Source organism: Gymnodraco acuticeps, unplaced genomic scaffold (genome assembly GCF_902827175.1).
Source record: "Gymnodraco acuticeps unplaced genomic scaffold, fGymAcu1.1, whole genome shotgun sequence".
Classification (NCBI taxonomy): Eukaryota; Metazoa; Chordata; class Actinopteri; order Perciformes; family Bathydraconidae; genus Gymnodraco; species Gymnodraco acuticeps.
In genome coordinates this window covers 667,623-739,711 of record NW_022989937.1, presented here as the reverse complement: position 1 = coordinate 739,711, position 72,089 = coordinate 667,623, and the positions used below count along the sequence as shown (strand labels likewise).

The 72,089-nt window shown below is 42.4% G+C and overlaps 2 protein-coding genes across 2 annotated transcripts; one reads left to right on the top strand and one right to left on the bottom strand.

Moving 5' to 3' along the window:
- The first annotated feature begins 28,522 nt into the window (after nucleotides 1-28,522).
- LOC117542418 (coiled-coil domain-containing protein 106-like) lies at nucleotides 28,523-40,229 on the top strand. The gene is made up of 5 exons (XM_034210072.1): nucleotides 28,523-28,893; nucleotides 31,145-31,294; nucleotides 32,596-32,868; nucleotides 35,530-35,706; nucleotides 40,147-40,229. Exons 2-5 carry the CDS (start codon nucleotides 31,165-31,167, stop codon nucleotides 40,227-40,229), a joined length of 663 nt encoding a protein of 220 aa, XP_034065963.1. The 5' UTR covers nucleotides 28,523-28,893; nucleotides 31,145-31,164.
- Nucleotides 40,230-58,415: 18,186 nt separating this feature from the next.
- Nucleotides 58,416-61,940, bottom strand: LOC117542417. The gene is given in 3 exon segments (XM_034210071.1): nucleotides 58,416-59,573; nucleotides 59,641-60,433; nucleotides 60,435-61,940. Coding segments are annotated over 3 exon segments (3,138 nt in total). The 3' UTR covers nucleotides 58,416-58,734.
- Nucleotides 61,941-72,089: the final 10,149 nt, after the last annotated feature.

Here is a 72,089-nt window from a genome sequence, read left to right as displayed (position 1 = left end):
ATTCTCGTATTATTACGACTTTATTCTCGAAATCTCTGGGGGTTTTTTCTAAGTGTGGCCCTAATACTCCGTCGTAATTTTGCTATCTAGATTCTTTAATTTTTTTCTTTTTTGCGTGTGTTTATAAATTACCTCGAGGGCCTTACCAAATGGTCTCGCGGGCCGCTAACGGCATACATACCCCTGCTCTAGTGGTTCAAAAGAGGTGTGAATCATCAAAATCGACGAGGGGGGCCAGAGATATGGCAAATCCACCCAAATGACCCCAGAAGTGTTTTTTTTTGTTGCTAAACCTCTCTTAAAAGCTCAAATGTCACTTGTTTTGCATCAATCTTGATACAGGGTACTTATTATATGTTATAGTTTGGATTCCTAAAGCTTTTAGTCTACTATCTTATCATTCAAGGGTGGTTTTCACTAATCGTTTTTTTTGGACGGACACTATAATTTAAAAATGTGTTATACTATGTTCAATCTGAATTTACTTTAAAATAAAAAAACATCTATACTGATTCTGACTTTTCTACATCCAACTCACAGGTTTATCATTGCTTTGAGAAAAAGGATTATTAATTTACCCCTTTTAGAAGTGAAGATATAGTCATTTGTTCTGGGAATGTCATTTTCGAGCCTCAGACCTGAAAAACAGGCTCCGGGCTTAACAGGTTAACTTTTGATACTATCATCTTGTACTCTTTTACATTGTGTTGAGTGTGACAAAAGTGTTCTTGTAAGTTAAACTGGTTCCATTTTTATTTCCATACATGAAAAACTGAAACCAAATGGGAGAAAGGTACTTTTTATATTCTTTTGTTGTATCAAATGTCCCTCAGTTTTTCATTCATTTGACCAAATATTGTTAAGTATCTGTCTACATAAAGGGAGACCTCATTTTAGAACAGCCATTTCAATCTTGCACAAAGCAGTAACATCCATTCACTCTAGACCAGTGGTTCTCAAACTTTTTTCAATAATGTACCCCCTTTGAAAAACAAAATTCAGCTAAGTACCCCCCGATCAGCGCAAAAACAATTTGTTAAGGAAAAAATGCCTATATAAAGAGGTACAGTACAGCGCTGCACCATCGGGGTCTGATTTGTTAAAACAACAATATTGTAACTGAAAAAAACTTATATGCTACATTTCAAATGTTTACAATCCATCACTAAATTCATGGCAAACCAATTTCAACATCATAAAATAACACTAAGGCAACATTAGTTGCATTGAACTGATCTTTTTAATAAGTTGTACTTACAATTTAGTGAGAAACATGGGCTTGTGCTTCACTGAGGATCTTTGTCATTCTCAGTGACAGGAAGGCAGTTATTACACTTCGCGTTTTGAAATATGTGTAACTCTGTTAATATAAAACCCACACTGCTCAAACTTCCTTACTTTTCCTAAAATTGGTATATTTATTTATTTACTTTGGGGCGTGGGGAATGAAGAGAAACAAATATATGAGCATTTTATGAGCATGGGATTTTGACCCCTCATATAAACAAATGCATAATGCTGCGCTATACTTTGCGGCCACACGCCGTTGCCAAGCAACGCTTATTGTTTAGATGTCCTTTGATAAGCAGGCAGTCAATTAACTAGAACTAGCTAGATCTGATAGATGTGGACATAAACACAAGAGAGAGATCAGAGATCAGATCAGCTGCTGCTGACGGAGAACACGCAGCTCTGCATGATCACAGCTCCGCCGCTGTGACGGACCGTTGAGTGGAACAAAATTAAATACACTAAGAGTTAGACCTAACACACTTAGCTACTCTGAAACTAGCTAAACTAGTTATAAATATATCTATTATTTACTGTCGGGTCACTTAGGCCGGTTAGACAGGTTCAGCGAGCTGCACAAGACTGACGGGCTGTCAGGAGAGGGAGAGGAAAAGAGAGCATTACATTACATTACATTGCATTTAGCTGACGCTTTTATCCAAAGCGACTTACAATAAGTACATTTGACCAGGAAGACACAACCTTGAAGAAAACAGAATCATATAAGTACATCAGGTTTCATAGAGCCAAACATTTCAAGTGCTACTCAACTGGCTATAGATAAGCCAGTCCTTGATTAGTATATAAGTGCTCTGTTAGCAGTTCATTGTTAGTAATTCTATCGCTCGAAGTGGAGTCGAAAGGGGATGAGTTTTCAGTCTGTGCCGGAAGGTGTGTAAGCTTTCTGCTGTCCTGATGTCAATGGGGAGCTCATTCCACCATTTTGGAGCCAGGATAGCAAACCCACGTGTTTTTGCTGATGGGAACTTGGGTCCCCCTCGCAGCGAGGGTGCAGCGAGTCGTTTGGCTGATGCAGAGCGTCAGAGCACCCCGTTTATTTTTCCCATTTTATTATCCAGAATTACTGTAAACTTTTGAATAAAGTAGTTAATCTACTATTAGTAGTTTGTTTAAATGCATTACTTATGTTGTTTTTTTCATTAACATAAAATAAATCTCACGTACCCCCTGCAGTACTCCAACGTAACCCCTAAGGGTCCGCGTACCCCCATTTGAGAACCACTGCTCTAGACAGAGGAGCTCTGGCTTAGAGGGAAGAATAGAAGAGAAAGAGAAACGAGAGAGAACAAGGATGCTCTTTTTTATTATTAGTTTCGGGTTAAACAAATCAGATGTTCATTTACTACATAAAAAAAACATGTATGCTTTTAATTATTGTTAGAGATTAAAAGGGATATCTGGTCCGCTTTTCAAATCTCTGCGCGTCCCTATCAAGCTGGTTAATACAGGAAGAAATCCAGAGCTACCAAGTAAACAATCATCTACTTTAATGATAATATGACAATACAATACAATCAATACAGTACAAATTCAATACAGTTAATCTTTGGGATCCCGAATTTACCTGCACGTGAGCCAGCCAGAGGAAAAAGGCTGAACACCGCGTGTGTGTCTGTGTTTATACTCTTTGACAATGGGAGGAGTTATCAGATCCTCCCATTTGGAGCTCATTGATTGGCAGCCCAAATATCACAGACACCTCCGACCTTAGGTTTCCCCAACAACTGTAGCTAGATAAGTTGAATGCAAATCAAGACATGCTCTCACCTTCCCCCATCTTCCTTTGTCCTCAAAAACACATGTCAACAGGCCCCAAATCCAGCTCACAGTTTTACCCAAATTATTCCCATTTTAAGCTTATCCATAGTTTGCTAACATGAATAAATACAAATCTTTCACTACATTATGTAATAAACTCCACGATACTGTTATATCTCTATATATCTATACATCTATATATCTCTATATATATATTAGGGCTGTCAGTCGATTAAAATATTTAATCGCGATTCATCGCATGATTGTCCATAGTTAATCGCGATTAAAGGAATGCTCCACTCATTAGATAATTAATCAAAACTTCAGTATTTAGTGAAACATTATGTTTAAACCATACCCTGAAGAAATCAGCGATATTCCCCGGTAAATAATGATTTTATAGCTCTTTTTTATCAAAACCTGTATATTCCGTCAGGCCGCTGCCATTTTGCCCATTTTCAGTAGTCACGTGATGGTCGTGACGTCATCCATGCGTTCACTTTGTAAACACACGAAAACATGGCGAAGTTTTGAGCAATATGAAGAGATTGGAAGGGGGAATTCAGCCATACAGGTTCGAGCCTACTTAGTACTACTTAGTAGATACAATGATTTTGATTACTAGATATGTATGCATGTAGTACCACCCTTGCTAGCGATTCCCTCTCTAGTTTAGCATACTCAGCCTCGTTGTCCCTGGCCCTAGAACCACGATTGTATGGGGCCGGAAAAACTGGGGGAAATACCCACTAGCCGGTACTACGCTATATGCCACCAAAAACTGGCTTGGCCTGGACGATAAAGGACGTTTAAACGGGGCTACCCGCTGCAATGGAAATGCGCCATAACATACCTTATTCTTACTCCGAGCACTACTTCTGGTCCTCCGTCGCTTCACACTTGCAGAGGGCGATTTCTCAACTAGCCGAACTGGTGTCCTGGTCGGTGATGACACCAGAAAGACCGATGGTACTGCATCTCCATTAAGTAATGGTTGTTCAATAAATCCCATGTTATGTTTTATCATACTCATAGTAGTCGTCCGGAAACTTGAAATGTTCGCTGCATACATGCGCCTGTGGATCTTTCGGTTCGGGCCGGCCACATTTCGCTAGCCACTGCCTCCGAACGTACTTCCTACGCTTACCTTTTGGCAACAGATGGAACCGAGCATTCCGTGGATTGTTCCTATCAGAATTGTGGCAATGTTTCGCGATACAATGAGGCATATTTGAAGAGAGTAACTACAGTAAATAACATGAACATCAACGTGTCCTCGAAACCAAACGCATGGTTTACGTCACGTCCGGTAAAATGGCGCCGCCCACAGTGTTGATGTTATTTAGGTAATTAATCAGTTTAAAATCACTGATAATGTCATCGGATTAAAAAAAAGAAAAAGAGAGACTGGCAGAGACTGGTCTGTTTTATCGGATGATAATTATTTAAAAATGAGTGTCATGAGCATACCATTCCTTTAATCGCAAATTAATCGCACATTTGTTATCTGTTCTAAATGTACCTAACGGCCCGTCCACACACAGGCATGAAAAAAATCTTGAAAAATCTTGGAGGTGGGCGTGTCTGAAGCTTGGGGATTTTTTGCGAGCAACGCGACAAACAACCAATCACATGAATCTCCCGCCCCCGACATACAAAGCAATAGCAATGTTAAAACGAAGTAAACTGGATATAAACTCCACAAACAGGCGAAAACCTACCAGTTTCACCCACTGTCTCTGCCACCTCCCTCCATGCCCAACACATCCTCACTCCCAGGTCGGCCTATGTTGACGTTATGTCAAGTCCCCTGTCGGCTTTTTCCAACGCAAGGGGGGGGCCTTAGCGTCCATTTTCAACGCAAGGGGGGGCCCTTAGCGTCCATTTTCAGCTTTCCGGGATGTCCATATTCTTCTATGGACGCTCATGGAAGCACGGCGTTCGTTTGTGTCGACTGCCCTTAAAGGCAATGTGAGCATCCATTCTCATTGGATAACGGAGAATTGTACACCCGGAAGTAAGTATTCCCCTTACTGTCGATTGATTTTACAGTGATATCTGCACTACTCATCGACTAAAAAACACCAGATTATCCTTGTTAATTACACAACATTGATTGGTTTAAATTGTGTGCAATGCTTTTGTATTTTTCCCCTTCGATTCGGAGAAACAAATGTTTTTTCGGAGTAAAGGATGGCAGAAGACACTACACTACCCAGAATCCCCAGCTATCGTTTGGACTACACCATGTGCTCTGTTTGACAAACCCAGTGATAGTCCTCAAGCTCTGTGATTGGAGAGTGTGCTCCGAGGGTTACGCTGAGCCTCGAACAGCACTTGAAATGGGATGGAATCACGGCAGACTGTCCAAAACTGGATTTGAACGGGTCCACCGCGTCCCCCCTCCCCCACCCTGTCCCCAGAACTACAAATGCTGGCTATTCTGTTTCGCAACATGTTCTGTATCTATGGCACGTCTCTACTGGGAGTTGTAGTTTTAAAAGACGTTTTCGTATTTCCCATAATAAGAAGTTGCCAGTATTAAACTGTGTACATCCCTGGAGGTTTAGGGGATAGGAAACACTCACATTTAAAACATATAATTAATAAATGGGTGAAAATTGCTTGTGCCCATAATGGGCAGCATTAATATATATATATACACACATGCCAGCTAAGGTCAGAAGAGCTTTATTTAACAGCTGGTCTTATGTTTGTGACTCCTGTTGTTAATTGATAACATTACATTACATTACATTAATTGATAAGCCTGAAACATGCACTTGTTAAGGTTCAGAGGCACATTTTGTAAATATGGCAGTAGCCATCGATCAGCTTAAGATAATATATACTTTATTGATCTCAAGTTGGAACATTTGCATTACATCAGCATGTGTAACAGTTGTATGCAGTGGTGTTTATTTGTAAATCATTTAGTATAATCACACAAATTCTGTGTTTTATATTCAACAATTCTGTGTTTTTTATTTATTGATTGTTCAATACCTGACAAGGTCGGAGATGAAATATCTACATACATCTTATAAGAGTATAATACATTATGTATAATATCAGTTAAAATAAGTGCTTCAACATAGTTAACATTGCTGGAGGTACGCACAAATATTGATAGATGTCTTGTAATGCACTATTGAGGAACCTGCGACCCAAGTTTTTCATTCAATGCATAACTACATCATAGTTGTGTAGGCCTATATGATATGTCAATAAACCTTAGAAAATCTTGAAATCTTGAAAGGGATGTGCAAAATAGTCATTATATACAGTCTTTAATGAACTATTAGTAGAGAATAACGAGTAATTAATATACTATATAGGGATCCTATTAATATCTAATAATAAAAATAATGAAATTCAATAACATGCTTTAACCACTAGGTGTCCCTTTATATCAGCTGTGCACCTTTATGGTGTAAATACAGCCTATCTACCAATTGGATCAAATATAAAAGTCAGCCGAATTAGTGTTGATACTGCAAGGAGACGTATTGTGTGAAAATAAATGTAAGATGTTGTTTAATGGCTGATATATTTATGATCCACGTCACGTTTTCAGTTCCTCATGTTTGTCTAGAAGTCTTCTCATCAGGGCTATATCAATACAGAACTACGGCAGATATGTAATATCTTCCAAAGAGAAAAGCAAGCACACTCGGAATAAAGTATTATTGTATTTTTTTTAAATGTTTCGGTCTGTTTCCGTTATTTGTTAATGACGATGTGCTGTGAGATGTAAGACTGGAATTGCACAGGGGGAAATAACGTAGGCTATCTTTAGATGCGGATTTTGTTAAACTAATATGTTTGCGCTGTGGACCAACACTATACATTGACGGGGAAGGGGGTAGCAATAAAGATAACACCATTAAACAGTTACACAACATAACAGAAATAATATCGATAGCAGCGTCCCTAGCAACCACCTTGGTAACAATGAAAACGTTATGGACGCAATTTCCTGAAGTAATCTTCGTAATAACTAGCAAACTAAAGATCATGTACATCCACTGCACACATAATCTGAAATAACAACTCATATTTCTCGCATCAAATGACATCAAAACGCATTTTAATGGCCAAACTAACTTTAAAATAGGCCATTTTCCATCGAGAATAAAACGAAGTTCGGCCATGTTTTTTTTTTCTGCAGGGAGAAATTTGAAGATCACGTGAGGTCAAACAGAGCACATGGTGTAGTCCAAATGATAGCTGGGGATTCTGGGTAGTGTAGTGTCTTCTGCCATCCTTTACTCCGAAAACATATTTGTTTCTCCGAATCGAAGGGGAAAAATACAAAAGCATTGCACACAATTTAAACCAATCAATGTTGTGTAATTAACAAGGATAATCTGGTGTTTTTTAGTCGATGAGTAGTGCAGATATCACTGTAAAATCAATCGACAGTAAGGGGAATACTTACTTCCGGGTGTACAATTCTCCGTTATCCAATGAGAATGGACGCTCACATTGCCTTTAAGGGCAGCCGACACAAACGAATGCCGTGCTTCCATGAGCCTCCATAGAAGCATATGGACATCCCGGAAAGCTGAAAATGGACGCTAAGGCCCCCCCCTTGCGTTGAAAATGGACGCTAAGGCCCCCCCCCTTGCGTTTGAAAAAGCCGACAGGGGACTTGACATAACGTCAACATAGGCCGACCAGGGAGTGAGGATGTGTTGCCATGCCTGGTTCCTCCGGTTTGTATCCCGGTAAATAGTTCTGGTCGTAAAGAACCGGGTGATTTGCTACCGTAATTTCTCGTTTGGAATATGAGGAAATGAACTGCGGTCTAGCTCTCCCAGCTTGCACGCGGTTTGATTGGCTAGTACTTGTACTGGCGGGATTTGCATAAATGGGATTTGATTGGCTGATGCCAGCTTCGAAAGCATCGGGAGCATCAAAAGTTGAACATTGCTCAACTTTTGATGCTCACGATGCTTGCAAAGCCATGCTCCGCTCCCCACAATGCAGTTCGGCGAAGATTCAAAATCTTCTACGTCACCCCATTCAAGTGAATGGGCGAAGCTTTGAAAGATTGTTTTCATGCCTGTGTGTGGACGGGCCGTTAGAGGAATATTTTTCAAGTTTGTAATACTCTTATCAACATATGAGTGGACAAATATGCTTTATGCAAATGTTTATTATCATTTGAACAATGACAAATATACTCATGAATATTAAACACAACAACCTCTGAACATTAAAAATATCCGCCTCAATTCAACCTGGAACCTCTCTCATACAATACAATAATACAATAGTGAGCCTGGAAGTGTGGTCTGCCGCAAGCGGACGGCAGGAGCGGGGCTGTCAGCATCAGCTTGTAGATGGTATTTTAAACTCGATGCGCTCTGAAACTACGGGGCGGCCGAGGACAAAAAATACACATGCGTTAATCGCGTTAAAATAATTAGTGGCTGTAGTGGCAAACTTTATATATGTAGTTTAAACTCTTCTTGTAGTGCAAACTTTATATGTTACCTTACATGGTAACATCAAATGCAACAGTTCCTATAATGATGTATTTCAGCATATAACCTTTGTCAGCACTTGCAACAGTTTCCTTAATGATGTATTGACACTCATGACCTTTGTTAAAACGTAGGAGTAAGGTCTGGGTGATGTATTCCAGTTCATGTCCTTTGCCTGCCTTATGAGTGACACTTTAAGGCAGTGGTTCTCAAACTTTTTCTGTCAGGCCCCCCCTTTGGAGAAAACAATGAAGGCTCGATAATCAGCTCACGGCATATAGGTGTAAGCAGGGGTAAAGTGCTATTTTTATAGGTGGTGTGTGGACCTCACATAGGGGGGTCCGGGGGCAAGCTCCCCCGGGAAGATTTCTAAATATTGAAGTTCAAAGCATCAATCTGGTGCACTTTGAGAGCAAAATGAAGAGATCTATGGATACATCTCTCGACATCCATTTGAAACAGAACTGTTAACAGATTTACTATTTCTTTATGGATATTTTACAAATCACTCCCCTTTTAAACTTTATTCATTTTTTAATGTCATATAGTATTTCATACTTATTTTTAATTTATTCTCTTATTTTTTTATAACTATAATGATCATATAAACGTGTGCCTCGGAAATAATTGTTTACATTAATGGTAACCAAAACGTTTGAGACCCACTGAGATAACACTGAGAGAGTCCTTTAGCTCACTGAGTCTCTCAGTCTGACAGGAGAGGACTCTCCTCCACTTTGTTGTTGAAAAAACTCCTTATATCCGTTAGCGTAGTTCGCAACATCAACGATCTCCGGTACCGGTGCGCTCTCTCTCTCGCGCACGCACACAAAATGGCTCGTTCCACACACACACAGAGCCGAGCTTTAATGAAACACAGAGACCCAGACGTAATAGTACTGTACTGTATCATATTATTTTCGAATCAATAATTTTTCTAAATATGATTTACATTTATTATTTTTTTTATCTTTTTTTTTTTTTTTTAGACTTTTTTTCTCCTGGTCTCTCGCGCCCCCCCTGTCATTCCTCTGCGCCCCCCACTTTGAGAACCACTGCTTTAAGGTCACCTAAGGTCTGAACCTCATGAGTATCTGGGTGCCAAGCACAGGGCAATGGGCAAGTTCCTGTGTTGGTTTCCCTGTTCTATAATCAAGTTCCTCATTTCTTGTCTCCTCCATCTGTTGCTGACAAGTTTCCTCACTTCCTTTTGCTGAACAGGTTCCTGTTTCAATCTATTAGCGATTGACAGTTTATGTTCCTTTGGAAAGCTTATCTCTCCTGCCAGGGCCCCTCCTGATAAGTGACGGAATGTTGTTGAACTGTCAAGATCCTATATAACCTGTATGCATCTTTTACTCTGGGCACACTCCTGCAGACTATCCTATACTCTGTGAGACCTGTGCCTTCGAGGCGCCTCGAATAAATAACCAGAAAGACAACTCTGTCTGTTTCACCATTTATTGTTGATCTTTCTGACTTGTGTATCTCCACAGTATTGACTAGGTCTAAGATTTCCGTAACATGGCGTTAATTATTTTTTGCGTCAAAGCGTTATTAACGCGTTAACTTGACAGCCCTAATATATATATATATAGATATATAGTAAACTATACTGTTCCATAGACCTAGCCTTGATTACATCTGTAATCCTCAGGCCTGTATATTGTATTTGTTGTGGTCTTCTTCTTTATGACTGTTCAGTAGGTGCGGTGGTCATCTGACTTCTTTAAAATACTAAGGACGCTCTCTTTATAAGAATATTCTTTCTCTTGTAAGGACCGAATTGTGTTTTTCAAAGGCAAGAAATTGGAAATACCGAACCCTGAGGCATGAACCCAAACGCACAACTTTACACAGAAGGTTTTTGTTTGTGTCTTTACTGTGTTTCCGATTCAGCTTTAGCTGAGAAACGGCCTAGGACAATATATACACGAGGTGAGGGGGCACAGGTGGACACAATCAGGGCCGGGTAGACAATCACAGACACGGGTGACACACAGGGGCGGGGCGCACAGAGACCTGAAACAAGAGGGAGGCCCAATCCCAACCCACGCCCTACACCCTACACCAGGGGTCGGCACCAGGCGGACCGGTCCGGATCCGGACGCCGACCTATACGGACCCGGACCTATAATCAATACATTAATAGGGGATTTCAATTTTGACGGGGCGATTCTATTTAACCGCTGCCGACAGGGGGCGAAAGAGACGAGTGAGCGATACAGGCAGAGAAACACAGAAGAAGAAACGAGACAGCGGCTGAGAGAAGCGGAGAGGAAAGTGAGTGAAGAGAATAATTAGCGATACAGGGAGAGAAGCGGAGAGGAGAGTGAACAGGCGTGTTAGCGGCAGACAGGGAGAGACAAATAATTACACATGGCGCTCTCCAAGAAGAGGAAAGTAGACAGTGAGAACAGAGCTTATAACTGTTAAGCTCAAAGAGCGCTTACAGGCTGAACCCTCAATACAAACACGGAAGGGAGGAGACGTGAGTATGGAAGCAAAAATAATTTAATTTCCAACTCAAAATTCAAACAATACTGGATCTGGGAATAACTACGGGGGGGGGGGGGGGGAGAATGGAGGTCCGTATTTGAAGATCCAGAGGATGTCGGAGAGAGCAGGCTGAAGCCGGGGTTCGGAGATTCGCAGCGGAACACGGGTGAGATGAGCCGGGGACTCAGAGTTGAATTGAGTGGGCAGGCTGGAGCTGGTAGTGAAGATAATCAGAGGTCCGCTGACGAGGTGGTGTTGGCTGGACGTGGCAGGCAGAGTAGTAGACGGATTCTGGGCAGAGAAATACAGGTTTAGGAATATAACTTCACTTGGAAACTAGGTTAGCTTTCTAGCAATCAATACGTGTTACCAGTGTATCTTTGACGACGAACTGGTGAATACTGGATGAGGAAGCCGGGTATATAAGCAGGTGTGGGTAGTAGTTATATTCATACCCCTTTTGTCTCATTAGTATGCATAAAAAGTAACAAGTGGACACGCCCCCAATTATGCAAATGAGCTAAGTCCCGCCTCCCATTGTTCGAGATCCTTTGATGTGTGTTATCAGATAGGTGTGAAAAGCCCCCCTGTGTAGTGCCTTTGTTGTTTAGTTCTTTGATGTATTGATTAAGATAGTCTCTTTGAAGTTACGCTGTCTGGCCCCTGCCCCTCAGAGTTGTATAATTTAATTAGCCTCTGATGTTTGCCCTTTGATGTGAGGTGTCATAACAGGCAGGTGTGACTTCACACTGGTGTGTTATAAGCCTTTGATGTTAATCTAGGTGTCTCTTTGAAGTTATGCGTGAGACTGTCTACCCAGCCCCCCTCCCAGCCCAGGCCTCTCCCCCCTTTTCTCCACCCCTTCCTGTGGCTATGACGCCAGCAGATAGTGGGGGGTGGAATTAGATGAAGATAGAAATATGCTCAAACTAAATAAAAAGACAGTCATTTCCACTTACCAAGTCACCTTTCAAAAAAGAAAAATGGCCAAGAGACGCCTCGAATTGGGTTTTTAATCAGCCTGTGCCAACTTACCGCCATCCGTCCGGAGCGCCAGTCAAGAAACGAATGCAGCATCAGTGCGGGGTTCAGACGCATACAGCCTGTGTACAAACTTATCTCGTGCCCTCTTTTGGTCATGTGTGCGCGTTCATGTGTGTTGGAGGAGGGGCTCTGTGAGGAAGTGGCAGATTTTCCCCCGGTTGTGTACTTTTCAAATTCTAGCTCACTCGAGCTGGTTTCTCCAAAATGATCTACCCCCTACCTTTAAGAACAATTAACACACACACACACACACACACACACACACACACACACACACACACACACACGTTGGAGTTGGCCTTTGATCTGAGGGTTTGAGATAAGCATGGGATGTTAATCTATATGTTGATTAAGGCAGTCTCTGTGAGGTGAGAAGCAAGGGGATGGAGTTAGTTTTTAAAAAAGAAATACGCTCAAACTAAATAAAACAGCCATTAATTTCCACTCACTAAGACATCTAAAAACGTTATTGTCCTCTCTAGATTTGATTCAGGGTTTGTTTTAAATGATTTGTGCTTGCTAAGGATGTTTCTTTTTAAGTTTTTGTGAAACTGTTAACTACAAGGAAGTATCTGTTTTGCAAAGAGGGTATGCATATTCATTTCAAAAGATCTTATTTAGGTTTTAATAGTGATACCTAAGGATATTCTCTTTTAGTTGTATGGATTGTGAACCAATGTGTAACTACTTTTACTAACTATAAGAAAGTCTCTCTGAAGAGGGAAATAATAATAAAACAATTTAAAAAACATGATCTTTTGTCTTTTTTTTAATAATTACTTTACACCACTATAAGGAAACCCAATATAAAGTTGTGTGAGGTTCTTTTGGGGGGTAATATTAGAATTTTGCTGTATTCATAAGAGAGAAGTTTTCTTAAAAATGTGTTTCTACTCCATTTCACTCCATGGCGGTTCCAGCTTTTACAGAGGGCTCCGCCTCCCACTCAACATAACAAGTCCCGCCCTCCTCACCAGATCATTTAAAATTAAGGGGATGGAAATAGATGAAAAAATAAATACGTTCAAACTAAATAACAAGCCAGTCATTTCCACTCATCAAGTCACCTTTCAAAAAAGAAAAATGACCAAGAGACGCCTCGATATGGGTTTAATCAGTGAGACGCCTGCGACAACTTACCGCCATCCGTCCGGAGCGCCAATCAAGAAACGAATGCAGTTTCTGGGCCGGGTTCAGACGCCTCCAGCCGAAGAACTTCATGAAGAATGGAAGAACTTCATGAAGAATGGAAGAATTAAACAACCATTACAAAATGAAAATGTGTTTTATTTTTTGCTTTCATATATAGTAATAGTATTGTAAACGAAACATTTAAAGTGTATCATGTGCTCTCATTGTATAAACAGAGCATACAATGAGAGCACATGATACACTTTAAATGTTTCGTTTACAATACTATTACTATATATGAAAGCAAAAAATAAAACACATTTTCATTTTGTAATGGTTGTTTAATTGAAAACACAACATTCAACACATTTTCATAAAAAACACATTACATTTTACCAAGTTAATGTCGTAGTGCATACAAGGTAATAGACTTAACTATTTGCACTGCTGCTTCTCTCTGCGTTTCATTTACAGTGATCGGTTTATCGTTCAATTCACACTGCCCAAGTAGATGTTTAGGGGTCTCTTGGAAGTATACGAATGCATTTTTTATATCAGATAAATGCATTAACATCACTTGCAAATTCTCTATCCTTTCACCCGCAACGATTATAATCTGCTTTGCTTCTTCTTCGGTTTCACCATTATTAGCTCTGAATGTAATCTTTTCTGGGGCTTCTTGTGCTTCTTGTGGTCTGTTGAATACCTGGCGTAGGATTAGTTTAGCTGTAAGGACAGGTACCATATAATTGTCTTCAAAAGCTTTTTCTATGTCGTCACACGTTTTGGCGTATCCTTCGATGTAATGAAAACCGATACTAGAATAGAGATCCTCCAACAGTCTTTTAATGCATGTTCTGGCACTCTCGCCAATTTGGGCAATTCCATAGTATCGCGCTTTTTCTCTCATTATACTGAAGCAAAGCTCTGCCATTGCTTTTGGTATTTGCTCAACACACTCGCAGCAGTCGGTTAGCGGTAGATGATCTATAAGATTATTATGATCCGGTAATGGCTCTACAACACCATCAGCATCCTCTAGTTTAAATTTCTTCACTTTGTTCCTTTTTCTTTTCACCTTCCTTCTTTTTGTCTTTTTGTTTTTCCGTCCTATTGCCCCTTTTCTTTTCATTCGCATTCTGCGTTTGCTTTTCATTTTTCTTCTCCTTTTCATTTTTCTTTTTCTTTTTCTTCGTTTGTCTTTACTTTTTCTTTTCTGTTCTGCTAATTGTCGTTTGCGATCTTGGCGAGTGGTATGAGATATACTGTTTCTATAAAGGTTATCTATAATACCATCTTTTAAAGAAATATATTCTTCATATGTCATGTTATCATGGTCCTCTTTTGTCCTAAAGACCTTACATGGATATGATATAGAGGAGGGCTCTTCTTCGGGAACATCCTCTCCCCTACTTTGTAACATCCAGTCATTAAGCCCGTATCCGTTATCCTGGCGATAATAAGGGGAGGCTACATCAGACTTGGTTTTTCTCAGATCCATGGCTAGTTTTCAACGGTCGTCTTAGTGGGGGTCCTTAGTTTTATATGATTTGCTGAGTGGGGTGGGACTTATTGCGTTGAGTGGGAGGAGTCATCTGTAGAAAGTACTCTGTTTTATTAGATTTCGTAAAGCATCTGACTCTTAATGGCAGTTTGTGATTTTGAGGCTATTTCAGTGAAACAAGGCAGTTTTGAACATTTGACAGATTTACACTTAATTCTCTCAAAAAGATACTGAAAGATACACTTGTATGTTTAAAAGCTGACCACTACCATGAAAGCACTCTGTTTTAATAGATTTTGTCAAGCATCTGACTCTTAATGGCAGTTTGTGATTTTGAGGCTATTTCAGTAAAACAAGGCTGTTTTGAACATTTGACAGATGTATGCTTAAATTCTCTCAAAAAGTTACTGAAAGATACACTTTTCTTTTTTAAAAAGCTGACCACTACCATGAAGTACTCTGTTTGAGTAGATTTCGTTAGGATTCTGACTCTTAATGGCAGTTTGTGATTTTGAGGCTATTTCAGTGAAACAAGGCTGTTTTGAACATTTGACAGATGTATGCTTAATTTCTCTGAGAAAGTTACTGAAAGATGCACTTTTGTGTATAAAAGCTGAAAAGTAGATAATGAAGCACTTTGTGTCAGTAGATTTCGTTAAGAATCTGACTCTTAATGGCAGTTTGTGATTTTGAGGCTATTTCAGTGAAACAAGGCTGTTTTGAACATTTGACAGATTTATGCGTAAATTCTTCGAGAAAGTTACTGAAAGATACACTTTTGTGTTTAAAAGCTGAAAAGTAGATAATTAAGTACTTTGTATTAGTAGATTTCGTCAAGCATCTGACTCTTAATGGTCCTCTCTAAATTTGATTCAGGGTTTGTTTTAAATGATTTGTGCTTTGTGTGTACAGACACACAGAAAACACTGAAAAACACAAAAAGAAGGACTGTAATACACATGTATCAGACACGCTCCCCTTGCTATAATGAAGACAACAGTTTTTAAATGTAAAAAACCACTTTTTTTATTTTTTCACACACAAAAATCAAATAGTTATACTGATTGCAACATCCCCAGGACCGTCTCCAGCTTAGAATTCCCCATATTACTGGAAATATCGTGATGGAGTTTTTTCACTTCAGTCAGAATATTCATGTGTATGCTGCTTTCGACACAAATATGCATTACATCTACAAACAGAGCATATAATAAGAGCACATGATACACTTTTGATGTTTGTTTCATTTCTGAGATAATGTTACAGAATGTTTCGGAAAATGAAGATTCCAGGACCACTTTAAATGTTTCGTTTACAATCGTTTCCCAATGACCCGGAATAGTACTGCCAGAACAAACGATATCCAAAATGTCTTCCAGTTTACAAACTTCAGCTATTCTGTTTACACAGGGGTCACTACTCGTTCTGTTTTCAATCGTCCTCATCACCACACTTATTAAAAGGGTATTGACTACATTCTGATCAATATATACAGAGCGTTTTGCATAGTAGTTTCCCATATTTATTTTACTTTAAAGAAAAAAAGTCAATGTATCGAACAAGTCCCTGGCTTCAGTCAACTGCTGGTTATTAGGCTTCTTCTTCTCCATCCAACTCGGCATGGATCTTTTCAAGTCTCTCCTTGAGGCGTCTGCAATTTTTGAGATGGGTGAATAAAAGCCTCCGAAGCGCCTTGGATCCTCCAATCATCCGTGAAAATGTCTTTATCAATAAGAGTCTGGTCGATCTCAGTAATGAAGTCGGTGAGCCAGAGTATTTTCATTAACGCGTTGTAATTGTTTCTGAAGTAAAAATCGGACATGTCATTCAGAAAATCGTGTTGCCTCTGGCCGGGGTGACTGACTCGGCACCCGTTGTGTGAGGAAAACTTCTGTGTAGCAATATTGTGGTGAAATGATGGAGTCTGGATCGTCGTTAGCCACAGCACTGAGAGTTTATTAAAGAGTACAAAAATACAGCCGGAGAGATAGCAAAGCTTCGACCCTTGTCAGGAAGAAACCTGGCCAGCTCTCACACAAAGGTGAGACACCGCGCACCAACATGAGAAGAGGCGGAACCACAGAAACCCACGCTTTACCTAATCAATGGCAGATGTCGGGACAAAGGTCTGTTTGTCTCGCAAATGCATGGGGACAGGAAACCCTCCTCCACAGGAAAAGCAGAGAAGCTTTTGACCTGTGACCTCAACTTACAGAGAGGATCCTATGACTAACGAAAAGCATGTTTGCAATAAGACAGATTCTAAGAAAAGCTGAGAAACTCTATACAATCAAGATCGGATTAAAATATTCTCTTACTGTCACGATCTGTCCTTATGGTGTCTTGTCTTGTTTCATGTTTTATGTTGAAGGGTCTTCACTTCCTGTCTTGCCTGTTTCTGTCTGCGTTGTGTCTTGTTTAAATCTGTCTGTGGTTCCCGGTCGTTAGTTTCCCTGGTGTGTCTAATTTACCCGATTGTGTTCACCTGGTGTCCCTGTGTTTTCTCCTCCCTCCTCACCTGTGTCTTGTTTGTGTGATTAGTCTTGTGTGTATTTAAGTTCTGGTTTTTCTGTCTGTCTTTGTCAGTTCGTCTTGTGTCATGACTAGTTCGTCGGTGAGTGTTCTGTTTTGTCTTTGTATAGCACCTAGCCTTGAAATAAAGGAATTCTAACTTTAATCTGCATTTGGGTCCTACCTGCTTCACACACCGTGACAGAACGAACCGACCACAAAATGGACCCAGCAGATGATCCATGGGAGGTTGAATTACAGCATTTAACCTTCTATCTGGCTTGCTGCTTCGATTGGTGGAAGGGAGCGTCCAGTGTTCGGCAGAAGAGGGCCGCTCTGGTAGAGGCGCTCCGGTTGGCAGCAGAGAAACCATGTTTTGTTGAGTTTTTACCTGACTGGATTTTGGACTTCCTTCAAGCATGTGATTCCAGGCATGCTAGCTCCCTGTCTCCCAATTCCCAACCTGGCACCATACGCCTTGGTGGGTTCCGCCTGAAGTCAACCCGTGCTTCTGCCCCAGTTCCTGCTCCTGTCCAGGAGTCGTATTCCGGAACTCGTCAGGCTTATGGAGGTCCACGGAGTATTCAGGAGGCTGCTAAGAGGAGTCGTCGCAAGGCCAGGCTAGCAGCCCGAGCCCCAGCAGCCATGGTTCCGGCTCCAGTGCCGGCCCCAGCAGCCATGTTTCCGGCTCCAGAACTGGATCTTACAACCGTGGTCCCTGCACCAGAGCTGGCCCATACAGCCATGGTTCCGGCCCCAGTTCCAGCCATGGTTCCGGCTCAAGTACCGGCTCCAGCAGTCATGGTCCCGACTCCAGCACCTCATCTCCTGCTGGCTCCCCAGCCGACGCCAGCTCCCCGAGTCTTGTCGGCGTACCGGCCGACTCCAGCACCTCGTCTCTTGCTGGCTCCCCAGCCGACGCCAGCTCCCCGAGTCTTGTCGGCGTACCGGCCGACACGAGTCTCGAGTCCCCTCTCGAGTCCCGTCTCAAGTCCCTACCCAATGTCCTGGTCCGTTGGAGGTTCCGCTGGGGGTCCTGCCAACTCCATGTACTGTCCCGTTGGAGGCCCCGTCGACTACTCCTCTGCCGGGGGTCCTACCAATCGTATGTCTGTCCCGTTGGAGTTCCCGCCGACTACTCTCCTGCCGGGGGTCCTGCCAACCCTTTGTCCTGTGCCGTTGGAGGCCCCGCCGACTACTCTCCTGCCGGGGGTCCTGCCAACCCTTTGTCCTGTCCCGTTGGAGGTCCCGCCGTCTACTCTCCTGCCGGGGGTCCTGCCAACCCTTTGTCCTGTCCCGTTGGAGGTCCCGCCGTCTACTCTCCTGCCGGGGGTCCTGCCAACCCTTTGTCCTGTCTCGTTGGAGGTCCCGCCGTCTACTCTCCTGCCGGGGGTCCTGCCAATCCTATGTCCTGTGCCGTTGGAGGTCCCGCCGTCTACTCTCCTGCCGGGGGTCCTGCCAATCCTATGTCCTGTGCCGTTGGAGGCCCCGCCGACTACTCTTCTGCCGGGGGTCCTGCCAACCAGAGATGGGGTCGTTACTAAAAAAAAGTAATATATTACATATTACTTTAAAAAAAAGTAATATATTACACTACTTCGTTACACTCTACATAAAGTAACTCGTTACTTTACTCGTTACTTTACTCGTTACTTTACTCGTTACTTTACTCGCAGGGCCGGCCCGCCCCTCCCTAAAGGCAGATCACGCAGACTGCGGCGCACCTACAGTGTGCGCGCCACAGTTTTGCCTCTGCGAGACTCCATTTGCACCCCCAATTACTATTGCATTAAGGAAGACATAACACAAGTCTTTCTTTTTATATGCTCTAAAATAGGCTACCAGCCACACAACAAGCTAACAGTCTGTGAAACGTCAAGACACTAATTAATGAAACCAGTTCAAGACGCATTATTCTTATCATTCTTTATGAGGGCAGTAACGGTAAGGTATCTAATTACTTATGTATTTAGTATTCCATAACTCAGTAACAGAGATGGTCAAACTAAAGTGGTAGAGGCATAATTCCTACAATGAAGCGAGACATTGAACTGTTCACCCGTGAGAGAGCGATCAACAAAAGAGAGCGAGCGGCGCCGTTGAGGGAGTTTACAGATGAAAAGACTCAGCCATGTTTATGCAGCACTGCACGTGGAGATGTGGTCTCGCAAGTCGCGCAGATTACATAGGCCTACATGTATATAAACCTGCGGCGGAAACCCCTCTTGTCTGTAAGTGAGTGTGATTATTTTATAAAAGTAACGCGTGTCGGGGCAATGTTAGTAACTGTAGTGCGATTACTAAATTACAAAAGTAACGCGTTACACTACTCCGTTACCAACAAAAGTAATATTATTACAGTAACGCGTTACACTACTCCGTTACCAACAAAAGTAATATTATTACAGTAACGCGTTACTTTGTAACGCGTTACACCCCAACTCTGCTGCCAACCCTATGTCCTGTCCCGTTGGAGGTCCCGCCGACTGCTCTCCTGCCGGGGGTCCTGCCAATCCCGTGTCCTGGTCCTTTTCCGTGGGGGATCCTGCCGAGGCCTGTCCCACCAGCTCCGACACCGGTTCCTGCCCGGCCTCCGGAGCTGTCTGGTCTTCACCCTCGATCCCGGCCCCCTGAGAGCCACTTTCTTCGCTCTCGAGCCCGGCCCCCTGACTCTCCCGGCCGCGGTCCTCGCCCTCATGCTCGGCCTCCTGAGTTCGCCCGCGATGGCCTTCGCCCCTCCATAACTCCCACCTTGGACTCTGTCTTGCCCCCGGGCCGTCCGCCCGAATACCCCTTTTTGAACTCTGCCTTGCCCCCGGGCCGTCCGCCCGAGAACCCCTTCTTGAACTCTGCCTTGCCCCTGGGCCGTCCGCCCGAGAACCCCTTCTTGAACTCTGCCTTGCCCCCGGGCCGTCCGCCCGAGATCCCTTCCTGGTCCTCTGCTGTGCTCCTGGGCGGTCAGCTCAGTCCCGTCCTCCTGACCCCCCTCCACCCACCCTGGTGGCCTAGTGATACTATTGATAACCAATTAACATTAGTCTAAGAATATTTCAGTCAATACTTAAATCAATAAGCATCTTCAGAGTTGGGTGGGCTCACTCACATCAATACATCAAAAGTAAAACAAGATTGAAAACACTTCAATCACCATGATTGAATACAGTCAATCATAATAAAAATCATCTCTCTTCAGTGTTTGGCATCTTTTGTCAAAAAGCACAATAATAAACACACATGAAATACAAAAATATAGTAGCAAAATATATGTTTCAAAAATAAGATATTTTATCATTTATCACTCAGTTAATCTCATTCATCAAACACAAATTCTAAATCAGTTTACATCTCAAAGATTTACTTCAAGGCAATTATTTATTAAAAACACATTTAGGATTATAAGAAATCCAATTGAGGTATAAAATCAGAATCATGAGATCCAGCTAAGATTCCTAGTTAAGGTATACATTCACAGTGATGAATCGATCAATCTGTGATCTGTAAAGTTACAGTGTCCTCAATCTTTAACATTACTTTACGTTTACTTCATTACGCTTTATTCAAGAGTAAGGCACTTAGTAATGAGGTGAAGCCTGCGAGCTAGTTCAGGCAGTCAACTCGAGCACTTATGCTGCATTCATACATAACGCCCCTTGCCACTCTACAACCAACCAAACAGAGTCTCCTTAATATGCCGCTCTATTTAACCTGCAGATCTCTCTCCATGCATTGCTTGCTGCTGCTATTGCCGCAGCTACCTCTACGTCGCTGCTGCTTGCCTGCCCCACCACCACCCCAGCTTCCACCCCAGCTTCCACCTGTAGGCTCGGGGGTTAGTTATTTAATCATCACTCATCGTGCTATGTATATCTATGGAGTGATGATGCCCGAGCCTAGTCGCCAAACTCAACTATATGCTGCTTCTAATAAACATGTTAAAGGAACACGTGAGTTGTCTGACTGAAATACATTTATTTCATTCAAATACATTTGTTCAAAATCTGAAAAGGAAGAATCAGACATTGTATTGTATAACAACCTGAAAAGGAAAAATCAGACATTTGTTCTTTAATTCAGTGTATCAACTGTAATCAATTTATCAAAACATCTGTTCTTTATTCAGAGTATCAACTCTAATCAATTTCTCAATCGCTGAATGGAGGTACCCATGGGTCAGAAACCGCGATGGAGACCCAGGGATCTGGAAGCTCAGCGTTGTACATCAATATTGTGTCATTTACAGTCGAATACCCCACTAGCCTTTTTGGGGCCTGGAGGGCAGTCTTGGCAACCCTTCGCACGGCTAATTTAACCACAGTGATCAAACAGATCACTAGGATTAGCACAACCAAGATAAACACTGAAACAGTAACAACAAATGTAACCAACCCCGCTCCCCAGGATCCAAAGGTTCCACTTAAATCCCCAAATGTAAACCCATGAGTTTCATGCAATTATTTTATTCCCCTAGCCGTATCATGAGCCATATCCATAACTTCAGGTGTGGCATCATAAATAAAAGAACAACACTCACTTCCAATCACCTTGCATGTGCCCCCCTGGGCAGCTAAGAGGAGATCTAGCGCCATGCGATTCTGTAGTGCGACTGTCCTAACTTCCTGCAATTATTTGTGTTCAGCTAACATCGCTGTGTTGGATACATTTAGATGGTGTTCCACTACTTTGGATAGTGCCACAATTTCCTGCTGAGTAACATAAATACCGTACCAAGGCAAAAATAGGCTAGCTATCTGTTGTCCTTGTGTAATTGACCTGCTGTTCCTGTGTAGAGAGGGAAGTATCGCTGCAATCTCATTAGCCTCTACTTTACGGATTAAAGGGATTAGGTAGGCTAGATAACAGGTGCCATAAAAAACGTCATATGGCACACAGCCGTACGCGCGATCCCCACAAACTAAGTAAACTCTCTGTGGGAGGGGAATTCAGGCTAAGTTTACCCTCACTATGGTGTTACAGTCGCTGTGTCCCACATCTGGAGAGGTGTGAGATCCTACTTCATTCTGGAAACAGATGGACACATTCTACCATTCATGCACCACAATTGGGGGAACATATACTGAGCAGTCACGTGTAGGGGGCTTGCCTAAGGGTATTGGCTGTGTACAGTCATGTATTTTAACCTCAACGGAGTCCACTGTTCTAGAGCCAAACCAGGGCACAACTGTTACCAAAGCTTCAACCAACAAAGATGGTGTGTGTGGTTGCATTATACATGTTGGACTTGTAAAGTTAGCCGAACAATTAGTCTGAGCTAGAGCTAACTGGAATCTGTATTCAAAAGCTAGGTTAACGTATTTCTTCATATATATTAGTTTTACAAACATCAACCGTTTGAAACCGTCAGGCAGGTAATTTTGGTAACACTTTATTTTGATAGTCCATAGTTAACAATCTATAAGTCATCAGTTGACATTCAACAACACTGTTTCAACAGACAAGTAACATGCATTCAACTAACTGCCAGTAGAATATACATTAAGCATTAGTTGATGATCAACAGATAAGCAACTAAAGTTTAGTTGACTATTACATTAAGCATTAGTTGATGATCAACAGATAAGCAACTTTAGAGTTTAGTTGACTATTACATTAAACATTAGTTGATGATCAACAGATAAGCAACTTTAGAGTTTAGTTGACTATCTGTTGATCGTCAACTAATCTAGAGTTGACTATTAGTATACTTTTAGTAGGTTCTCCACTAAGCGTTTGTAGGCATGTGTTAGGACTATCCAATTAAAGTGAAAAACAGTTGAGAACAGTAGAAAGTCTATAACCTATCAACAGAACACATACATTCATCCACTAATTATATGCAACAGACATGGGAAATAAAGCGAAATGTTTTGCACAACTGATCACGAACACTGGATAACTGAAGTCAATACCAGGTTATAAAGCACAGTAGAACAAACACTATACACAGCATATCAGAGAAAGAAAGCTTTTTTATTTTAATAACATACTACAAGTAAAAACACTGAACAGTTGTGAAATGGTAAAAAAATAAAGTTTGAAACACATTATCTACCAGCTGGTAGTCAATACCAGGCAAACGGAAAAAAATCACTACACTGCAGATTTGTACAGTTTAATAACTATAAATACAATTTTATTTTGCTGTGTTCAGGACGTTTATGGGCGTCAGCAAAGAGCCTTTGGGCCCAATGTGTGGGTCTAACCCCCTGCTAATTACCAGGGTGTGCAGCTCGATCAGTTAACAACAATAATTTGCCTACAGAAAGGTCCTAAACTTATCTGTGGTTAGCATTCCTTATGTCCTTGATAAGTCTTCCAAGTACACCATGTTTATAGGTTATTGCTAACCAGTAGGTCCACTATATGAAGGAGAGCTGTTTTTTAAAAGTTTTCTCAGAATGATTCCCCCGCATACGCCAAACTTCCCTCTTGTATGTCTGCCATGCTCTCTCAATATTTTGTGTATGTAGTCCTGTTTGTGGATCAACATAATTCTGGCTGTGGTTGACCCTGACATGCCTGTAGACCTCCTGGGAAAGACTGGCATATGCTCTCCACTCATCACTCACAACAAGACTTTGAGGCTTGACATGCTTCTTGATGATGGGAACAAGGGTCTCCTTGTTTCTTCTCTTTACAAGGCGAAGAATGGGACGTCTGCTTGCAGCTTTGATCTCTAGTATACCAAACACCCAAGATCTCTTTCTTCTCCAGGTGTTACCAAAGCGTCCTCTTCCATACTACCAAAAAACAGTATAAAAAAGTTTTTTAAAAAACAGTGTGAACATTATTACAACATGAATTTGTGCTTTTATTTTTGTCACTATGACCACATTAGGAACCAGAAAATCTTGACTGAAATTGATTGAATACAATTACCAAATCTTGTGACACTGCAATGCAATTCAATCAATCAATCAATGTTTATTTATATAGCCCAATATCACAAATGTTACATTTGTCTAAGTGGACTTCACAGTTTGTACAGAATATCAGTATGACAATACGACACCCTCTGTCCTTAGACCCTCACATCGTACAAGGAAACACTTCCAGAGAAAACCCACAATTTAGTCTTGACTCTGGCTTTGTGTGAATATTGAATTATTTATTCATTATGTATGTAATGTTTGAGTTAGGAACACCTGTTCCTGTTTTATTTGACTAATATATAAGATAAATACAGAAGCCTAATGCATTCACCCGAGAAAAAAAGGTTTTTCACGAGAACTTTTCCTGGAATTCTGAGATAATAATCTTGTAAATTAATAAAAACAGAAACATTTTATTTCTCACGTGTATGCATTACGCTTCCGTAAATAAACCTTCTTTAGGTTAAACAAATACAATAAAATAAACTTTCCTAAAATGAGTATTTCACATAATCACATTTTTCATCAATGTTTTTTATTAACTGATTGACAACTTTAGTGATATTCATTTCTGCCATTTATTTTGTATATCCCATCTATGACTCTCCCCTCCCACCCACTCTCTATATCTATCCTAATGATTCACATAATGATGTAAGCTCTTTGAGGTTATAGAAAATGTAACACATTTAGTCAAGTGTATTGCACATTTAAATTATATTACCTTGCGTTTGTGGCAGAATTTGCTCTCATCAATGTGGACAAGGACATTAACTCCACCGACTTTCTGCTTCTTTTTCTTTTGGTGCTTACCCAGGCTTTTTACACAGATTCTTCTGAGTTTCTTTGACATCATGGAAAGTGTTGCTGAGCTCTTTGCAATGCCATCTTGAAGCATGTCAACTTGCCGTATATGCAAACCCTGGGCAAATCTATCAAGGATTAACACAAATAATGAAATAAGGACAGTGCATTTCCAAAAGAAGAAAACATTTATTTGATCAAGCTATAAGTCACGAAGCATCATTTATACCGAGTATATTGTATTTGGGCCATTAGTTTTTTAACTAGCATCAATAACAAGCCAGCCTGTCAATCAACCATCCTGTACATGGCTGACTAAAACTGATGCTCATTGCAACACAGTGTCACATCTGGTTGTATAGATAGAATCACCACCATACTCTTCTGTCAGAAGCCCAAACTTATGATTTATAATAAATCCTAATGCTTGAAAGCAGAACAAAATAATACTTAAGAGCAGAAAAACTAAATATGGTCAACTTACAACATGATGAAATTAGCAAGAGCCAAAAGTAACGTCAGAGAGTTTTTTTGTTACTGTAACATATCTGGCCAATCAAGGCAGGTTATATGACAGGATATGCTCTTGTAATATTCTTTCAGATTGACCATAAATCCATGCCACCATACATTATGATAACAGCAATCTATCAAATACTGTAATAAGATAATACCTTTGCATTGCTTACCTATGGATGTACTTCATCCATGCGAATAAACTGCTGTGTGATTGTGAGAAAAGTGACTTTGTCCTAACACTTCTCCTCAAACGTCCACATCTTTTACGTCGGCATTCCCTGTAAATTGCAGGACATCAAATTGTATGATAAACTGAACATTTTCTATGTGTGTGTTACGCACACATACACACACTAAATTGGATATATAACGTATTCAAATAACAGCAGCTGATGTAAAAACCATGATGTTTATGCAAGTAAGCCTAGTTCATGTCAGTGTCATTATCTATACTATACGCTGAAATAAATATGTTGTAACATTAGCTAGCTAGCTACTTGTCTAAATTGTATCTTGCCTCCATGGGTAGCTGAGGGAGAGAGAACAAAACTGTACATCCTAGAGGCCTCCTCACACTTGATATCTTCATTTTGTCCATACACAATCCCCACATGTTACTATTTGGTATTACAGCACTTGAAGTTAATTGACAAGGGCATTGACATTTGTGCAAATTTCTTGTAGGTGTGTTACAAAATAACAAAAATGTGCCAAGAAAACAATGTACCGTCATAGACATTAATTTGTGAATTGCTTATCCGGGCCTTCTGGTTCCTTCCTATAGCAATCCATGGTTCTGTGTGAACATGCCCTCTAGTTAAGCTAACTTAATGCTTAATATTAGCAAACAATGTAGCAGAAGAATGTCCTATTCCTACCTACAGCCGATTGCATAACAAAATATGGGGCCCTTTAGTTTGCAAGCATTTTATTCTTACCAGATGTGATGGTCCTTGGTCTGGGAGGAGACCATCTTCATTTTGTGGCGGCAGTTTTTGCATTTCAATTTGCGTTTTATCAAGCCAATTGTTTGCAACCATTTTATTCATTTTAAAGTTGATTTTTTTGTTTCTTCAACATAAACTGTTCTCATACGTTTTCTCTCCAGTGAAGCCATCGGACCGAGCTAGTCAATGTATATATTTATCTACCAGACATCCCAAAAATGCAAAACTGGCGCACTTTAATTTAATTGGCTGGAGAACTTATGGGATACGCTTGATTTATATATAAACACCTCCCGGGACCAGCGTTATATGTACAGTCTATCTATGGCATGGGTCGGCAACAGGCGGCCCGCGGGCCATTGTTGGCCCGCCAGCAATAATATTTGGCCCGTAATTTTGAGAATCACTAATAAAATATTATTTTGAGATTTTTTTTTTTTCTTTTTTTTTTCCAACATAAAAGCCGCTGATTGATCGGCCGCCGGTCACTATTAATAGTTTGATCGGTGCTCTCTATAAAGGCCGATCAGGAGAGCTGGATCTGATCGATATAAACGCGAGTGAAGTATAACCGGACCGAGAGAGATCAGATCAGCTGCTGAGTCTGACGGAGACATGCAGCTCTGCATAATCACCTGAAGCCCCGCCCACTGTTTAGCGAGCTGCTTGAGAGACTGACGGGCTGTCAGGAGAGAGAGAGAGAGGGAGAGGGGAAAAGAGAGCATTCGTTTAAGTTAATGTAAACTTTTGAATAATGTATTTCATCTACTACAAGTAGTTTGTTTGAATGTAATAATTATGTTGTTTGTTGATTGTGGAATCATTTATTGAAAAATGAATCTGAACTTTTCGATCTGTAACGATTATAAACTGAAGCCATATAAAATGAGCCCCATTAACTGAGTTTTAAACATCAGCATATCCGGTCATAGTCCGGTGATTACCTGCTAACGGAAACTCTGCTACACCATTCTTATTATTATTATTGAAACATAACCGGTAAGTTTCAAATTACGGTAAAATAAATTATGTCCCGACATATCCGCTGACATTCATAATGTCAGCGGAGGGAGGGGAAGCTGCGCTGTGGAAGAGCAGAGTGGCGAGGGAGAGCTGTCATCTTCCCTTTACAAGCTTCAAACATGTATTTATCGTGTGATTTTGGAAATAAAAATGTCATATTCTGAAAGCCAAGACTTTGTTTATTTAAAATCAAACAAAACACCCCGAACCCCGAAAAACTAGTTTTTTACGCAAATCCACGTTTATTTTGAAATGAGCCGTTGCGACTTTCGACTGATTTCGATAGAGCGGGTCACATATGGCAAATTGGGGCGAACCAGGTCAATTAAAGTACTTATTTAACTATATATTAAATACATTGAGTTTGAGTAAAATACTTGGTTACTGATTAATTTAGGTTATAATATATGAAATTGCAAAGCAAAATGCTGTAATTGATTTATTTTGTCCTTTGGTATTTTTTAAAGGTTTTCAACCTGAAAGAATCCTAATGTGTCCTTGAGAAGTTTAAATAAAGAAAAGGAAAAAGGATTCCAGTTGTCCCTCAAGCCTCTCAAATGTGCAAACACTCAAATAAATGCCAAAAACCCAGAGAACTTGACAATACTTATCAGAATAAAATGTTAAATAACACTGCTACCTAGTTAATAACTCTACTTTACTCAGTGGAGGCTCGTCCATTGAGGAAAGGGAGGACCATCCTCCCTAACATTTCAGAGAAAAATAAACTTTGAAGAGAACAATAAATACACCTCAATTTAAAAGATAAGTCTGTTAAAATACAGATAATAGCCCTGGCTTTGGGACTGAAATGGGGCTAGAGAGGACGAGCCTCCCTTTGGGCGGGTCTAGCCAGAGGCTCTGGATTGGGCGCCTATATCATCAGTGAACCAATCAGCGGATCTGACTGCGCATCAGAGTGTTGATGGGGAGGGTCATCAGCGATAGAGTTTTTTCTGAACCGGGGAACAGGGGCGCTGCGCCCTCTTACCAAAATCATTTCCTTGAATTAGGCTTTGATTATGTTCTGGCCCGCCATCTTGCGGCTCAGCAAAAAATTGGCCCACGGCCAAACGTACTTGCCTACCCCTGATCTATGGTGTTGGCAGAGTTGACACGTGACTAAATTATATTCACCAAGCACTTCTACCAGCGCCATACTTCTACTGCCTGATTGGTCTACTGCGCAAGTGCGCCCTTGGATTTCAGATGTTTTGGTCGTCGAGATGGTAAGTGTCAACTTCCTTAGGTAACATTGTCTTTTTTTAGAAAGCATTCCTTATTACTTGCATGTGAACCAATATTGCTATCTCACTTTTATTTTCAGCATCGACATGGCATTTTTGCTCAGGTGCATTCAGTAACCCGCCCCTCATCTGACAACGGGAGCAGTGCCGTTGGTCCCGTGCATTGTACCCGCGCAAAGTCACGGAGAGAGATTAATGAGGCAGTAGAAGGAGGCGATACCATACAAGAAAGTGGTAAGTTGGGTTTATAAATGTGAAAGTAGTTGACGTTTGTGTGCTAACTTCACACTCTAGATATGCGAACTATCCTGACAAACTACCACTAACTTTATTAGCTATGTTAAATAACCGATATGCATGTTTAAGTTAACATGCATATCGGTAAGGTTAACATTGTTAACCTTTCCTACCAGCAAAGCTAACGACGTATAGCCATAGACACGGTCTTAGGAAAAAGCTAATATAACAACTAAAGTTATCCTTACTGGAGCAGCAGGGCTAGCGGTTCATAAAGAACAGGGGTGCCCAACCTTTTTTGAACCGAGAGCTACTTTTAAAGTTGCCAGTCTGCCGAGATCTACCAGTCCAAATAGAGAGGCGTAGCCATTACTGACAGCCTACAACCAGGTAAATACACACTTCTACTTGTATAAAACTGAGTAGTGTTGCTACAAAAGTATAAATTAGGCTTACTAATAAGACAACTCAGATCTGAAGCTGCACAGGAATCTGCTGCCAAAGTGCAATAAAAAAGACAAAATTAATGCAAGCAACACTAGTTTCTTAACCTAATTTGATAATAGACTATTATCTTTATCTTATACCATTTTGTACAATAATTATAATGAATAAGTTCAAACAAACTAAAACTTACAGCTGATTAATAACGGTATCTAACTTGAGTTTTTATTATATCAAAAACCTGTTGAAATGCTACTGTTATTTTTACTGTCCCCCAAAAGCGCGTGGGCAGCCTCCAGGAATGCTTCTTTCACAACTTCGCCGTCTTTGAAAGACTTCATGTGTTTCGCAAGAAAGATGACAAGATAAGATGCTATGGTAGAAGCCTTGCTCTTGTTGTTGGGCCTGGTGAAAATGGGCTGCTGTGCATTTAGCTGTCCTTTCAGGCCCCTCCCCTTTTGGGAGCGTAGGGCAGAATTAGGAGGGAATTCCGTCTCGGAGCGTTTGTGCAGTTTTGAAATGCCGCTCCTAAATTACCCTTCTTCGATAAAGCCACGCTCGCATTGCAGATGAGAGACAGATGGACTTTGAATTGGAATAGATACAAAAATAATCATCCTCCCACTCGGAGTGAAAATGATATATTTTGGGCTTTTTTGCTTCTGCCAGAATTGCGGTCTTGTGTGTGTGCGGACTGTCACTCCTGTTGACACGGACAACGTCAGCGAAAAAGTGCCCACTGCCCACCAGCCACGCCCCGACACATGGGGTCACGCCGGCCAATCACAAAGCTTTGATGCGTTCAAGTGCATTATTCTGGCACAGGAAGATTATGTTATAGGACGTTAACGGACGTTAATTTTTAGACACATATCGCGATCGACTGGGAATCTCCCCACGATCGACCGGTCGATTGCGATCGACTGGTTGGGCACCCCTGATATAGAAGGTTCCTTGGTAGCTCAAACAGAATGCTAGCTAAAATGCTTAGTTTGAATCTTCTCCTTAATGAGACCCGCAGGATCGCGGCCGACTTTACTGTCTTTAAGCGGCTGTACCGGGCTCGGTTTTGAAGCTGGTAATGATGATATCATATGAAAGTAGATGACCTAATGGCATACAATGGTACCAACCACGTGATGCTAGCTTGTCGGCAATGGGGCTAAAAAACATTCTACATTTTGGAGGGAAAAACTGACATGGCAATTTCCACAGGGGTTTCCTTGACATCTAACTTCAAGATACCTGTATGAAAATGGGTTGTATGAGTACCCACGAGTCTCCCCTTTACAGACATAGGCCTACCCACTTTATGATAATCACATGCAGTTTTGGGCAAAAAACGTTTTTTACATGCACTATAATGTGTTAATTACGCCTTTTCATAATGGTGTATTTCAATATTTCTGCATATTGGGGGCCCTATACAGTCTTGGAATTGCATTAATTGGGTTAGACTGTAAAGCGGAGACTCTTGTGGATCCAATGAGCTCAATTGTATGAATGTGTGATGATGTTAGTCCCCATAGTAGTCATTTCATAGTGAGACCATGTTTTGAAACTTGACATCAATGTATAAAATGAGATGTTGTGACATCTAGGATAATCACAGCCTCATGAAACTGTTCAACCACAAACTAGAGACATTTAGAGAATGTGTAGCTTTCCTAGGTATATTGACAATAAGGGGGTTTCTGAGCAGTTCCAGAACAGAAGTACTCAAACATGTGAAACGTTTTTCATACCAAATCATCGTTTTAGCCTTCTGACATGTATTCCTAATTTGTCATGTCCTATTTTTCAGCTGGTAACGTGGAAAGTAGTATGCCTGTCAAGCAGCATATTGCATGGAGAAAGAAGGCTGAGATGCTCCAGTCTCGGGTGGATGAGCTAGAGGAGGAAAATGGCATACTCAAGCAGCAGCTTGAGGACAATAACTCTATACAAGAGCAAGGTTTGTACAGGTGGAGCAAAGTTTTACATTAGGGCTCTCCAGAACCTGTGTGGCTTCAAAAATAATTATGGCGCAGTATACCACAACAGTATTTCAGCTATTATTGAATATTATTGCCAGCCTTTCAATATTATTTTTTCTCAAGTAACTATTTTTGATTTGGCCTTATATTTTTACATTTAGTGCATGTAGATATTTAGCTGGACAATGTGTAGGGTCACTAATGGCGTGTGTCCATATAGCGTTTTTCACTGAAAGAAAACTTCTGGCAGGGCGCTTGGGAGCACTTCATTTGTTTTTATGACAGTATCTTGACAGCATATCATCGCCCCTTTGCTTTTACCTATTTGGGCTACTATCAATTGCATTTAAAACTGTATAGCCTCCTATTGGCTGCTGCTTTATGTGCATCTTTTGAATTGCAAACAAAAATGGCTGCCAAGCCATCTATTTTTTTATTTTTTTATCAGGGACAGTGCACATTGATAAACATTACTGTAAATATGCCAGAGTTAGCCAAGAGGCTATTTTTCATCCGTAGTCCCTGGACATGTACTTTCTACATTTATAGGTCTCTGCTCAGTGTTATACAAAGGGGTTTGTAGTTTGTTCTTGATATTCAGGCAGAGTACTGCAAATGTATTTTGCGTTATAAATCATACTCTTAAAATGTTCAACAAAAATATTTAAAACAATTTAACAGAGAAAATAAAAATTCCCAGGGAATTCATGTCTCTTATTTGGGCTATAATATGTACAATATTTCAGCTATTGTTGTCATTTTTAAGGAATTCCTTTAGGAATTTAATTAACTTCACTTGTGTATAGGCTGTTGACTGCTGCCTTGTCATAGCATATTGGCTCTCCATTTAAAGATGAATTGGCTTAGACCACATGAGCACTAATTGATTGGAATTCATGGAAATACACTAATAGTGATAGAAACATTCTACACAATGCAGTTTGAAAGTAGCAGACTAATGCATTTTCTCATACACAACTCCTTTTTGTATATATAAAACACAAGACATCCCATCTAAAGTTTTGTGCACATGATTTGTACTTCTGCAATGTTTCTTCATACCCAATCTAACCTCCACCGCATCAATTAGTATGCAATTCAGTTCATGTACAACCTCAAACCACCTTAGGTTATCAGTTGCTCAAGCTCAGTCACACCAATGTAATTCTGTAATGTTGTATATTGTGATAAAAGCAGACTCCTCTGGGCTTTAGGCAAATCCTTTGTGGGGACTCAACTTAAAGTTTATTTCTGTTTGTCATTTATCATTCATCAACAGATGGGAACTGGGAAGTAATGGCCACTGGAGATAAGGAGCCGGAGCCCATGAGGTTGGACTCCAGCACGGATTCCAGCAACGATTCCAGCACTGACTCCAGCACTGACTCAAGCTCTGACTCAAGCTCTACCTCTGACTCTTCTGATGAGGGAAAGAAGAAAAAGAAGCAGAAGAAGAAAGGCAAGAAGAGAAGCAAAAAAGGGAAGAAGGAAAGCAAAAAAAGGAAGAAGGAAAACAAAAAGGCGAAGACGTCAAAAGGAAAAGGAGAGCGAGGTATAATAAACTAAGACAGTCTGCTGAATGTATTTAGGTGTTAGGTAATTAGGTTATTATTGTGAGCTTAGTGCTTTATACTGGGTTTGGGTTGGGGCATACAATCCCATTGACCAATCATCATCACTCTTATCACCAATGTACTCTTCATCGTGCCGGAGTGGTTGGGGTGTAGGTTGAATGAACTAAAATAGAGACACACCACATGCGGTGTAAAGGGGTGTAAATCTTCACTGGCCTCACGATTCGATTTGAATACGATTCACCTGTCAACGATTCAAATTCCCAACGATCCTCGATGCATCTCAATGTATTGCATCCTCAATTTTCTATATTACTGCACATAGCAAAACATGTTATCAATTAATACAAGCAGTCAGATAAATCTGAACTCCCTTTTTTATTTAGAAAGTGCTTTCAAATATCTGACTGTACAGACATATAAAAGCTTATTTTCAATACCAGTATCTGTGTGAGCCACCTCACATAAACTTAATAAAAACAAAACTTAAATAATTCTACAGTGCATTACAAGTGTGTTGTAATCTACAAAAATAAGGTTTTCACATAGAAGCTCAGTGTTTCCCTAGGCTGACTGCTTTGGGGGGGTGAATGGGCAGGGAGATAACTTTTCAGATTATTCCGACATCATGTGAATGCAGCACAAAGTCGATGGCATTTACACTGCCTAGCAGCTACGGACCTTCCCTTACTCATCGTTCTTCTACTATGCGATATCTATGAGCGCACAGCGGACGTTTGATTCTGCAAGGAAGTGCAACCAAACAAAAAGTTGGGGATATTTAAACTTTTAGTGGCGAAGCGCAGCCAGAGAGTACCCGCAGCCAATCAGTAAACAGAGTCCTGACATGTTGACCTATGTTATAAAGAATTTCTTGTCGCCTGAAACTAGTGTTGTCACGATACCAACATTTTGGTTTCGATACCGATACCAAGTCAAGAATTGCGATTCCGATTCTTTTTCGATACTTTTCTTAAAAAAAGGAAAACAGTCTTAAATGTAATTATTGTGCTTTATTTCACACCAGAACCATAACACAAACTTTTAAACAATGAGAACAATAAACAAAATAAATGACAATAATTCGTATTAAATAAAATTAAGCATCATCTCAAACAACTTTTTTGTTTTATAAAATATAATTTGTAATAGTACAGTAATATAAATAATTATTGACAAAATGTATATTGCAGATGTTAGCCACATTGGTAAGTTAGCTAAAAATATAGCCATATTAGACAGTTATCATTGCCATTAATTGCCTCGTTTGTCACAAAATAAATTACACTGGTTTGACTTAGATTTGAGGGCATGGGCATGTTACACATTCGCTAACCTGTCTGTCTTTAAATTCTTTAAACAGCTCTGGATTCCGGTCGGCAGGTGCTTAGCCAAGTTTGATGTGTTGGCTCCCTTGGTTTGCAGGGATCTAAAACATTTCTCACAGACAGGCCTCGTGGTGTCCGTAGGCTTGCCCTCACTGTCAGACATATAGCTCAAATACTTCCAAATTTCGCTTCTGGCGTCTTTTTTGTCAACAAGCCGAGGCGCAGCGGCAGCTGCACTCCCACTTGCAGCCATGCTTCTAGTTTTCTCACATGCTCTGGCAGCTAGCGCGTGGCCGCGTGCACGAGAGAGGGGAGGGACTTAGAACGTGTTTGAGAGGGGCGGGACTGCAGGCACGGCTGCAGTGCAGGGAGAGTGGAAGCAGAGCGCTGAACACACACGGCTCTTATTAAAACGGCGCTTTCTCACCGGAGTACTTTTCCCCATCATTCTTAAAGTACCGATACTAATGAAACGGAGGAATCGTACCGTTTTTAATGGCAGGGTATCGCGGTACCTTTCAAGTATCGGTACACCGTGCAACACTACCTGAAACACATGAACACGCCTCAGAAAAATGTCATCATTGTGGCGATCTGCTCTTCGCAGCTGCCTGATGTGAATTTGGCATAACAGAGCAGCTGTTATTGGTAGTGAGAGCAACAAGTTAGTGGACTGCAGGTCGTTTGAATGCCGCCTCACACCTCCGCACACACAGACACCCCGTGTGTGCGGAGGTGAGAGGCGGCATTCAAAGTGTAAAGCTCTGCCCTCGTTGAAACAGAGATCAGAGGAGAGGAGAGAAAATAGCGCAACAGAAAATGACAGCAGAACGCAGTAAGACTCTCACTAAGCTGATATGAAACCAAACTCCTGATTATGTTCCGTCACTGCATCGATGCAGAATCGTACATCGCGATGCATCTTATAAATGGAGAAATGTCCACACCTCTAATGCTCATCTACTATGGCTGTTTGAGCTGAACCTGTAATGAATAATGAAATATAAATAATGTTCTCACCAGTTTTTACCACCAATATGTTTTTTATCAATAAATAGCCAATTATCTAACTATATTTGCACACTGCACATACAGGCACACTACCTAGTACCTACTATAAAATACAACACATGTTCTAAAACAAATGGGAAGTCACACACATTCATCCAAGTTGTAGTCCCTTTTCAAGAGAACATATGTGAGAAACACTATGGCTCACCCTGCAACTAAGACACTGCACACAATACACACCACAACAATTATTGGGGGGCCATAACATTTATTGACATTAATGTATTCTTTATTTTTCAGTGTCTTCCATCTCAGATGTGGTGGGAAGATATCGGCGTGTCCTTAGACTGGTGCAGAGAGGCTTCAAGATGACCAAAGCTTTTAAGAAAGCTCATGTTTCCAGGAATGCTGTGAAAGACACTGCAGCAATTGCTGAAGTATTCCTGGTGGACAAAAGTGTCCAAGACCAGTTTAAGGGTAAAACACACTTTTAAAATTAGCCCAACTCTGTCAGAAGAAAATAGTCGGTGAACTGGCAGAAAAGATTGCTGAAATGAAAAGCAACAAACAGCTCATCCCCTTTTCTGTCAGGTAATTCTGAATGTGGGTTGAGCGTTGTTGTGGGGGGTGTCACTAGGGTTGGGAACCGAAACTCGGTTCCAGATGAGAACCGATAAGAAAATGCCGGGTACCGGGTACCCATACAAAATACACAATTTCGGTTCTGCTTAACGGTTCCTAAACGCGGTAGACCCTGTATTCCAGCGGGTCCGTCTGCACCGCGGTGCTGCGGTGACCCGGTGGAATACAGGGCGGACCTGGAGAATCACAGAACGTCCGGTCGTCAGCGGGCCGTTGACGGCCGGCTCGGTACGCTGACGGCCGGCACCGCCCTTCATTTTTTTAAACGGCATCATATAAATTGCGCTGACAGGCGACAGAGGTCCACAGTTGCCCCGCAGCGATGCTCCCCCGCCCTCCCGTAGACATTTCACGAGCTCAGTCACTTCATAACACCAAAGATAGGTCGCGGTAAACACTCTGAAGTGAGGCTCCACTACACTAAAAAATAAAAGGCAAAGTGTAATGCCTGTTAATAGCTTGCCACAGGCATAGCTCAGTTAAAATAAAGCACAGCTATTGTGCAATACATTTGTATTGCATGTATATTTTTTAGTAACAATTTCAGTTAAAGCTTTTAAGAATAAATATATTTTTGTTATCTAAACGTTTGACCTCTTTATTTTACAATTTTGGAATCGAAACGGGGAATCGATAAGAACCGGAATCGATAAGCAGAACCGGAATCGAAATCGGAATCGATAAATTTCAAACGATACCCATCCCTAGGTGTCACTACCCGATCTGCAGTGCGCATGTGCGAGATGGTCCGCCATATTGGATAACTCCGGATGGCAACCGACGGCAACCCAAGTAGGACAACATTGACACAGTGGCTTTTGGCAAAGCTCAAAAGGAAAACTCGAGAGTGATGAGTTATTGTTATTACAACGTGACTTCACTATTATTTAACAACTCTTTTTATTGGGTTCTTTTATTTGGGGTTAAGCACATTGTCAGAATAAGTGAGGAATTAATTTAACTTCTGTTAGACAGCTATCATACTGAATACATATTGACTGTGAATGTATGCAAACATGTTTGGCATATAGCTGTCTAACAGAAGTTAAATTAACTTCTCACTTATTCTGACAATGTACTTAACCCCAAATAAAAGAACCCAATAAAAAGAGTTGTTAAATAATAGTGAAGTCACGTTGTAATAACAATAACTCATCTCTCTCGAGTTTTATTTTTGAGCTTTGCAAAAAGCCACTGTGTCAAGTGTCCATCTTGGGTTGCCGTCCGGAGTTGTTCAATATGGCGGACCATCTCGCACATGCGCACTGCAGATCGGGCAGAGCTGCAGATCGGGTAGTGACAGGGGGGACGGTTTTTCATTTTGGGAAGCTACTTTGGGGAAGTGTTTTGGCGACCTGTTAATGATTATGTTTAGATGTCCTTTAGTAGGATTGAATGTGGTTCACAACTGTTCAGTGTTTTTACTTGTAGTATGTTATTAAAATAAAAAGCTTTCTTTCTCTGATATGCTGTGTATAGTGTTTGTTCTAATGTGCTTTATAACCTGGTATTGACTTCAGTTATCCAGTGTTCGTGATCAGTTGTGCAAAACATTTCGCTTTATTCCCCATGTCTGTTGCATATAATTAGTGGATGAATGTATGTGTTCTGTTGATAGGTTATAGACTGTCTACTGTTCTCAACTGTTTTTCACTTTAATTGGATAGTCCTAACACATGCCTACAAACGCTTAGTGGAGAACCTACTAAAAGTATACTAATAGTCAACTCTAGATTAGTTGACGATCAACAGATAGTCAACTAAACTCTAAAGTTGCTTATCTGTTGATCATCAACTAATGCTTAATGTAATAGTCAACTAAACTTTAGTTGCTTATCTGTTGATCATCAACTAATGCTTAATGTAATAGTCAACTAAACTTTAGTTGCTTATCTGTTGATCATCAACTAATGCTTAATGTAATAGTCAACTAAACTTTAGTTGCTTATCTGTTGATCATCAACTAATGCTTAATGTAATAGTCAACTGAACTTTAGTTGCTTATCTGTTGATCATCAACTAATGCTTAGTTACTTGTCGGTTTGAACGGTGCTGTTGAATGTCAACTGACACATGTCAACTGATGCACTGTTGACATGCTACTAAATGTCAACTGATGACTTATAGAGTATTAACTATGGACTATCAAAATAAAGTGTTACCGTAATTTTTATTTACTGTATCAACAATGAGAAAGACTAAGCCCTTGTACTGTAAAGGTTGCTCAGAGTCTATGGGGTAGGAAGGAGTGTAACAATCCTCCGCCTCATCGCTAATTCTGGATGCTATGTCATTCCAGCTCACTAAACCGTAGTCAGCTTTCGTGAAAGGAATTGGGCTAAACATGGGAGAACGCATGGATTCTGGCATATTTTGGCACAGCCAACAGTTGCTAACATTACGTTCATGCGCGTAGTCTAACATTAAACTTACTGCAGAATTAGTTTTAGTTTGTTTAAAAGGAGTGATTAAGGCCTTTTTTGAAGAATCTACATCACCTCCTGATTGTTTAAGTGGAGTGGATGGAACATTTGTTTTGCTATCTGGCCCAGTAAATGTGCATGCAGTAGCACCTGGATTGGGAACCTGGTAATCTGGTTTCCTCATTGTACATTTTACCTTATCCCTTATCAGTGTCTTGAACTGTTCTACAGTGCTACACCACAGTTCTGGGGGCATTTCTTCAATGGTGTTGAGAGCCATTCTTACCACCTCTGATGAGACCCCGAACCAATGGTACTGGTTCTTTGGATACATCTCCCACGTTGGGTAAACTAAGGACACAGGAAACACAATAATACAGTTAGATGAGTCACATATTGAAATTAGGCAGTTAAAAGAAATAGTCTCTGACTTATGATCAGGGAGGGAGACAATCCTCCTGATTCTCCCTCCTTTCCTCTCTCTTTGTGTCTCTCGCACCATACTGAATGTCTGTGTGGTGATTGGATACAACCTGTCCTTGTCGCTAGGCACTGATTTGCCCGTTGGTGTTGTTTTGCCCTCAGGGTCTGGGCCCTGAGTGGTCAAGTCGTCTGCGCTCTTAGATAAGAGCACCTTATTTTCTCCCTCAGAGGGGCGAGAGCCCCCGCCACCTGTCGTTGGGATTTTCACAGCTTCATCTAGCAGGGCGTCCTTGGCCAGGTATAGTAAACCCAGAATGACGATGATGATGACTGCCTTCACACGCCAGCATCCGGTAGAGGAGAGAGACCACATCTGGAAGCGTGAATCCACTCCACTCTACCTTGTACTCTCAGGGCTGTTCTGGTCACTATTAACACCTGGAAAGGACCTTTCCACCTGGGAGACAAAACATATTTTTCAAGCGATTTGATTAGTACATTATCACCAATCTGAAAAGGGTGGGTGGGCCCCTCTCCAGGCTGAGGGAGCCTGTCAGCCACCTGCCTGTGAAACTTTCTCAACATGTCAGTTAGATATTTGACATAGTTAGTCATGTAATCATCTGTCCACAAAAGAGTGAGTTTGTGGGGTATTACTGGGGGGCTAGACCCTGCGAACATTACCCTTCCCATCAATACTTCGTGTGGGCTAAGCCCTGTCGTTGCATTTGGTGAGCTTCTGATGGAGCACAGAACTAGCGGCAGCGAGTCTACCCATTTTAGTCGTGTGGTCAACATTGTTTTAGTGAGTTTCTCCTTTATAGTCAAGTTAATTCTCTCAACCTGGCCTGAACTCTGTGGGTGATAGGGAACATGCAATTGCCATTTGAACCCTAACACTGTAGCTAGACTCTGGGTTATCTTAGAAATGAATGCTGGACCTCTGTCACTGTTAATCCCTGCTGGAACACCAAATCTAGGGATAACATCTTTGAGAAGACACTTTACAACTGTTCTAGCGTCTTCTTTTCTGGTAGGGTAGGCCTCTACCCATTTGGAGAACTGGCACACTATTACCAAAAGATATTTGAATCCTTGGCATGGTGGCATGTGCGAAAAGGCAATTTGCATATTTACAAAGGGCCCCGACGGGGGCGGTAAGTGTTCATGCTGAACTGGACCACTTCTTCTTCTTGTCTGCTGGCATATCATGCATCTATCTACAATGGTCTGTGTAGCTAGTGTGATGCCTGGAGCAAACCATTGTGACTTTATAATCCCATTCATCCCTCCTTTTCCTACATGTGATTTGCCATGTGCAACATGTGCCAAAACATGGAGGAACGAACGGGGACAAACCATCCGGCCGTCTGGGTGGAGCCACAAGCTGGACTCAGCGTCAAGTGTACAACCTCGTTAACCTTTGCAGCTTCCAGCCGAGCCTGGCAGCGGGCTGCCATAGCCCCCACCTCCTTTGGATTACTGCCTGGAGTAACAGCCACTGTGACGTAGGGGATCGTTTCTTCGCATTCCACCCGATCTGAGCTATTGCAAAAACCTCTTACTGATCGCGCGTAGTCATCTGACGGGTTAAAAGCAGCTGTGCAGTGACAATTCAACACAGGCCGCATGAGGGACATTAAAGAAGCACACACAGGAGAAAGGCTAGCAATTTTCTGAATCCCTGTTGTGGAGAAAACAGAAATCATGTTGAAATCTGGAAATGACCAACAATAAAAGTTGTCTTGAGATGATTGAATGAATTGGACAGCTTGATATATTTTACTGTCAGGAATTGTCAAAAACAATCCATCTGGAGTGCAATGTATTGTTGCCTGTAACTTACAAAGCAAATCTCTGCCCATTAGATTAATAGGACTTCCATCTGAAATAATGAAAGAGTGTTGCACATTTGACCCTTCGATTGAAACATTAGTACTCTCTGAAATGGGTTCGGACATAGGAATGCCAGCAACTCCCATTGTTGTAACAAAATTATTAGTGGCTTCACACACTTTCTCCTTAGTACGTACTGCAGACAATGTGGCTCCGCTGTCAATCAAAAATATCTACAGCCGTACCACTAAAATCAACGGGCATAATCGGATCTTCACGCGGGTTATTGGAAAGGCGAATTGTTGCTGCTTGAATGGGGAAATGCTGTGAATCTGATCCTATTTCTCCATGGCACACCTATCTTCTATTAAATCCACTTTGCTGACCATTTTGCCCCTGTTGGGTCTGTCTGTCATAGTGTGGGGGCGGCATTAATGCAGGATGCCAGGGGGGTTGGGGGAGAACAGGCAAGGATTGTGTGTTCTGCTGAGCCCCCCATCGCTTTTCGCACTGCCCCGCCCAGTGGTCTGTAGCGCCGCAAACATGACATGGCATCAACTTTTTGGAATTTTTATTCTGCTGCTGTTTGCTCTTGTTTTGATAATCCTGTGATCTTCCCTAATTTTGATATTGCTGTGTGCGGTTTTGTCCCTGAAACTGTTGTGTGTTATCTGCATTCTGATAAGCCTGTGTATTTTGAGGCAATTGTTGCAGCAGCTGTGCAATTCTGGGGGTCAGAAATATCTGGCTCCTATGCAGGGCACGCATTGTGGCTATCGTGAGTTTCCAGGTTTTAACTTGCCAGTCAGGAGTCGCCATCATGTAGGCTTGAGCTGTCTCTGGGATTAAATTATGCAACAAGGTCTGTATGGCAAACAAATCATTGCCCTCCCTTTTAATGCCCGCATTATTATCCCACACTGTCATGAAACGCTGGATGAATTCTGGGACATTTTCTGTTGGGTTCTGTACGCAAGCCATCACTTGGGAAAAATCTGTGTGAGTCTTAGCGCATGCTCTAATAGCCAAAGCAGCGATGTTTTGAATCCACATGTCGCGCGTCTGTCTCAGAGGCCAATCACCTGCAGGCGTACACTCAGGAAATTTAAACTCGTCTCTGCACGTGGGCCAATCTGCCTTGTATGTTAAGATTATCAGCTGTTTAACATCATGAACCAAACAGTTATAAACTGAGCAGACATTAGTCAACCACGACAGATACTCATCTGGGCTTTTAGTGGGACTGGGGGCGTGATTAGTGACATCAATGACCTCAGCGGGTGTCCATGGCTTAAAAACTGGAACCTCTCCTTTCAGAATTTTCGGGGCGGTCACAGTTTCAGCAGAATTATTATTCTGAGATGTTTGCATTCTCGTGATCATTTTACGCTGGCCATTTTTTGGAAAACTGCTGCCGTACGGCGATCCTGCGTAATCGTGTAAACGGAGTGGCGGAATACGAGGAGGGGGGTTTCGCAACGGGCTGTCGTCTGAAAAATCCCCTTCACCCTCCGCTGCACTCTGCTCCTCTTGTCCTGAATCTAATTCTCTATATTGTCCTGGCTGATATCTCAACCCATTTTCATTCATGATAGCTGCAGCTGTCATTAACAGATCATCATCGGAGTTTCTCGCAACGGGATTTGAGAGTTCTGTCGTGGGAATTATTTTTGTACAGAGAGATACAGCCTGCCTTTCTTCCAATATCCCAGCATCTGTTAAAATGCAAATGAGCTGAGAGGGGCTGGGAGACTTCCCTTGTCTTTTCAACCAATCGTACATCACTGATTTAGCAATGGCTGCAACGTCTTTTCCGTGTCTTTCCTTAATTCTGGACATGTTCTCTGATTTAATATCAAAAGCAGCCTCTAGAGCAGTGCTTCTCAAAGTGGTGGTCCGTGAGCGCCCCCTAGTGGTCCGTGAGTATATTGGTAACATTTCACATTTGAAATAAATAAATACATTTAAGTTTTCCGCACTCTCGTGGGAATATCTCCGCAATGGAACGAGCTTAAGTTTCACCTTATATTGCATGATAAAGCCCAGGGCAACACCTTCGTCACACATGTTGCCACTTGTTTGTACCATTTCCAGGCGATTTATAATCTGTTCTTGAAAAACGATGTGTTTTGGGATATTTGTGGAGTTAGGTGGTCCGCGAGTGTTTTTGTATTGGTTAAGTGGTCCTTGGTATGAAAAAGTTTGAGAAACACTGCTCTAGGCTAAGCAAATGACAACTCGATGCACATTTAGAAACCTTATCAATCAAAGCTTTGAGCTCAATGGAGCCTCGCTCGGTGCCAACAGATTGGTCATTATTTCGCTCATCATATCCTCTTTTCTCTGCAATAGACATCCATGCTTTAACACATTCTTTCATGTATCCCATATCCCATGAGCAATTTGAATTATTTTCAACCAGTTTGAATGCCTGCCACAACACGGCCATGTCAAAAGTACCTGTTAATGGCCAATAAAATTGAATCTTCCCTTTCTGATTAATCTGTTGTGAGTGTTCGCAAAGTAACGATGTAAACGGCATAACTTTAGACCAATCCAAGCTTCTTCCAACAATTCCAGACGGCATGTTAGGAGAAAACATGTGCGTGTAATGGCTGTCTGTAATAGGATTTTCAGAAGGTGTCTTGGTGCGTGAATTCGTTTTCCTCTTACCAACTGAATCGTTTGTGGAGGCAGTATTACCCATGTGTAATGGTTAGTACAATAAAACAAACACTGCAATTAGACAAACAAACATGTACTCGCAACAAAAATCAGCGCGATAGCCAAAGTTCATGCAATTTAATTTAATCCAAATTAGGGAGACCTCAGCGGGGGTAGGGAAATATCTGTTTAATATGAGCGCCTTCTTACTCATATACTTGTACAAGTGCTAAGAACGGAATCTGTTGAAGAGCAATAACTAATTTATTCTCAATCAAACAACCACTATGCCAATTTAGTAGTGCTCCGCTCCCTCCGTATCCGGAGAGCGGAGGCTTTTTTTTATTTACCCTGACTTCCAACAACAGCCACATTTTAACAACTCATCAGTTATGAAACACAGCTCAATGTCACACTCCACATACCACCCTTCCCATTAATAAGCGTTATGTTTAGTTCCAAAACCATAATGGTGTGAGTAAGAGAATATGACACTGTGCTTTATTTCTCCTCGCCTGCCGCTCTCCGCAGGGGGGAGGAGGGAAATCTACACACAATCCCCCGCAGCAACAGGCAGAATTCGAGGCGAGTTGATTTAACCAGTTTGACCGCTGAAATCTCCAGAATTCGGCGATTCGTTTAAATTACAAATCTTTACATTGCTTTTGAACAGAAGTTCCACCTTACTGATGCACTCCTTAAGGTCTCTCCGAATATTTGCCGTGTGTAATTGTCTGGTAATTTAATTCCAGGAAACACACACAGAGGAAATCGGTAAAAGTCGATATTCCGAGGTTATTTATTAGCCCCAAATATTCTTATTGTTCTTTACATGAGCTGTGCTTGCTCTTGTAGAGACTTGCCCCAGTAGCAATCACAGGGAAAATCGGCCAGGACAGAATCCCCATTTGACACCGATTCCCCAGGTTATCATTATTCCTCCAAATGTAAAGAGTAGAGAAACCAAAAAAAAAAATGCATCCGCTCAGTTTCACAGGTAATTTATGATACCGTCAATCACAGAGTCTGGTAAGGCAATGTCCAAATATAGATTTGAAATTACACTTACCAGTTCTGAAGATCTTTTGGTATCCTGTCGTGACGCGAATCTGTGAGGAAAACTTCTGTGTAGCAATATTGTGGTGAAATTATGGAGTCTGGATCGTCGTTAGCCACAGCTGAGTTTATTAAGGAGTACAACAATACAGCCGGAGAGATAGCAAAGCTTCGACCCTTGTCAGGAAGAAACCTGGCCAGCTCTCACACAAAGGCGAGACACCGCGCACCAACATGAGAAGAGGCGGAACCACAGAAACCCGCGCTTTACCTAATCAATGGCAGATGTCGGGACAAAGGTCTGTTTGTCTCGCAAATGCATGGGGACAGGAAACCCTCCCCCACAGGAAAAGCAGAGAAGCTTTTGACCTGTGACCTCAACTTATAGAGAGGATCCTATGACTAACAAAAAGCATGTTTGCAATAAGACAGATTCTAAGAAAAGCTGAGAAACTCTATACAATCAAGATCGGATTAAAATATTCTCTTACACGTTGCATATTTCTTCTCTGTACCGATGTATCACCCTCTCCACAATATCAACCAACACCGATTTCACTGTGTCCATAAACAGAGACGTTTTGGCCCAAGGAGCAAAATCAGCAGCAGTAGTATTACAAGATTCGGGTGTCCAAAATGGTGGTGATGATGATAGTCCAGGAGTCTGTTTCTGGCTGCAACTCGCGGGGGGAGTCTTGGTTTTTCTCAGCTCCATGGCTAGTTTACAACGGTCGTCTTAGTGGGGTCCTTCGTTTTAGATGAGTTGCTGAGTGGAGGGTGGGGCTTATTGCGTTGAATGGGGGGAGTCATTTATAGAATTGAGAGTTTTTTTAAAAAAAAAAGTTCTTTAAGCGTTGTAGCTTTTTCATCTATCATCTCCAACCAAGCAGCAATAGGTCAACATTTAAGAATAAGTAATAGTTTGTCAAGATTTTACGGAAAAAGTCAAAAAAGTATAGTTTGTCAGAAATATGGAAAAGTCATTGTGTACAAATAGTATGTTGAAAATCAAAAGAAAGAAAACTAAATTCATTACAAATTAATGAATATTTGACCCTGTTCTAAAGTTTTGCACCCCTTAAAGAAAAACCCATTCCTTACCAAGTACTTCATATTATACCCTTTTGTTAAGTGTTGCGTACATCAAGGTGTATCTTAAAGTATCTTGGTAGCAGAAAATAACTAAAATATGTAAGGTTATCAGAAAAGAAAAAACCTTGTTTAACTGAACAAGTGTTGCATACGCCAAAGTGTGTCTAAAAGTATCTTAGTAACACAAGAAAAGAGAAAAAAGCATGTAGAGTTGAAATGCTCCAAAACAAAATCATCAGAGGGGTCCTTCCCCAGCGTCACCATACGGCTTGCGCGGTAATACCATCGCCCCGATGGTCCGCTTTTAGTTTCCCAGACGGTGCTTGTCAGGACTCTTCTCACTTCTGGCGGAGGGGAAATATCTCCTTCTTCTTCCTCCACCTTGAGGGGCAGCGGTGCAAACTCTTCTTTGATCTTGCATGCTGTCTGCGTTTATTTGCTTTTCTTTGCAAATATCTTGTACACCGCTGGTTCCACGCCTGTTTCTTGATGCACTACTTCTTCCGATACAGTGGTTGCGTGGAGATCTCTGGAGGACACCAGAGTTAACACAGCCCAATCTGTTGAGGTCAGTGTCGCTTTAACACTACGGGGTCCATACGTTTCTCCATTCTTCAGATTGTAGAAATGCAGTTCATTCGCCATATAGTTGAATACATAACCCCAAACATCGCCATTTTTCAGAGTCCATTCTTCATGAAGTTCTTCGGCTGGAGGCGTCTGACCCCGGCCCAGATACTGCATTCGTTTCTTGATTGGCGCTCCGGACGGATGGCGGTAAATTGTCACAGGCGTCTCACTGATTAAACCCATATCGAGGCGTCTCTTGGCCATTTTTCTTTTTTGAAAGGTGACTTGATGAGTGGAAATGCCTGGCTTGTTATTTAGTTTGAGCGTATTTATTTTTTCATCTATTTCCATCCCCTTACTTTTAAATGATCTGGTGAGGAGGGCGGGACTTGTTATGTTGAGTGGGAGGCGGAGCCCTCTGTAAAAGCTGGAGTGAAATGGAGTAGAAACACATTTTTAAGAAAACTTCTCTTTTATGAATACAGCAAAATTCTAATATTACCCCCCAAAAGAACCTCACACAACTTTATATTGGGTTTCCTTATAGTGGTGTAAAGTAATTATAAAAAAAAGACAAAAGATCATGTATTTTAAATTGTTTTATTATTATTTCCCTCTTCAGAGAGACTTTCTTATAGTTAGTAAAAGTAATTACACATTAGTTCACAATCCATACAACTAAAAGAGAATATCCTTAGGTATCACTATTAAAACCTAAATAAGATCTTTTGAAATGAATATGAATACCCTCTTTGCAAAACAGATACTTCCTTGTAGTTAACAGTTTCACAAAAACTTAAAAAGAAACATCCTTAGCAAGCACAAATCATTTAAAACAAACCCTGAATCAAATCTAGAGGACAATAACGTTTTTAGATGTCTTAGTGAGTGGAAATTAATGGCTGTTTTATTTAGTTTGAGCGTATTTCTTTTTTTTAAACTAACTCCATCCCCTTGCTTCTCACCTCACAGAGACTGCCTTAATCAACATATAGATTAACATCCCATGCTTATCTCAAACCCTCAGATCAAAGGCCAACTCCAACGTGTGTGTGTGTGTGTGTGTGTGTGTGTGTGTGTGTGTGTGTGTGTGTGTGTGTGTGTGTGTGTGTGTGTGTGTGTGTGTGTGTGTGTGTGTGTGTGTGTGTCAATTGTTCTTAAAGGTAGGGGGTAGATCATTTTGGAGAAACCAGCTCGAGTGAGCTAGAATTTGAAAAGTACACAACCGGGGGAAAATCTGCCACTGCCTCACAGAGCCCCTCCTCCAACACCCATGAACGCGCACACATGACCAAAAGAGGGCACGAGATAAGTTTGTGCACAGGCTGTATGCGTCTGAACCCCGCACTGATGCTGCATTCGTTTCTTGACTGGCGCTCCGGACGGATGGCGGTAAGTTGGCACAGGCTGATTAAAAACCCAATTCGAGGCGTCTCTTGGCCATTTTTCTTTTTTGAAAGGTGACTTGGTAAGTGGAAATGACTGTCTTTTTATTTAGTTTGAGCATATTTATATCTTCATCTAATTCCACCCCCCACTATCTGCTGGCGTCATAGCCACAGGAAGGGGTGGAGAAAAGGGGGGAGAGGCCTGGGCTGGGAGGGGGGCTGGGTAGACAGTCTCACGCATAACTTCAAAGAGACACCTAGATTAACATCAAAGGCTTATAACACACCAGTGTGAAGTCACACCTGCCTGTTATAACACCTCACATCAAAGGGCAAACATCAGAGGCTAATTCGATTATACAACTCTGAGGGGCACGGGCCAGACAGCGTAACTTCAAAGAGACTATCTTAATCAATACATCAAAGAACTAAACAACAAAGGCACTACACAGGGGGGCTTTTCACACCTATCTGATAACACACATCAACGGATCTCGAACAATGGGAGGCAGGACTTAGCTCATTTGCATAATTGGGGGCGTGTCCACTTGTCACTTTTTATGCATACTAATGAGACGAAAGGGGTATGAATATAACTACTGTGGGTGAGTAGATGAATCAGGATGATGAGTAGCAGCTGCGGAGGTGAATTGGCGGGAACTGAAAGTAGGTCAGCCACGCCCAGCCAGGAAGACAGACAGATACAAACATGAAACAAAAAGAGAAGCAGAAGGAGGGAAAACTGCACATCCTTACAGTACCCCCCCCCCCCCCTCTCAATGGGAGCCTCCTAGCGACCTCCAGGCTTTTCGGGATGAGCCCTGTGGAAATCCCTCACCATAACGGGGTCCATTATCCGAGATCGAGGAACCCAGCAACGCTCCTCCAGGTTGTAACCCTCCCAATCCACCAAGTATTGTAAGCCCCTGCCCCGGCGTCTAACATCCAAGAGTCGATGCACGGTATAGGCAGCATGATCATGAATGACTCGGGGGGGAGAAACTGAAAACTAAGAAGGAGACTGAAATATTTTCACTCTGATGCAAAACTGTGTGCGCGAAGCCCCCACATTTTTGTTTTACCATGTGTGTGTATGGGGAGATTCCCCTTCGATTCTATTGGCTCTAACGGTCAGAAAGAGATGTCAATCACCAAAATCGACCAATGGGTTCCAGAGAAACGGTAAAACCCCCATTTCCACCCAAATCACCTCAGAGGTGGAGTTTTATTGGCTAAACCTCTCTAAAAAGGTCAAATGTCACTTGTTTCGCATCAATCTTGATACAGGGTACTTATTATATGTTGTACTTTGGATTCCTAAAGCTTTTAGTCTACCTTACCATCATCCAAGGGTAGTTTTCACCCGGCACGTGCACACATAGACATCAAAGTGGGCTTGAGCCCCTGCCCAGAGAAAGTGCTCTTTTTCCCCCCTTTTTTATTTTTTATAAATGAATATATATCTACTGCTGTTTGCACACAGTTTCCCTTTCCAAAAATATATTGATTGAATACAAAATATCAGGTCGGGAGATTAGACTGTGAAGTTCCGTAGCTCTCCCTCCCTCCCTCCCTCCACGTCTTCTGCACAGCGGTGCGGACATCGGCAGTCACTTCAGACAGACAGGTCGCAGCACCTTAACTTAACTAGGCCTAATTAAAATGTGCTAATTTGCATGCAGTTACCAAGGCCTTGCAGGTGAAAAGGATAAAACAAAAAAACATATCACCTCTCAACTTCCTCAGATAGTTGCTTACGTCAAGTCAGTATTTCCCCCGGAAATGTTATGTTTAAATGCAGATTAGCTTTAAATCTATAGAGGAATTCAGATATGGCAGTAAAACGAACACCATTTATATGTGTTTTTTGGAAGTTTTATTTCCCTTAGAGTGAAAGAAAACATGGAAGCAAAATAGACCAAAAATAACAAGTACATGAAAAAACAATATTTTTGCCTGTAATGTCCTTAAACAGTAACTTCATCATATTGATTGTTGGCTGGTCATTTAATAACTATTAATTGTACTAGTTTGTTGTCTGCTCTTGTGCATTGTGAATACTAAATAAGACCATTAGGCGCTTTCACACCAAGTAATTTGCCGTACTTAGTTCATCAGAACTCTTTAGTTCTGATTAACTAAATAGCAGATCGCGTTCACACCGGAATAAGTCCCTGGGGGTGGATTAGGCAAATGAAGCCGCTGACGTCACTTATTCTTCTTCTACTTTGGGTTTACTGCAGGCCGCAAACAACTTCACGGCGTATACTGCCACCCGAAGTCCCTGGCCAGAAGTCCCCCGGAGTTAGGGACTGGCTTCAGTAGAAGCTGCTGGGACTCCCAGCAGCTTCTACTGAAGCTTTCCGAGTAAATAGCCAGAAACGCCGACACCTCCTCATCTCCACCGCTCCCATGTTTTATTTTGTGTTGCCATAAGTTAGTCTCTCTCTGTTTGTGCGCTGGGCTAATGCTAATGCTAATAATGCTAATGCAAGGATAATAAAATGGCGCCTTCACAAAACTTTTTGGAAGTTTTACGGTGGCGTGGTTTGCAATCCGCCCAACCAATCAGAAATGGGAACTTTTTCTTCCATGAAAGTCCCTGCTCTCTAGCAGGGACTGAAAAGGGGGTAAAAAGGTTCTCATGAACTAAGTTCTAGTTCCGGATTTTTTTGGTGTGAACGCAACTACTCCGGTGTGAAAGCGCCTATTGTCTCTGTGTTAGCTGATTATTTTTGTACAATTCTGTAGTAGAGTATTAAACAATTACGTGAGTGTGAGGGTATTAAAATAAATTGGTCAGTAAGTCAGAGATGTGCAACTATATTTAACTTTTTGTTTTAAAACATTTTTTTATAAATGATTATGGGAAGTGCCCTTTTTCTCACTTGAGCACCCGCCCCTCAAAATGTGTTTTTTATTTCTTTAAAATAAAAAATATCTATATTGTTCTGACTATTCTACATCCAACTCACAGGTTTATCATTACTTTGAGGAAAAAGATTATTAATGTAACCCTTTTAGAAGGGAAGATATGGTCATTTGTTCTGGGAATGTCATTTTCGAGCCTGAGACCTGAAAAACAGGCTCAGGGCTAAACAGGTTAAAACGATAAAAACGCTGCTAAAGTTAATCCATAGGTTAATCCAATGTGTCTGTGTCCCTTTGAAATTATTTCAAATCATCCATAAGTGTGAGGGAATGATTCTCGCCTGTTGACGTTTATGAGCAACCCTGAGTCTGTTATCTCTCTTAAGGAATGGGAGGCTCCAGCTATCTTGATAAACCAGTTTATTACTAGAGTAAGATATCTTTGTGACCTTGTATAAACCCTACGCCCCGTCCTGCGCCCCAAGACCCTCAGAGGCATCACTGCTGGTCGTAAAAAAACCTGCATGAGGAGGTCAGGGTTGCAAAATCTGTCTGTTCTTTTAGGTCAATGTTGTATTATTTGTTTCATTTATTCTTAAATCTATGTATTGTATGGTAATAATGAATAAAAACGTAATGTATTGAACACATTCCGAAACAAAGCAGATAAGACAGAACTAGACTCAGACATAATACTAATTATTGTTGAAACCTTTTGCGCTGTTGCTGCAAAATGAAAACTTTGTTGATTATCTGTTCCAACTGGCCACTGGAATCAGATAATTAATATAAGTTGAAGTTCAATTACAGTTTTAAATATAGTTTAACATTCTTTATTAAACTGCTTCAAATTATTTCTCGTATCAACCAATTGGTCTCCATAGACATTACTCAAATTAAAATAGTTGTTAAACTACTGACACATTTTCTGAACCCGAGCTTATGAACAACAGAGTAAAGGTCGCTGGTTAAGGCAGGATCAATATATTTATTGAAGTTTTTATTGTGCATAATATGTGCATAATAAATGTGCTAAATGAATTGAGCAATTTTTTTTTTAAGAAGTATAATGTTGCAATCTCTTTAAAATCAGTAATTGCAGTTCAAAAATAGATGTTGTTTTCCAAGGGCCTCTCCTTCACAGGCCCACACAATAAATCATGAGACTTCCAAATCCTAACAGACAGAGATCAGTATCACTTTGTGTTGCAAGCCAAATCCATGAAGGGGTTCTACTCGAGCCCAATTTAAATACCATAAAGAAAGTATTGAACCCAGCTCAAGCTAAATGTCAAATGTCTTTAATTAATGTAGAAGTGTTTTAATTTCTTAAAAAAATTCCAGTCTGGCTTCCTTCGAGTTCAGTCTAAGCATCAAATTGTTTCTCATAACATTCTCACTGCTGCACACACACACACACACTCACACACACACACACACACACACACACACACACACACACACACACACACACCACACACACACACACACACACACACACACACACACACACACACACACACACACACACACACACACACACACACACTTTGTTAGAGATTAAAAGGGATATCTGATCCGCTTTTCAAATCTCTGCGCGTTCCTATGAAGCTGGTTATAATACAGGAAGAAATCCAGTGCCACCAAGTAAACAATATCTACTTTAATGGTAATATGACAAAACAATACAATCAATACAGTACAAATTCAATACAGTTAATCTTTGGGATCCCGAATTTACCTGCACGTGAGCCAGCCAGAGGAAAGAGGCTGAACACCGCGTGTGTTTCTGTGTTTCTACTCTGTGACAATGGGAGGAGTTATCAGATCCTCCCATTCGGACATCATTGATTGGCCGCCCCAAATATCACAGACACCTTAGACCTTAGGCTTCCCCAATCACTGTAGCTAGATCTAAATTGAATGCAACTCAAGACATGCTCTCACCTTCCCCCATCTTCCTTTGTCCTCAAAAACATATGTCAAACAGGCCCCACATCCAGCTCACAGTTCCACCCAAATTATTCCCATTTTAAGCTTATCCATAGTTTGCTAACATGAATAAATACAAATATAACTCTACAAATCCCCCTTTTGGTCTCATTTTAAGAGATCAACTATTTCAAGACACTCACATTATAACCTGGGATTCAGACTATTTAAACATTCAGGAATGGCTCCACATATCAACTTCATATGACCGTGTAGAAATACCAAAATATATCCTCAGTGTTTAGACAAATCGTTCATCAATAGCACAAAAATAAACATACCAAAAAATATAGAAGAAAATAGTAAAATATATGTTTCCAAATAACCTCTTTTATCATTTATCATTTAGTCCTCCTTAATCATCAAATTACAAACTTTAGAAATAGCTTGCATCTCAAAGATTTGCTTCAAGACAATTATAGTAAAAACACATTTAACATTTAGGATTATTAGCAATCCACCTGAGGTATAAAATCTGGATTGTAAAGGTCCAGTTGAAATTCACAGTTCAAAGTATAACATTCACAGTGGTGATTCAATTAATCCGTACTCTGCAAAATTGCAGTGTCTTCAAGCTTTAACGTTACTTCACGTATACTTCATTACGCTTTAGTCAAAAGTAAGGCACTTATCTATACATTCATTTTAGTCAAATACATTGTTTAAAAATCTGAAAAAGAAGAATCAGACATTTATTGCGTAGTGTAAAAACCCGAAAAGGTAAAATCTATATACATCTTCTACATTCTGAGTGTCAATTTTAATCAACTTGTCATTCATTTTGTGGGGGTCCCCATGGAGCAGAAGCCGTGATTGTGCCCCACGGATCTGAAAGCTGGGCGTCGTACATCAACACGGAGTCATCCACTGTGGAATATCCTACTAGTCTCTGTGGAGCCTGGAGGGCGGTTTTGGTCATCTTTCGTATGGCTAGTTTAACTACAGTGACCAAGCAGATTATCACAATTAGCACAACTAAGATAAACATTGAAACGGTTACTGCAAATTTAACCAACCCCGCACCCCACGATCCAAAAGTTCCAGTTAAATCCCCAAGGGTAAACCCATGAGTTTCATGCAACTCTTTTATCCCCCTGGCGGTATCATGAGCCATATCCATGACCTCAGGTGTGGCATCAGAGATGAAAGAACAACACTCAGATCCAATCACCTTGCATGTGCCCCCCTGGGCGGCTAATAAAAGATCCAGTGCCATACGATTTTGTAATGCTACAGTCCTAACCTCCTGTAATTCTTTATGTTCGGCTAACATGGCTGTGTTAGATGCATTTAAGTGATTTTCCACTACTTTGGACAACGCCACAATTTCCTGCTGAGAAACATAAATACCGTACCATGGTAAAAATAGACTAGCCATCCGCTGTCCTTCTGTAATCGACCTGCTGTTTCTATGTAGAGAGGGAAGTATAGCTGCAATCTCATCAGTCTTCACTTTACGGATTAAAGGGATTAGATAGGCCAGGTAACAGGTGCCATAGAAAATGTCATAAGGCATACAGCCATAGGCTCGGTCCCCACAAACTAAGTAAACCCTCTGCGGGAGGGGCGTTCTGGCTAACTGCACCTTTATTACGGTATTACAGTCGCTGTGGCCCACATCTGGAGAGGTAAGAGATCCTCTTTCATTCTGGAAACAGATGGACACATTCTTCCACTCATGTACTACAACTGGGGGGAACATAGACAGAACAGTCACGGGTAGGGGACTTACCTAAGGGTAATGGCTGCGAACAGTCATGTATTTTAACCTCAACTGAGTCCACTGTTCTGGAGCCGAACCAGGGCACTACTGTTACCAAAGCCTCAACTAATAAAGATGGAGTGTGTGGTTGCAGTGTACATATTGGACTGGTAAAGTTAACCGAGCAATTAGTCTGGGCTAGAGCTAATTGGAATCTGTATTCAAAAGCTAGGTTAATATATTTCTTCACATATATTAGTCTTAGGACCGTCAACTGTTTGAACCCCTCTGGCAGGTAATCTTTATTTACTGTCTCAACAATGAGCGAGATTAAACCCTTGTATTGTAGAGGTTTCTCAGAGTTTATTGGATACGAAGGAGTGTAACAATCCTCGGCCTCATCTCCAATGAGGGATGCTATGTCATTCCAGCTAACTAAACCGTAGTCAGCTTTCGTGAAAGGAATTGGGCTAAACATGGGAGAATGTACGGATTCTGGCATGTTTTGGCACAGCCAACAGTTGCTAACATTGCGTTCATGTGCATAGTCTAACATTAAACTCATTGCCGAATTGGTTTTAGTTAGTTTAGGTGGAGCGATTAAGGCCTTTTTTGAAGAATCTACATCCTCTCCTGTTTGTTTAGGTGGAGTGGATATTAGGGCTTTTTCCGGAAAACCTGTTTCATGATATGGTTCAATATATGTTCTAATAGAGGCGTGTCCGGCGACCCCTAAATTAGAAAAATCTGTTTCATGCTCTGGTTCAATAAATGCACATCCAGTGACCCCCGAATTGGGAGCTTTGTAATCTGGCTTCCGTGCCGTGCACTGGGACTCATATTTTAACTGTTCTGCCGTGCTACACCACAGTTCTGGGGGCATATTTGCAATGGTGTTGAGTGTTATTCTTACCATCCCTGACGAGACCCGGAACTCCTGATACTGCGTCCCTGGATACGCTTCCCACACCGTGTAGTCGTCACCCTTGCTTAAAAACACAGGGTACGTAATAACCAACACATCCTCACTCCCAGGTCGGCCTATGTTGACGTTATGTCAAGTTCCCTGTCGGCTTTTTCCAACGCAAGGGGGGGGGGCCTTAGCGTCCATTTTCAACGCAAGGGGGGGGGCCCTTAGCGTCCATTTTCAGCTTTCCGGGATGTCCATATGCTTCTATAGACGCTCATGGAAGCACGGCATTTGTTTGTGTCGGCTGCCCTTAAAGGCAATGTGAGCGTCCATTCTCATTGGATAACGGAGAATTGTACACCCGGAAGTAAGTATTCCGCTTACTGTCGATTGATTTTACAGTGATATCTGCACTACTCATCGACTAAAAAACACCAGATTATCCTTGTTAATTACACAACATTGATTGGTTTAAATTGTGTGCAATGCTTTTGTATTTTTCCCCTTCGATTCGGAGAAACAAATATGTTTTCGGAGTAAAGGATGGCAGAAGACACTACACTACCCAGAATCCCCAGCTATCGTTTGGACTACACCATGTGCTCTGTTTGACGTCACGTGATCTTCAAATTTCTCCCTGAAGAAAAAAAAAAACATGGCCGAACTTCGTTTTATTCTCGATGGAAAATGCCTATTTTAAAGTTAGTTTGGCCATTAAAATGTGTTTTGATGTCATTTGATGCGAGAAATATGAGTTGTTATTTCAGATTATGTGTGCAGTGGATGTACATGATCTTTAGTTTGCTAGTTATTACGAAGATTACTTCAGGAAATTGCGTCCATAAGGTTTTCATTGTTACCAAGGTGGTTGCTAGGGACGCTGCTATCGATATTATTTCTGTTATGTTGTTTAACTGTTTAATGGTGTTATCTTTATTGCTACCCCCTTCCCCGTCAATGTATAGTGTTGGTCCACAGCGAAAACATATTAGTTTAACAAAATCCGCATCTAAAGATAGCCACTACACTACCCAGAATCCCCAGCTATCGTTTGGACTACACCATGTGCTCTGTTTGACAAACCCCGTGATAGTCCTCAAGCTCTGTGATTGGAGAGTGTGCTCCGAGGGTTACGCTGAGCCTCGAACAGCACTTGAAATGGGATGGAACCACGCAGACTGTCCAAAACTGGATTTGAACGGGTCCACCGCGTCCCCCCTCCCCCACCCTGTCCCCAGAACTACAAATGCTGGCTATTCTGTTACGCAACATGTTCTGTATCTATGGCACGTCTCTACTGGGAGTTGTAGTTTTAAAAGACGTTTTCGTATTTCCCATAATAAGAAGTTGCCAGTATTAAACTGTGTACATCCCTGGAGGTTTAGGGGATAGGAAACACTCACATTTAAAACATATAATTAATAAATGGGTGAAAATTGCTTGTGCCCATAATGGGCAGCATTAATATATATATACACACATGCCAGCTAAGGTCAGAAGAGCTTTATTTAACAGCTGGTCTTATGTTTGTGACCCCTGTTGTTAATTGATAACATTACATTACATTAATTGATAAGCCTGAAACATGCACTTGTTAAGGTTCAGAGGCACATATTTGCAAATATGGCAGTATAGCCATCGATCAGCTTAAGATAAGATATACTTTATTGATCTCAAGTTGGAACATTTGCGTTACATCAGCATGTGTAACAGTTAAATATGCAGTGGTGTTTATTTGTAAATAATTTAGTATAATCACACAAATTCTGTGTTTTATATTCAACAATTCTGTGTTCTTTATTTATTGATTGTTCAATACCTGACAAGGTCGGAGATGAAATATCTATATACATCTTATAAGAGTATAATACATTATGTATAATATCAGTTAAAATAAGTGCTTCAACATAGTTAACATTGCTGGAGGTACGCACAAATATTGATAGATGTCTTGTAATGCACTATTGAGGAAACTGCGACCCAAGTTTTTCATTCAATGCATAACTACACCATAGTTGTGTAGGCCTATATGATATGTCAATAAACCTTAGAAAATCTTGAAATCTTGAAAGGGATGTGCAAAATAGTCATTATATACAGTCTTTAATGAACTATTAGTAGAGAATAACGAGTAATTAATATACTTTATAGGGATCCTATTAATATCTAATGATAAAAATAATGAAATTCAATAACATGCTTTAACCACTAGGTGTCCCTTTATATCAGCTGTGCACCGTTATGGTGTAAATACAGCCTATCTACCAATTGGATCAAATATAAAAGTCAGCCGAATTAGTGTTGATACTGCAAGGAGACGTATTGTGTGAAAATAAATGTAAGATGTTGTTTAATGGCTGATATATTTATGATCCACGTCACGTTTTCAGTTCCTCATGTTTGTCTAGAAGTCTTCTCATCAGGGCTCTATAAATACAGAACTACGGCAGATATGTAATATTTAATGCAGCCGAACCGTGTATTACAATGCCGTTATGTGATGACTTCCAAAGAGAAAAGCAAGCACACTCGGAATAAAGTATTATTGTATTTTTTTTCAATGTTTTCGGTCTGTTTCCGTTATTTGTTCATGACGATGTGCTGTGAGATGTGAGACTGGAATTGCACAGGGGGAAAATAACGTAGGCTATCTTTAGATGCGGATTTTGTTAAACTAATATGTTTTCGCTGTGGACCAACACTATACATTGACGGGGAAGGGGGTAGCAATAAAGATAACACCATTAAACAGTTAAACAACATAACAGAAATAATATCGATAGCAGCGTCCCTAGCAACCACCTTGGTAACAATGAAAACCTTATGGACGCAATTTCCTGAAGTAATCTTCGTAATAACTAGCAAACTAAAGATCATGTACATCCACTGCACACATAATCTGAAATAACAACTCATATTTCTCGCATCAAATGACATCAAAACACATTTTAATGGCCAAACTAACTTTAAAATAGGCATTTTCCATCGAGAATAAAACGAAGTTCGGCCATGTTTTTTTTTTCTTCAGGGAGAAATTTGAAGATCACGTGACGTCAAACAGAGCACATGGTGTAGTCCAAACGATAGCTGGGGATTCTGGGTAGTGTAGTGTCTTCTGCCATCCTTTACTCCGAAAACATATTTGTTTCTCCGAATCGAAGGGGGAAAAATACAAAAGCATTGCACACAATTTAAACCAATCAATGTTGTGTAATTAACAAGGATAATCTGGTGTTTTTTAGTCGATGAGTAGTGCAGATATCACTGTAAAATCAATCGACAGTAAGCGGAATACTTACTTCCGGGTGTACAATTCTCCGTTATCCAATGAGAATGGACGCTCACATTGCCTTTAAGGGCAGCCGACACAAACGAATGCCGTGCTTCCATGAGCGTCTATAGAAGCATATGGACATCCCGGAAAGCTGAAAATGGACGCTAAGGGCCCCCCCCTTGCGTTGAAAATGGACGCTAAGGCCCCCCCCCCTTGCGTTGGAAAAAGCCGACAGGGGACTGACATAACGTCAACATAGGCCGACCTGGGAGTGAGGATGTGTTGTAATAACACAGTTTGGTGAGTTGCATATTGCAGTTGGGCAGTCAAAAGAAACCTTCTGTGGTTCGTGAGCAGAGAGAGGGGCATTCCTCCTTCTTCTCTCTCTGTGTCTCTCTCTCATTGTACTGAATGTTAGTGTGGTGATTGGAAACAACCTGTCTTTGTCGCTAGGCACTGATTGGCCCGTTGGTGTGATTTTGCCCTCAGAGTCTGGGCCACCTGTCGTTGGAATGGTCACAGCTTCATCACGCGGGGCTACCTTGGACAGGTACAGCAGGCCCAGCACGAGGAGGATGATGACAGCTTTCACACGCCAGCCTCCGGTGGAGGAGACAGACGCCATCTGGAAGCGTTGATCCACCCCGCTCTGCCTCGTTCCCTCAGGGCCGTTCCTCGACGTCCTCTTCAGCCCGCCCGCTTATGGCGACTTCTGGGTCGGTGATAGGAGTGTTGTCCTCTGGTTCCTCCTCCTCTGCGCGGACCACGTCCGTGATGATGTCGTCTAGGGTCCTTCCCGGAGGTTTCCCCACTGCGCACTGATTCCAGTGGTACCAGATGTCTCCTTTCCCTTCCAAGCGGACAGCGTGAGATGTCCTCTGCATCACCCGATGGGGTCCAGAGAACCTGGGTCTCAGCCACTTGGGTCTGATCGCTTTCAGCCAGACGAACTCCGCAGTGTTCGCTTCGTGTTTCTCGGGTCCCCCTTTTGCCTCTGCAACCTGGGTGGAAAAATCTGCCACTAATCCCTTAAGTTGCTGGAAGTATGGTTTCGAACTCAGAACCTCTACTTCCTTTCCTACACTTAGGGCTCCTGGACCTGGGAACTGGTGACCATAAGTGAGCTCAAATGGAGAGAAACCTGTCCCTTTGTTAATGGAGCTCCTGATTGACATAAGAGCCAGAGGCAATGCGTCTAACCATTTCATGCCTGTCTCTTCACATGCTTTGCTGAGTTTTTGTTTTAAGTTCTGGTTCATCCTTTCCACTTTTCCCTGAGACTGTGGATGATAAACTGCTCCAAAACTGTGTCTTAGTCCTAGGGACTCTTCTACTGTGCGTAGGTCATGATTCTTGAAATGGCTGCCATTGTCTGACCTCACTTTCCTAGGAAATCCATGTAATGGAATGTAATGCGTGACTAGGAATTTGATCACTGAGTCTGCATCTTCTCTTCTGCAAGGGATAGCTTCTGGCCAACCTGTGTATCCATCTACTACTACTAAACAAATATCTGAATCCTCTTACTTTGTCAATCATGTCAGTGTAGTCAATGATGATTTATTCTCCTGCCATCTTAGGTAAGGGAAACTTTCCCTGGTGTGGTTTCACAGTGGCTCTGATGTTATGGGTTAAGCAAATTACACACTCTTCTAGGTGATTTGCTATCATGTCTGGTAGGTATGGGTGCCACCAGTGGGTCAGGTGCCTGTTCATCTGAGTTTTACCACAATGCGTTGGGCCGTGTGCTTCTTTAAGCATGGATCTTATCCACTCTGGGGGTATAACCGGTCTCCCATCTGGGGAGTACCATATCCCCTCTTTGTTGGTAGCTCCCCTGTTTGACCATAGTTTTTTGTCTTGAGGAGACCCCGCTTCTTGAGCTTCTTTAAGCGTCTCATCTGTTATTGCGGGCAGCAAGTCAGCGGATTTTAAGACAAGCATTTGATACCATAGTGTATATCCTGCCTTCTCTTTAGCTGCTTTGTCTGCTGCATTGTTACCCCAAGCCAAGTAGTTGTTTTCTGCGTTGTGACCTTTACACTTAAGTAAAGCTAACTTGTTGGGCAACATTACTGCTTCTGCAAGCCTTTTGATCTCTTTCTCATGTTTGATGGGGGTATTTGTGGACGTTACAAATCCTGCTCTCAACCATTGTCGCATTTCCACGTGAATTACGCCGTGGACATATGCTGAATCAGTGTAGATGTTTACATCCTTTCCTTTTGATAGCTCTAATGCTGCAATGACTCCCATTACTTCTGCCAACTGTGCTGATACTTTCCCTGTTACTTCCCCAGCTGATACTTCCTCAAAGTTTCCCTCAGGTTTTTGTTTTACCACGGCATAGGCTGCTTGGAGGCCGTTTTGGGGGTGGTCTAAAACAACAGCCGTCTGTGAACAGGTTTTCTGCCTGTGGGATGGGCTCGTCTCTGAGATCTATTCTTAGCTTCACATCTTGAATGATTCTTTCCTCACACCTATGGGGCTCTCCGCTACCTATGGTGTTTGCGCTGTTAACTCCTTCGTGTGTGTATGTGATGTGTGCCTTTGTCAGAGTTTTCTCCAGCCTTGTTTGTCTCGTTGAAGTCATTGTGAATGCACTTGAGTTCACAAAAGAGACAATGCTGTGTGTTGTCAGTACTGTCAAAGGATGGCCCATCACAATGTGTGAAATCTTGTTTAAGATACGTGCTGTACCTGCCGCGTGTCTCATGCAGGGAGGTTCTCTGTTTTCCACTCTGTCCAGTGTAACACTGACATACATCAATATTGTCCTACAACCCCCCTTTTTCTGAAAAAGAATCCCATTTACTGTGTCTTCATTTTCAGAAACATCAAGAAAGAATGGTAATGCATAGGATGCAGCGGCGAGAGCCGTGACTTGGGACATGGATTGTTTGAGAGAAATGAACGCAGCTTCTGCCGCTTGTGTCCAGTCTAGTGTGGCAGTGAGATTGCGCATGCCTTTCTCGTTGATGAGTTTTCTGAGTTCAGCTGTTCTTGGGTTATACTCTGGGATGTAGTGTCTGCTGTAGCCTGTGAGGCCCAAAAAAGACAACATGTCTTTGACTGTCTTGGGTTTCGGGTGGTTCAAAATGTGTTCCTGATGCGCTGCTGACATGCCCGTGCCTGCTGGGGAAATCACTCTGCCCAAAAATGTCACCTCTTTACGGGTGCATTGTAGCTTTTTCTTGGAGACTTTGAACCCTGATGTGTGGAGGTGCACCAGTAGGTGTCTGGTGGCCTCCAAACAAGAGGCTGCAGAAGGTGCTGCGATGAGAAGGTCGTCTACAAACTGTATTAATACTACCCCCACTGGCAATGTAACGCCCTCTAGCTGTTCCCTGAGCACTTTGTTGAATATTCCTGGAGACAAACTGAAGCCTTGTGGTAGTCTTGTGTATTGTAGTTTCTCCCCTCCTATTGTAAAAGAAAAAATAGGTCTCATACTCTCTGCCAGAGGTATGCAGAAGAAAGCGTTGGCTAGGTCAATACAGGTGAACCATGTATGTTCAGGTGAGACATTACAGATAGCCGTGTAGGGGTTAGGAACTGGTATCAGAGCTGTAGTCGTAATAGCATTAATGGTTCTCAAATCATGAGCCATTCTGTACTCCCCGCTAGATTTTGATACAGGAAGTATGGGAGTATTCCAAAGGCTTTGTGAGGGTTCTAACACCCCTGCTCTCTTCAGTCCCTCAACTGCCTTGTCAACACCCCCTTTTGCCTGTGGCTTGATCGGGTATTGTGACCGGTTCACAGGCACAGAGCTGCTCACCTCAAATGTTACTGCTGTGGCTTTCAAGCAGAAACCTACATCATGAGAGTGCGACGCCCACAGGTCAGACGGGAGATCACGCAACATGTCAACTGTATATGCATGGTCAGTTTTGTCCCTACCATGATGTCTATCTACTTCGTGTCTTTCCATGTGGATGCATTCTTGTGTGTAGATTTTAAGACGATACGCTCTGTGTGAGGGAGAGTATGTCAGTGCTGCGATCTGCGTAGGTTCCCAATCTTCGACTTCTAGCAGCGTCTTTACCATGGGACCAAGTTCTTTAGCTTCATAACCCTTTCTGATAGCTAATGTAATGTGTGGTGTGGACTCAGCAGACAAACGGTACCAGTACAGTTGTTCATCAGAGAGCTCAACCGACGCAGCCACACCCGCCTGTCCCACAAAGAGATTTGTCGTGGTAACGTCCCACACGGCCATAGACACCTCATTATCATACTCATATTCATAACTTAGGTCGTCTCTTCTATCATAATTCAGCGTCAGGTGGGGGGGGTCTGGAGGGGGGCCATAAGGCCTGAGGAGGTTAATCCATGGCTTCCATTGTTGAAAAATGGAATACAGTCCAGGTGTGTTGTCCCGAGGTCGGTCCAACAGTCCCAGAATATAGTGGCATGTTGGGTTGCTTCTGCCTCAGTGGACTGGGCCAACATCATCTGAGAACCTGATTTTATGGTAGATAACGAACAATTGATGGTTGTGCCATTTGGGAATGATATTATCAGTCCATCCGGGGAACAGAGGATGGAGGCATTCGCTTTGATCAGAATATCCCTACCCATGAGGTTAGCCGGGCTTTTTGGTGCAAGAATATACTGGTGTAAGAATGTCTGTCCTGCTATCTTGGTGGATAACAGCGTGGAAAGCGGTATTTTCTCTATTTTTCCCGAAAACCCTATGACTGAGACTGTTGTAGATGTTTTGGACGCCTTGAAGACGGGAGAATTGATGGTGGAATATCTTGCTCCTGAATCAACAAGGAATGGTAGGTTTGAGTCTTTAACAGTCATATTAATGTATGGATCCGCCAGGCCCGTACATCCAGGGTTCCCTGGGCGTCTTCATTCTTCGTAGTATTCCCCCTCATACAGGACAAACTGGCCATAGGGGGCGGCCATAGCATTAGGGGCAATGTGACCCTGGTTCGGTTGTTGCGGCAATGGGACAGCCTCCTGGGGTGTCTGGATATATGGTCTCTCCGATCCGTTCCCCCCTTTAGCCCGCCCCCTTCCAGGTGGGGCTCCATGTGGGCACTGCTTGAACCAGTGATCTGGCTGTCCGCAAATGAAACACACCTTCACGTATTCCAATCTAGGAGTCATCCCAAAGCCACCTCGACCTCTGACCCCTCCTCTGAACCCGCCCCTCTGTTACCAAGAGCTATTATTGTAGCCAAATTGGGGCTGACTATAGGGCGGACCCTGGTTGGAAAGGCCCCCTTTTGGGTTTTGCTGCCCCTGTGGCTGCGCGGCCGGCGCTACTGGGTGAACAATCAACTGTTTGGCATTCTTTTTGTCATTCTGAACTGTTTTCCGGGCTATTTCCAGCTGCGTTCGCAGTAACTGCACCCTCAACCCCTCTTCCTCAGTTTTAACCTCTGTATGTTGTTTGTTGAATTTACTCAAATGATGGGCTAAATGACGTTCCCACGTCTGTGTGTTTAACTGATCTACCTCTGGATTGTCCTCCATCAGACTTTTAATTTCTTTCGGCACTGCTGCAAGCATTGCTTTACGGAACATCTGTATATGTTGGTCATTATTATCTGGACTGTAGTCAGTTGCCATTGTGTATTGTTGGCGTGCCCTGAGCAACATGGTTGCTGCAGCCTCTCCAGGTGTAAATGTAAATGACAGTGATCCGTAACCTCCCCCTGTCTGTGGGAAATGCTCTCTCATTGCTTTGCCCAGCTTGCTGTGAACATCGTTAAAGGAAATAGGCACGTCATCTTTCATTGTCGATGTTCCTGATCTATCCTCAACTCTTTCTACCTCATAATAGGAAGTCTGTTGTGCTAGTATTCTCCTGAAATCTCCCAGACAGATAGTCTGTCCTACAGCCATGTCCGCAAACCTTCGCATCCAATGTCTCCCTCCCTCAGTAGGCAACGGCATTTTATCGATCAGCGCATGTATGTCCCCTAGTGTGAAAGGATGATAAGCCATCTTCCCGTTTTGCGCGGCCACTAAAGGCGCCTGTAATACTGGAGAAATAAAAGCATGCTTGGTGGGGTCTTCTGCGGTGTGGTGAGACCTTAATCTGTTACGGGGCATTGAAAGAACCTGATCTACCTCCACTAGTTCACCTATTGTTCCCGTCAGAGATATCTGCTTAACTTTGCACCTCACCCTCCTGCTGTCTTCCTCTTCCTGAGAGCTGTCTTTACGACCCTGGCCTCCTGCTCCATTGTAAAACCCCCCAGTTTCATGGCTTGCTGTTTCCCTATCCCTTTTATGGCCCGCTATCTTTCTATCACTTCTGTGGTTCGCCGTCTCTTCCCCACTTTCATGGCCCGATGCCCCCCCCCTCAACACCTGGGTAATAAGGCGTATACGTTTGGCGTGATCTGTTCTGAAAAGGATCACATCCCTCCCCCTTCTCTATATCTTCTAGCGAGCCCTCATATCCGCTTTGTTCCTGTCTCCTGTCTTCCTCCTTGCGTCTATCTTGAATCTGTTGTTCATAGCACCGCCTTTCTCGCATTTCCCTCTCATCCAGGAGGTCAGTTGTGTATGTTATGTCTGGCTGTGTAGCGCCTGAGTGGCTCTTTGTAAGATTTGTCAGAAGGGAAGTAAATTTTTCTGAGGTGAGCTCCTTATCAAGTGGTCGACTGTCCCTGCTCGGGGAAACCCCCTCCTGGTCTGTGTTAAAACTAGGCCTCCGCGTGGTGTGTGCGCTGTCTAGTCTGTCTAACGGGGAGGAAACCTGTTTTTGTTTAACATTTAGTCTTTTCTTTGGAGTAGGGACGCCCCTTAACGGACTCAACGCTACTGTTCCCACCATCCTATAGTTCCCTACGCTCATGGCCGCCTCCTCTCCTTCTGTGTCCGATATATCTGCCACAATCATTTGCAATTTATTTGCGCTGTCGTCGGGTAGAGTATAAGGGGGAGGGGGCTGTGTAGTCAGACTACCTAAATCCGGGTAAAGGAGAGAGGAGCGGGTGGGAATAGCCGGATTTTGTATGGGCGTAGTTAGAGATTTCTGCTCTGAGTTAGAGACAACATTATTTTGCATTCTTTTAAAATATTCGACTCGTTCTGCTACATAGTCAAGAATGTCTCCATGTGTAGGCACCTCCGTGTCTTTAATACCATGAGGGAACAGAAGAGTCTTAACTTCATCTGTTTTTATGGGGCTTTGGATTGCCATTGCACCCGGGAGATTTTGGTCTGTGACGGGAGGAATATTAATTCCAATCATTGCGAGGGCAGCATTGTGACAAACCCTCCTCAATCTATCTAGTGCCTGTTGTTGTTTGTTCCATTTGCTACGGGCAAACCATCTGGGGTTCTGTTTGTTTAGGTGTGCAAGTTGCTTTACAATCTTTCTTTCATATAAATTCAATGCTGTGCCCAAATTACCTACGGTGTCGTCATCCCCCACTCTATTCTCTGTTATCATTGTATCGTGTAGGAATCGGAGATCCGTACAAGCCTTTTCTTTAGCCCCCTGTTTGATTCCACTTAAAATCAATCTCTTAATCTGTTCCCATTGCTCCCTGTAACTCCCTGGAATTTCAGAATAGTCCTTACCATTCTGTCGTTCCATATTCACTTCGCTTTTATTTATCTGACTTAATTAATATGTGTTCACTTGTATTCATATACTGGGCTATTGTCGTTGTTATTATTAACGTGCTTCCCGTCTTCAATACCGGCCAGCAATGTAATGATGAAACTCTAAGTTTGAAGCTAAAATATATACAAATGTCAAGGGTGTGTTACCCCCTTTCAGCCACTAGATGGCAGCAGCAGACCACAAATGAGCTTCACTCTTCTGAGTGCCTCTTTTATCCCCGGAGACAATTGAAAAATCACACAGATTTATTCCCCGTACAGTTTGTCCAGCTTTTATAATGTGATGTTTATTTCAACAGGCTAGTGGACCCGAATGATGCTTCGACACTCTTAAAGAATGTGACCATTCCATGGGGAACTCCCAGGTCGTGAAAAGTCCTTTATCACACGTTTAGCTTTTCAAATTAAGTTTACAGACAAAGGGAAAACGAGAGACGGTCCCGTCACAATTTTTGTTGAGGTTCGCGTTCTCTCCCTCGATTGGTATATAACAGAACTCTGGCTTTTAGCTTTCAGCCTTAGTCTGTTATTTACCCCAGTTTTAGACGGCGACCCGATCTGATATATTGAGTTTCCAGGTTTTGTCGTGCAGGAAATCAAACCTCGCACCCACAAACTGCCCCGTCTCCACGCCACTCAGGAATAATCTACCTGCAGATCCACGCCAAACTGCTCTATTTTCGTTACGCAGGACTTTTGGTCTACCTGTCGATCAACGTTTGCGTTTTGTATATAACTTTCCTAACATAGTAAAATATGCATTGTATATTCCATTTAAACTTTAAAAACACTGTGAAACACCTACAGACAATCCTAAAGTTTTAGTGTATCCAATTTCAGACAGTCGAATTTCATAACAGGCGTCTGTACCTTTGTGTAGAGTTGTGCAGGGCCCTGCTGATTGTCTGAGAAGTTTGAAAGCGTTTGTTCTCGACCCATTCCGGTCGTCTGGATTCTTCCTCAGCTTCGTTATATCTAGACGTCGGGGTCACCACTTTGTTAGAGATTAAAAGGGATATCTGATCCGCTTTTCAAATCTCCGCGCGTTCCTATGAAGCTGGTTATAATACAGGAAGAAATCCAGTGCCACCAAGTAAACAATATCTACTTTAATGGTAATATGACAAAACAATACAATCAATACAGTACAAATTCAATACAGTTAATCTTTGGGATCCCGAATTTAACTGCACGTGAGCCAGCCAGAGGAAAGAGGCTGAACACCGCGTGTGTTTCTGTGTTTCTACTCTGTGACAATGGGAGGAGTTATCAGATCCTCCCATTCGGACATCATTGATTGGCCGCCCCAAATATCACAGACACCTTAGACCTTAGGCTTCCCCAATCACTGTAGCTAGATCTAAATTGAATGCAACTCAAGACATGCTCTCACCTTCCCCCATCTTCCTTTGTCCTCAAAAACATATGTCAAACAGGCCCCACATCCAGCTCACAGTTCCACCCAAATTATTCCCATTTTAAGCTTATCCATAGTTTGCTAACATGAATAAATACAAATATAACTCTACAACACACACACACACACACACAACACACACACACACACACACACACACACACACACACACACACACACACACACACACACACACACACACACACACACACACACACACACACACACACACACACACTTTGGATGAGTATTCACCTTGTTCACATTGTAAATTGTTGCCTTCTTTAGAGTTATTAGGAATTCAAGATTGATTATTAACTTAACTACAAGATCTGAGTAGGCTACTTCTCCCACCTCTGCAGACCTGATGTGATAACGTTACTCGTAATTGGGGCAACAGAGATACGAGTTAAGGAAGTCGCAAATTGTGCATTTCTCTGACTGAATATGACGCCTTTTGGCCGGCTGTTTGGACAGACTACTCTACTCGTGTCAACGCGCTAACGCGAAAACACTAATGGCAAGCGAGCATTGTCCACATCGAGCCTTGTAGAGTATCTCTATACTTTTGAATGCTCTGTCCCCGGCAGATCTCTGTGTGCCGCTGCAGCATGTCTGTTAGGCCCCGTCCCCCGCACACAGAGAGACACAGGGAGACACAGGGAGATCGCTCTTCTGGAGTGAAGAGAGCGGAAATAATGATATTGCAAGTTAGAAACGTAAGATACATTTTGACAAGACGGACAATTGGGGGAAAATACCCTGCATTTTGAATGTCCGATAATCCACCATTAACACCTTAGTCCCGTCTCGTCAACGAAAACTAAATATACATTTCGTCAAAGTTTTCGTTATCAAGAATCTATTTTTAGCTCGTCATCGTCTCGTCTTAGTCATGTAAAAAAGGTCGTTGACGAACATTTTTCGTCATAGTTTTCGTTGACGAAATTACAGTTGTTCTCGATTGCTAACACATAAAAATTATACATAAAGCACAATTATTTTAACTGACACTCAAAGAGCAAAACATCGGCTCAAATCTCCAAAACTCTAAACACGTTTTCAGATTTTCACACAATTTGCAAATCAACATGGCACTTTGTGCAAACCACTGCACACGTTTCTCCACGTAAGACACAGGAATCTGACATAAAGTCACGTGTTAGCTGGTTTAAAACACTGATATTCAAAATGCCTCACACATGGACTAATGATCAAGAAACACGTTCCACCTGACCAAACACCCGATTGCATAATTGTTGGCTCATCAATCAGGATGTCAGCACTATAAAAAGACCACAGGTGAGTACTTTCTTACAGCAACAATGGAAGCCAACATGCAAGAGGAAGAGCTGGGCTGAGAGTGAGAGGAGGAGGAAGAAGTGGGTGAGAGTGAGAGGAGGAAGAATGAGAGGTAGAGGTAGAGCTGGAGGGAGAGGACGTGGACAAAGAAGAATACTCTCTAATGAAATGAAATGTTATCAACCATGGTTTGACGATGAGAGAGGCTGGACAGAGGGTTCAGCCTAATCTAAGCCGATGTACTGTCGCCTCTGTAATCCGGACACTTAGACTTGAAAACAGGTTAGTTACCAGTTTTTAACCCTGCATAGTTCATGATATATCAGTGGTTATATCTGTTGTGTGAAACGTATTTACTTCATTACTGTAATTGAATTGTTGGCATGTTGCATACTATAACTGTACAAAGATCCTGCACAATGTACTGTGGTAAACTTACTTTTATGCAACACACACACTGACCAACCACTATATCTTTGTTGTTTATCTGAAGGACTGAGAAAAAAGAGGTGCAGGTGGAAGGCCAAGGATTTTCAATGAGGCACAGGAAGCAGCAGTTACAAACTGGGTTTTGGCAAACAATGCATCACACTTAGAGAGATCCGAAGCATAGTAACTATGTGCTGAGATGCATGTTGCACAATGTTATTTTTGAATAAAATGTGATTTATTTCAACAACTCATTTGTATTTCTTCATTTACTGTATTTCTGTAAACTCAAGCAATCTTTCTCTGCAGAAACCTCTATGTACAGAGCATAGCCAATAACGTCGGGTTACGTATTGTAACCCTTGTTATATTAGCACAGGCGGAGCCCTCTACTGGACTCTATGGGTACTACCTTATCATGCAAGCATTCACCTACTGAGATTTCTATGGACGTAGCCGGCCCCGGGGCGGGCCTACCTGAATGCATGCACATCTCACTTCCGTATAATAGGAGGCCTCGCCTTCTGACCACCATCCTACACCACTCTTCAGCGAGCGGTATAGGACAGACAGTGCCCCAAGGTAGAGGGCTCCGCCTGTGCTAATATAACAAGGGTTACAATACGTAACCCAACGTTATATCTCTCACAGGCTCCGCCTTCTACTTGACTCTATGGGTACAGTGGGCGGAGCCCCGATGTATGCACGCACTGTCGTCCAGCACACCGTTCCACCTCACTGTCCCTGACCGGCTTTAGCAGCCACTGCGCCTCACTCACCTCTCCCTCGGTTGTAACCGTGGAGAAGTCTGGGCTGCGGCCGATAGAGCACACCCTGACGCGCTTGCCTCGCGAAAAAAAGTGTGCTCGAAAAAAACAGTGCTGAGGGCAGTGTCGTGCCGCTCTGGTCACCCGAATCAGTAAACAGCTCGGGTGCACCGACAGAGCGGTTAACTCGGACACTCTTTTGGCTGACGTTAAGGCAAGTATAGCAATGCTGTCTTCCACGACAGTGCTTTCAGGGAGGAGAGCTCCAGAGGCTCAAATGGTTCTGTGACCAAAGCCTCGAGCACCAGCGGCAGGTCCCACTGCGGGGTGGAGGCGCGCACTACTGGGCGCAGCCTCTTGACCCCCTGTAAAAACCGCAACATCAGTGGATGAGAAAAGGCTGACCTGCCGTTGAATCCCTCATGACAGGACGAGATGGCTGCTGCATACACTTTTATAGTAGAATGAGCTAGTCCTCTGTCCACCAATAACTGTAAGAAGGACAAAATAGAGCCTAACTCACAAGATAGGGGCTCTATTTTCCGCTCCTCACACCATCGCTGGAATCCCAGCCACTTTGGCCTGTAACAGGCTGTGGTGGATCCCGCTCTAACTGCCTGGATAGACTGAATAACGCTATCAGACAATCCACCCTGTCTCAGCCTGTCCCTCTCAGGAGCCAAGCCTGGAGAGGACGGCCCAGAGTGGGTAACGCCCCGATTGCACCTGCCTCTTGAGACATCGCCCCCCAGACCTGGGGAATCGCCCAGGGCTGGCCCACCTTCATCTGCGTCATTTCTGAGTACCATGGAGCCCCGACGCGATCCGGTGCTACCAGGATGACTGCCAAATGTTCTCGCCTCACACTCCGCAGGAGAGAGAGAATGAGACGCAACGGTGGAAAGGCGTAGAGCAGCTTCCTTGGCCGTGTGCAAACGCGTCCACCCCCAAAGGCGGGTTGTCGCTCAGGGCCATGGAAAACCACAGGGCACAGTGGCCGTTGCGCCGGCTGGCGAACAGATCCACTTCCGCTCTCCCGAACTGGGCCCAGATCTGCTTCACCACCTCTGGGTGAAGCACCCACTCGCCTGGCAGGGGGCCACCCCTCAACATGAGGTCGGCTCCCCTGTCCTCCAGTCCCGGGATATGGAGGGCTCTCAGAGATAACACCACCTCTGATGCCCACAACCACAGCCTCTCCGCTGTGGCCAACAAGGCGGCGGAGCGGACTCCGCCCTGCCTGTTGATATATCGCTCCTGACCAATACATGTCTCCCTTGAATTAGGGGCATGAAATGCTGGAGGACTAACACTACCGCCCGTAGCTCTAGGAGGTTGCTGTGTCGTGTTTCCGTTAGAGACCAGCGCCCACCTATAGCCCTCTTCAGGCAGGTCCCTCCCCATCCTGTTCCCGTGAACACTGTGATGTAGGAGGCTACCCATCCCAGTGGAGACCCCCTCCGGAGGCGCCCAGGAGACCCCCAGAACCGGAGGTTGCCATCCACTGAGGGGGGGATGGTCACCAGCCGCTGTTTGTGCCTCTTGGGATCCAAACGCAGGCTGGAGAACCACCTCTGCAGGCGGCGCAGTAACCCCTACGGGACCACAATGTGAGCAGCCGTCATGAGACTCAAAGTCTGCATGACAGTTAAAGCTGTCACTGTCGCCCCCTGTCGCAGCCTGTGAACCGCCCGGAGAAGGGACGCACTTCTGCTCCCTGACAGGGTGGCGCGTAGCTCGCCTGCATCGAACACCACTCCCAACTACAACGCCTGTTGGTGAGGTATGGGGGTGCTCTTTTTTCAATTGATTGCAAAGCCTAATTCGGTTAGGTATGTGATCAATTGTGCTGTGCAAAGCATTGCCTGTTCCCTGGACCCGGCCATGACTATGAGGTCGTCTGGGTAAAATAAAAACTCTCATGCCGTGGGCGCGCAGCGGTTGAAGCGCAGTGGCCACACATTTACTGAACGTGCGTGGGGATAGGGAGTAGCCGAACGGTACTCTGTTGTACTCGTAGGCTATCCCCTGGAAGGCAAAACGCAGACACTTTCTGTGCTCCGGAGCAATTTCCACATGAAAGTATGCGTCTTTCAGGTCGATGGTGGTCAACCAATCGCCCGGTTTGCACAAGCCCCATTAACTGTTTTTATAGTTAACATGCAGAATTTTCTGCAGGCAATGTAACGATTCGGGCTGCTGAGATCTAGAATAGATCTGAATTCCCCTGTCTTCCTGAGAACCAGGAAGTACATGGAATAAAGACCATTTTCTCTGTGCTGAGGGTGCACAACAGACACAGCCTGTTTCTGCACCAGAGCCATTCAGGAAACCAATCTCCTCCTGGGAAGACAGATTTCCTCTCGCATGCCCATAAAAGGAGGTGAGATGCTGCAAAACTGGAGTGAATAGCCCCGTTTCAGCGTCCTGTCCATCCACTTTGTTAGTACACAGCTGAGTTTCAATTCCCCATAACATTGTGTTAATGGAAAGCCCTCAG

What these genes read in the sequence shown, in the direction of transcription:
- LOC117542418 (XM_034210072.1), top strand. Translation starts at nt 31,165, where the DNA reads ATGCCTGTCAAGCAGCATATTGCATGGAGAAAGAAGGCTGAGATGCTC. An exon ending in AAAAGGAAAAGGAGAGCGAG is followed by an intron (nt 32,869 to 35,529) that starts GTATAATAAACT and finishes TTTATTTTTCAG; the next exon opens with TGTCTTCCATCTCAGATGTG. An exon ending in TGTCCAAGACCAGTTTAAGG is followed by an intron (nt 35,707 to 40,146) that starts GTAAAACACACT and finishes TAACCTTTGCAG; the next exon opens with CTTCCAGCCGAGCCTGGCAG.